This window comes from Lathyrus oleraceus, chromosome 6 (assembly GCF_024323335.1).
Source record: "Lathyrus oleraceus cultivar Zhongwan6 chromosome 6, CAAS_Psat_ZW6_1.0, whole genome shotgun sequence".
NCBI classification, from domain to species: Eukaryota; Viridiplantae; Streptophyta; class Magnoliopsida; order Fabales; family Fabaceae; genus Lathyrus; species Lathyrus oleraceus.
The window spans coordinates 232,662,997-232,735,085 of NC_066584.1; the positions used below are offsets into that span (position 1 = coordinate 232,662,997).

General features: G+C 35.5%; 2 protein-coding genes across 2 annotated transcripts; one reads left to right on the forward strand and one right to left on the reverse strand.

The window, feature by feature from the left end:
* The first annotated feature begins 17,612 nt into the window (after nt 1–17,612).
* LOC127094922 (uncharacterized) lies at nt 17,613–18,386 on the forward strand. Its single transcript, XM_051033681.1, has one exon. The coding sequence runs from the start codon at nt 17,613–17,615 to the stop codon at nt 18,384–18,386; it is 774 nt and encodes a 257-aa protein (XP_050889638.1).
* Nucleotides 18,387–40,314: 21,928 nt separating this feature from the next.
* Nucleotides 40,315–46,857, reverse strand: LOC127095281 (protein cornichon homolog 1). The gene is made up of 4 exons (XM_051033992.1): nt 46,587–46,857; nt 46,296–46,477; nt 40,994–41,116; nt 40,315–40,622 (listed from the first exon to the last, which is right to left on the reverse strand). The coding sequence occupies exons 1-4, from the start codon at nt 46,662–46,664 to the stop codon at nt 40,556–40,558; spliced, it is 450 nt and encodes a 149-aa protein (XP_050889949.1). The 5' UTR covers nt 46,665–46,857; the 3' UTR covers nt 40,315–40,555.
* Nucleotides 46,858–72,089: the final 25,232 nt, after the last annotated feature.

Genomic DNA, 72,089 nt, shown 5'->3' on the forward strand with positions numbered 1-72,089 from the left:
TAACAGAGCAAAGTTAAACCCCTAAGTCCTTGAAATGGTTAGTACAATGTCATGATGTTATGATGTTATGATGTTATGATGTTATGATGTTATGTAAGTAATAAACACAAACCAGTCACACCGCAATCATTCCTAGGTTTTTAAGGCTTGCATGAGTTCCATAGGTAAGTACCCTCCCCACTGAAGTTTGGTTGGTTCCACCTGTCCTAGAATAGTAACCGGGTTCTAGAAGGATCTCAAATCATCGACCTTTCCTTAAGTCCACTTCAGTGCAACACCAAGCGGTTGACCAAAATTTCCCTAAAGTCCAATCTCAAAGAGTGTAGTATCGAGTATCAACCAACCCCAGTCGGAACCGAAGTCAGTTATCTCACTACTTTCTAATGGCTAGGATGAGTCAATTAGGGTTCTAAAGGTCTGGTTAATGCTTTGATGACACCACGCAGACGCCAAATTTTTCCTCAAGTAAACATGAGGAACATCAGGACATCTAAAGTGTCACATTAATCGTAGCCATCATTTTAACCATTCCAGTATACGCCGGACAGTCGCGATGATCTCTTGCTACTTACCTAAGGTACACTAGATTCGGGTGTAGGATCTTTCACTCAAGCATAGAATACCCAAACAATCCCTTAAAAGTAAATCAGACGAAGGAACAATTCGAAAACATAAATGACACTTTTTTTTAAGGTAACCTCTCTTTTCCTACTCCCCAGCAGAGTCGCCAGTTCTGTCATACGGTGAACTGACTTTTGTGTTTTTGCTTTGGAAAGCAAATGTCGCGGATAGCAAGAGTCGCCACCGACTTTTCTTTTATCCAATAAGGAAAGGCGGAAAAGAACAGGAAAGACCTTGATTAGATTTTGGGTTCGGGAGGTACATTATACAAAGGGAAGGTGTTAGCACCCTTTGTATCCATGGTTATCCATGGGCTCTTAACTGCTTGATCACTTATGTTTTTCTTGTCTGAAAAAAGTGTTTGAGAACTGTTTAGAAAATGTTTTGAAAAGAGAGTTTAACTTTGTAATGATTCTTGTACGAATGTATACAAAGTATTTATCTCGTTTAATTTTGAAAGCTGTTTAGAAAAATATAACTTGGCAATGATTCTAGTACGAATGTATACCAAGTGGCGATTTTCTAATAGATGTTTTGCAAAGTGTGAGGTGTGAAAAGTATTTTAAGCCGTGAGCAAGCATTTAAGAGTTATACCTGACCAAGGTCTTTATAGGTATTTCCTATCCTTAGGAGGGTAAAACTGTCCTTACTATTGAGAAGTAAGTAGTCTTATCCTTAGGATGTAAAGGGACATCGTAGGGTCGTCGATTGGTCATCGAGGGCAACATTTGTAAGGATACCTTAGCATTCGAAGGGCCGATCATCATTTAATCGTAGGCTACCACGGAGGGTCATCGAGGGATACAATCATATATTCGCAGGCAACATCCGAGGGACTATGATTTATCTTATAGAGACATGATGATTTAATCGAAGGGTATTTGCTAAGTGTATCCCCACATTCGCGGGACATGACCGTAATACTGTAAGGCAACAAAGAGAGAGCCAAGATCATATATTCAAAGGCAACATTGTAATCAGTTAGGTAATTAGGATGAATCTCCACAAGGGTATCCCACAAATAAAGTGGAATACCTAGCAAGCTACCTTCTTCGGGAATATGTGAGCCCTCACAAAATTCAGCAAAATAGGTCAGAATACCAAATGGGGTGCAATCAATAGTTGCACCGAACAAAGGAATTGCAACAGTAATAATGTCAGGCAAATAATACACAGCTATGATAGGACATGTCAGATAAACACAGAACAGAACAGAAAAAAATCAGCGACTGTCATGTTCGCTACTGCCTCGCCTAGCGAAGGCTTGGCGAACGCTCGCTACATGTTCGCTTAGCGATGTGCTAGCGAACGGCTGCGGGTTTTGAGTTTAATAACAGTACGATTTCAGCAAGCTCCAAACCCTATGGCATCCATTACAGAAATTACATGGTTAAACATTCAAGACATCCATGCATACTTAAATCCACATGCAAAACCTAAGATACATTTATAAATTCAATCATAATGCCACATGTAAATTGGGAGCATAAAGCGGTAGTGGTAGTGCAAACCTATTTGCAATTGAATTGCAATGTTGAATTGGCAGATCACTCTTAGGGTTGGTGTCGGATTGAGTTGGGCGGAGGTAACCTTTGTGCAGATGAGTTTCCTTCAGGGTTTCCTTTAGGGTTGTTCTGAATTCTCTTGGTTAGCCTCCAGGGTTTTTCCGGTTACCTCTGTTAGGGTTTGCTTGTTCCCTCTCTGTCCACCGTCTGTCCCTTATCCTTTTTTCTGAATGAGGTCTTGGTATTTATAATAGTTTTTGTGACCTAATGGGCTCAGAATGAAGCCCAAAATTTCTGGTATTGGCAAGCTTCGTTAGGCGAGTGGTGCAGCGAAGAGTTCGCTAGGCGAAGGATTTTGCTCGCCTAGCGGGCAAGCCAGTTTAAGTCATTTTCTGGATTTGGCCACCTATGTGCTGGGTCTTTGTTCCTTATCAATGTCTTGAAAAATGAGTTGGAGTGCCTTGAAAAATGTCTTGCAAGATTAACGGGCAAATTTTGGGGTATGACATCCCTCTTCCAAGATTTTGGAAATCCTTGATCGTTCAAGTCAAACGTCCTTCCCTCAAGGCAAAGGTGAGCACTAACAGCAGCAAGATCCCAATCATTTGCGATCTCTTTAGCGCGGTATTCACACCGCATGTTATCTGCCAAGGTGAGAGGATGACCAAAATAAGTATTGATTGCATCCCTATTGAAAGCGATGGTCTTCCCCCTCACCCTAGTTTGATAGTGGTATGTTACACCTTCTTCCAATTGAAGAGCATTGGCGTAAAATTCACGCACAATGTCGTAATTGATTTCCGCTTCTGGCTCATAAATTTTGCCCCACTTTCTCTTTTCAAAGTTTGCCACAAGCTTCTTATAGTTGCCACCTGGTGACAAACGAATGAATCTCTCTGACTGAATGGTTCTTTTAATCAGCTTTTCAAACCTTTCCTCATGCTTATTACTAATGAATCTCTGCACAGACCTTGAGGGACTGGAGCTTACTGTTTTTGTGCGCATAGACATCTGCAAGAAAACCATAAGCAACCACACAACAGCCAAGACTTAAGTCAGCATACATAACAACAAAAATTGAAGTGCTAAATTTTTTCCAGTTCGCGGCGCGATCTCTGCGAAAACCAGAAAAACCAGCAGCCATAGGGTTTTTCCTACTGCTCAAATCTTTTCAAAATTGATACCACAAACTCTTCACCTGTCCTAATTTGAAGAATCTCTACACATGCAAAGTGAATTTCAACAAACAAGTCATCCTCTAACAATTACCCTAATTCACCTTGATGAGAGATCAAAGAAGGAAAAAGGAAAAAGAGTAAAAATACCTTGATGAGAGAAGGAGATTGAAATGATTCTTGCAAAAAAATGGGATTATTGAGATTGAGAGGGTTAAGTTTGAGTTTGGGAGTGAGAGAGTGAGAGTTCTGAAAGTGGTGAAGAGAGAGAGAGATGAAGTTATAAAATATAATAAGGAAACAAAAGTAAAACAGAAAATAAAAGGGTCTGTTCCGCTCAGTTCGCGGCGCGAACATTAAGTTTCCATTTAGTTCGCGGGGCGAAAGCTGTTCGCGGGGCAAAAGCTGTTCGTGGGGCGAACTGAAGGAATTTTCAAAAAAAAATATTGGAAATTGGACTGACCTCCATTAATAATCTCGAAAACAAAGCAAAATACATTACACAAATGAAGTAACAAAAAAATGAAACGCATGCTTACGAAGTTGGGTTGCCTCCCAACAAGCGCTTTGTTTAACGTCGTTTGAGCTCGACGGTTCGGCGATACTTCACGGTTCGGCGAGCAAAACGACATAGACGTCTCGGTTTACTTCTCCACCATGGTAGACTTTTAATCTCTGCCCATTCACAGTCCAGCTCTCTTTTGACTTTGGGTCCTCAACCACAATGGCTCCATAATATCGCACCTCTTTCACTACAAACGGTCCCGACCATTTGGACTTCAACTTACCTGGAAACAACTTGAGTCTTGAATTAAAAATGAGCACCATTTGTCCAACTTTGAACTCCTTGTGACAGACTTTTCCATCATGGTATGCTTTCACCTTCTCCTTGTAAAGCTTGTTTGAGTGGTAAGCATTGTTCCTTGATTCCTCCAATTCATGGAGTTGTTCTTTTCTTTTCTCACCGGCTAGAGTGGAGTCAAAGTTCAAGAATTTAAGAGCCCAAAGTGCTCTATGTTCCATCTCTACTGGGAGATGACAAGTCTTCCCATAAACCATCTGAAACGGGGTTAGTCCAATAGGAGCTTTGTAGGCGGTACGATACGCCCACAAAGCTTCATCCAATTTTGAAGACCAATCTTTTCTTGAGCTTGAAACAGTTTTTTCAAGTATCCTTTTTACTTCTCTATTTGACACTTCCGTTTGACCATTTGCTTGTGGATGGTAAGGAGTAGTCACTTTATGCTTTACACCATAATGTTCCAAGACTTTTTCCAAGGGTGTATTGCAAAAATGTGATCCCCCATCGGTTACTAACACCCTAGGCACACCAAAACGTGAAAATATTTTTTTCTTTAGAAATCTTACCCCGGTTTTGGAGTCGGCCTTAGGTGAAGAGATTGCTTCTACCCACTTTGACACATAGTCAACGGCTACAAGAATATACTCATTAGAGAAAGAAGAGGGGAATGGGCCAACAAAATCAATGCCCCAACAATCAAAGACTTCCACTTCCAACATTTTGGTTAGAGGCATTTCATCTCGTTTGCCTATCCCTCCGCTTCTTTGGCATGTGTCACAATTCTTTGCATGTTCATGTGCGTCTTTAAACACGGACGACAAATAAAATCCCGCTTGGAAGACTTTAGTGGCTGTTCGCAAACTGCTATAATGACCTCCATACGGAGAGTTATGACAATTCCAAAGGATATCTTTTGACTCTTCAAGTGTCACACACCTTATTAAAATGATGTCCACACCCGCTTTGAACAAATACGGGTCATCCCACACATAGTACTTTGCATCCGCTAAAAATTTCTTTCTTTAATTACTAGTGAGGTCTTCCGGTGTCAAACCGGTTGCCTTATAATTAGCAAAATTGGCAAACCAAGGCCTCACTTGAATCGCATAAAGCTTTTCGTCCAGAAATTCTTCCCTCACTTCTTCTTCTTTACTTGTAATTTCCACATTAACCAATCGGGACAAATGATCCGCTACCAAGTTTTCGGAACCCTTTTTATCCCGGATTTCCAAATCAAATTCTTGTAATAACAAAATCCAACGAATTAGTCTTTGTTTGGAATCCGGCTTGGTTAGTAGATACTTGATTGCCGAATGGTCGGTGTAAACTACAACTTTGGACCCGATCAAATAAGCTCTAAATTTTTATAATGCATACACTATAGCTAGTAACTCCTTTTCGGTTGTCGCATAATTGACTTGCACCTCATTTAAAACTTTACTAGCATAGTGGATGGCATGAAAATTTTTAGCTCTTCTTTGACCCAAAATTGCACCAACCGCATAATCGCTTGCATCACACATCAGTTCAAAATCAAGTGTCCAATTAGGTGCAACGATTATGGGTGCGGTGACTAACTTTTCTTTTAACTCATGGAATGCTTTTAGACACGACTCATCCAAAAGAAATTGTGTACCTTTGTTGAGCAAATTACTCAAGGGCTTCGCTATCTTTGAGAAGTCCTTGATGAATCTTCTATATAATCCGGCATGTCCAAGAAAACTTCTTACTCCTTTGATGTTTGTTGGAGGTGGTAGTTTTTCAATGACTTTCACCTTTGCTCTATCAACTTCCAGCCCTTCGGAAGAGATTTTGTGACCAAGAACAACACCTTCGATGACCATAAAATTGCATTTCTCCCAATTGAGCACTAAATTTGTTTTCACACATCTTTCCAAAACCACATCAAGATTTTTCAAGCATAAGTAAAAGGACGACCCATAAACGGAAAAGTCATCCATAAACACCTCAATGCACTCTTCGATCAAATCCGAGAATATTGCTTGCATACACCGTTGAAATGTTGTCGGTGCATTACATAATCCAAAAGGCATTCTTCGGTAAGCAAAAATTCCGAAAGGACATGTAAAATCCGTTTTCTCATGATCCGCCGGATTGACCAAAATTTGGTTGTAACCCGAATAACCATCTACGAAACAACAAAAATTCTTGTCGGCCAACCTTTCCAACATTTGGTCCATGAAAGGTAGCGGGAAATGATATTTCCTTGTAGCTTGATTTAGCCTCCTATAGTCAATGCACATCCTCCATCCGGTACCGTTCTAGTTGGAATCAACTCATTTTTATCATTTTTAACAACCGTCATACCACCCTTCTTTGGGACTACTTGCACCGGACTCACCCATTCACTATCGGAGATAGGATAAATCATTTCGGCTTCCAATAGTTTGACAACTTCTTTTCTCACCACTTCCTTCATTGATGGATTTAAGCGCCTTTGAGGTTGTGAAACGGGCTTGTAATTTTCTTCCATCATGATCTTATGCATGCAATAAGTCGGACTAATACCCTTTAAATCGGATAATACCCACCCTATTGCACCTTCATTCTTTTTCAGCACTTGTATCAACTTATGCTCCTCTTTTGTGTACAAGGCATTGCTAATGATCACCGGTTTAGTGAAATCATTACCAAGGAACACATATTTCAAGTGTGGAGGTAGCATCTTTAACTCTAACTTTGGCTCTTCCACTTTCTTTTTCACATCCAAGTCCTCATTTTTCTCCTCGCGATAAGCAATCTCTCCGCAAGACTCCAATTCTTCCAAAAATGCTTCAATTTCTTGTTCTTCATTTTCGGTTAAAACATTGTAAGCTCCTATAAGAGATCTCTCTAACGGATTAGAAAAATGAACTTGATTTGCAACCTCCACGATTTCCTCCTTGGTGGCATTGATTCGAAAAGAGTCATGCTTGTCGTTAGGGTGCTTCATGGCTTCAAAAAGATTGAAAGTTACCTCTTCATCTTGCACTCTTACTTTCATGAGTCCATCATCAATGTCGATCATCATTCGGGATGTTTTCATAAATGGTCTTCCAAGAATTAGATGAACATCATGATCCTCATCCATGTCCACTACCACAAAATCTACTGGAAACAAGAATTTGTCCACCTTTACTAGCATATCTTGAGCAACTCCATATGGTGAAGTGGTAGACTTATCGGCTAGTTGCCAAGTCATCCTCGTAGATTTCATCTCAATATTCCCCAATCTTTTAACAATGGATAAAGGAATTAAATTGATGCTAGATCCCAAATCGACCAAACCATTGCCAATGTAAGTACCTCCAATGGTCACAGGTAAAACGACTCGGCCCGGATCGGATTCCTTCCTTGGGAGAGTTTTTTGGATTATGGCGCTACAACGTGCACCAAGCAAGATCGTCTCGTCTTCCACATATCTCTTCTTCTTTGTGAGAATATCCTTCATGAACTTCGCATACCTTGGCATTTTCTCTAATGCTTCGGCAAATGGATTATTTATTTGAAGTTGCTTAAATATATCCATAAACCGTGCATAGTGTCTAGCATTCTCCTTCTTTGATGGTGCGTGCGGGTAAGGTAGATGTTAAGTTGGAATAACACTCACTCCTTTATCTCCTTTTTTCTTCTTTCTTGCCTTTGATTCTTTCTTCTCACCTGCTTCACCCTCCTGTTCAGCTAAACCATTTTGACCCTGATCTTTTCCCGGCGCCAAAGGGGGTCGCGGCGCGAACTGAACAGTTTTTTCCTCTTTTTTCTTTTCATATTCCACCACCACTTCGTTCTCTTCATTTTCAGTTACGACGTTCATATCATCCTCTACTGCAACCTCCTCATTTCTTCCACTCGTCACCTCTTTACCGCTTCTAGTAACAATTTCTTTACAATGCTCATTCGGATTGGTTTGAGTATTGGCGGAGAAAGAAGAACCCACTTGTTGTTCTGACAATTGCTTCGCAAGTTGGCCTACTTGATTCTCCAATTTTTTTATAGTTGCCTGCTCTTTTGGTTTGCCATGGAGGCTTGCATGAATTGTGTGAGAGTATCTTCTAGCTTTGAACTTCCGCCTTGCGATTGTTGGACTTGAGAATTTGGACTTTGATATGGACTTTGTTGCTGAAAATTTTGGTTGTTGAATCTTGATTGTTGATAGCCTTGGTTGTTACTTTGATATGAGTTGTTGTGAGGTGGAGGTTTCCTTTGATAAACTTGATTTTGGTTGTTCACATAACTCGCTTCTTCCAATGGAGGGCAATAACCGGTGGGATGATCTCCTTAACATAGTTCACAACATGCCACTTGATGTCTAGCTTGAGATCCTTGAATTTCCTTCATTTATTGTGGAAGTTTGGACATTTGTTGAGTGAGTAACTCCACTTGTTGAGAAAGTAACTTGTTTTAGGCAAGAATAGCATCATTGGTATTTAATTCAAGAACTCCCAGTTTCCTTTGTGAAGGACTACAATCATGTTGACTTTGACGATCATTGAGTGCCATCCGGTTAATAATGACTTTCGCCTCTTTCGCGTTCTTTGACATAAAAGAGCCACCCACGGTAGCATCCAAAAGTGTCTTGTGATTCGATTGGAGCCCATTTAGAAAAATATGGATTTGAGTGAGTTCATCAAAACCATGGCCTTTGCATTTTCACAACATTGACTTGAATCTTTCCCAAGCCTCGTTTAGAGACTCGTTGCTCCCTTGATTGAATACCACAATAGCTGTTTTGGCTTCCATGAATCGGGATTGAGGAAAATATCTTTCTAGAAACTTTTCTTCTAATAAATTCCAATCCGTCATCACTCTTGGTGCTTGATCAAGATACCACTCTTTTGCCTTCCCCACTAAGGAATGTGGGAATATTCTCTTGAATAATGCTTCTTCACCCGCTTCCTCTATTCCCGTAGAACCCGCAATCTCATAGAATTTGGTGAGATGGGTATACAGATCTTCATGGTCCATTCCGGTGAATGGATTTTCATAAAGGAGTTGGAGGATTCTGGTTTTCATCTCCGTGTTCCTTCCACCACGAGCAAATTGGGCATTCCGCCTTGGACTATTGGCGAACATTTCGGTAGGAACTCCACCCGTCATGTTTCCTTCAAAAGTTTCTACACCCACTTCTTCAATTTGAACAAGTGAAGAAGTAGATGCTTCTTCTCTCCGTTTCCTCTCTTCAGCTAGTTTCCTTCTTCTTCGTGTTTTGCTATTGAGCTTTCAAAGTGTTCTTTCAATTTCGGGATCGAATTGAAATTTCTCCTCGGTAGCCTTTCCTCGCATGCACTAGAATCTACAAAACTAACAAATCAAGTGAAACACAAGAGTGATAATAGTAAGATAAAAAAACTTAGAACAATGAATTATTGCAATGCTTGCAATATCGAACACCAATCCCCGGCAACGACGCCAATTTGTTGAAAAGTATATTTCCGGCAAATATTTTTATATCGTATCCACAAAGATTGGTTGATATTACCGCTGTTCTATAATCTCAATTGTTGTAAGTTTGAAAAGTAACCAAGTTGTTTTTGAGTGAATTGTTATCTCTTAATTAAAATGACACTAAGACAATGAAATTAGTTTTAAATCAAATATAAAAGGCTTGCCAAGATTGGAGTTCACTATCCCAATTTCTTATGTTTCCCTAGTGACAACTATATGGATTCAAGATTATTGATAATATTCAAGTATCCTCTCAATAACATTTATTTCTAAATGAGATTGTGATAATCACTATATTAATCTTTAGACGATTTCTCCATCTAACTATTAATATAACAATCTTTAATGTTTGATACAAAAGAAAAGTAATGTATAAATCTATTTCTACAATTTATTCACTACTTGAAAGCATACTTTAAGTCAAGACTTGAATAACCTTTCTCAACAATAACCCAAATCTGAATATTCAAAATAGGGTGAAAGTATCAATCATTACATCAATAATCAATTGTCACATACAAGAGTTAATAGGAATACATAATCAATAAGGGATAGCTACTACCTCCAATCTTGACAAAGTGGGGTTTAGCTCCTCATCACCATGTTTGACAGCAAAACAAATGGAATGGATTCTGAAAATGGCCTCTAGAGTTCTATTATAAAACTTGTGATAATCTTTCCTTTTCTCCCATTGTGTGTTTAAAGAGTTCAAACTTTCTCTAATAATCTCCTTTTGGTCTAAAACAGAAAAGTGATCTCCAAATGTTCTAAAAATGTCACACTTAAGTTGGGCTCCAAACATAACAAGTGGCCCAAAATAATTAAAAAGCTTGCTGTCTTCACAGGGTTCGCGGCGCGAACTGAAGGAAGTACAGCTTCTTTGCCTTGCAAGCTTCCTCAACATTATTTATTCCAAACTTTATTCTTCAAATGCTTCCAAAATGCCCATCAAGCTCCTTCCAAATTTTGCTCATGCAATCCAATGCTTTCTTGTCCACAATATCTACAAAACTAACAAATAAGTGAAATATCTACTCAAAACATAACTAAAATAAACTTAATTGCATACTTACTAAATTGTGAGAATAAAAGTGTAAACGATAAGAAAATGGTAAAAGGGACCAATAATAATATATGAAAAGTAGTGATAATTGGTCCCTAACAGTAGTATAGCTGGAGTAAATGGAAGGTAGCTCTTGGAGTGGCTTCCCATAGTTTTGTCATTTTTCTTTAGTAGGTTCTTTCTCTGGTCAATGTAACATCGGGTTGGGGAAGTTTGTTTTCACTTTTTTTGTTTTGTTGAAGTCGTTATTTATGATTGATGAGATTCGATATTATGATGAGTTAAATTTATAACTCTTTTGTGGTGTTATGAAAGTTAAAGATTGAGACTATATGCCTTAAATTGCAATTGATATGTTTAATTGATTTGATAATGATTATGCTGCGATGATACCCTAAGTGAAGGTGGGCATACGCTGACTGGTTTATGTGATGTTTTGTAACCCGTGTTACGGAGCAGGATCTGTTTTTGATGTGTGTGACACCCTTGTGGTTGTTATTTTAATTGAATTATGTGATAATTGCGTGTGGGGTTTAGAAGGGTGTTACACATGTCCCTCTCCCCGAGATGGTAGTTTGAATTGAGGTGGATGTCTCTAGGATCCACCACTCACGTTCCTTGGATTGGCTAGATCTGGAAGGGGGCGCCAGTTGCACATGATTGTGTGTGGGTCTTTGATAGGGGGTATTTGAATGTTGTATTTGGACGTGCAAAGCGTCTCTGATAGCACCCCTAGGGGAATTGATTGTTATATTCGAACGTGCAAAGCATCTCTAACAGCTTCCCTAGACTCTAAAGGTGTGCAAGGTACTGTATGGAATTGGTTATGGTATTCTGACATGAAAAGTGTCTCTGACTGCTCCCATAGAATCCGAAGGTGCACTCGAAGCTGAGGGTATTCTATTGTTGTTTTCGGACGTGCAAAGTGTCTCCAACAACACCCCTGGAATATTTACTTTAAGCATCAAATGTGGTGGTTATACCCTAATTTTGTACTACTGAAATGTGAACACAAAGGAACAAACATTTCAGAATTTAAATTTTATCATTTGTTGTAGGCAATCATTTAGATACGGTATATAGCAGTTTACACATTTATGTATGTATGCATGTGGACATAAAATATGAAACATAATTAAGCGATATTCCCGCTTCTTATTTTTGTTGTCGACCTCTCCCTTATTTTAGCCACATCGAGGCGTATTGAGGTTAATGTTTTGGAGATGATAGCCGAGGGAGGTCAAGTTGATTTCCATAGCCATACCTTCTCCTTAATCCCTCTGTAGATGAGGCGGTATATTTTCTTCCGCCTCAAGGTGGGTGGCGCAGAACGACTGACTCTCCATGAAGGTTGTGATATTTAAGCTTTAGGTGCACGGGAGAAGCCATTGCGTTCAACACTATTGTGAAAGGTCTGCCCAAGATTCATTTATAAAGACTCTTACATGGTATAACATGAAATTGAGTGTTGATTGATTTGAGGTCTCTTTCTTCCCCCATAGATACCATCAACTCCACATACCCCTAGGGGTGTGTAGTCATCCCATTGAACGCTTGCATGTCTAAGTCATTGTATGGTATCAGGTTTCCCTTATCTAATCCTTTTTTTTCAAACAGTGATGAATATAGGATGTCGCAAGAGCTTCCTATGTCAATAAAAAAATGTGAGACGTCAAATTTTCCTACAATAGTCGTGATTGTCAGGGGGACAACTCATTAGGGATGCCTTTGAACTTCTCAAAGTCTTAAAACCCCAGCATAGGTTGGTCAGATACTTTGGGTGATGAACTACCTTCGTTCTTGTAAACAACCATCATTTCTGCAATTTTTATTTTGGCTGTTCCTATGGAAGGAAGGTTTTCCTAGGGCTCCCTGCCAGTAATGGCAACGATATACGAGAATTTTCTTTTGATGGTGTCTCTTTGTCACCGCTGGGATCGGCTTCAGAAACCTTTGTAAGGGATTTGGCCTTTGGAGATTCCTCCCGATCTCGCTTACCACCCTTGACATATTCATACGTCGACATTTCTTAATCAGTGATTCGGTCGCATCTTTAAGTTGGATGCAATCATTCGTGTTATGGTCGCGCCCCTAACGGTACTTTGATTTATCTATCCGGCCAGATTCTCGGATAGGGCTAGGACGTCAGTGTAACATCCCGATTTAATTTTAAATAGTGTTAATATTGTTTTACTATTATTATTATTATTATTTAATTATTTAATTGGGGTTTGGATTATTTTAAATAATTAATTGAATTTTTTAATTAATTAATCATATTTAATTAGTTTATTGGGATAGTTGGGTTTATTAGAAAAATGAGAGATTTATGTTATTTTAATTAAAGTAGAGTAATATTTGAGTTAAAATAAAATGATAAAGTTTTAGAAAAATAGAAAGAGTAGGAGTGTAAGAGAACTGAGGGTGAGGGTGAGAGGAGATTAGAATATATTAGGGTAAATAAATAGAGAGTGTGAGGTAGAGTTTTGGACAATACGTGCAAAACTTAGAAAAAGAGGCAAAGAGGCATAACATATGAATGAACCTTGGAGAGCGAGGAAAAACCCAAAAGGCCAAAAGTTTTCATCGATCTGCAAATTCGAGGTAAGGGAAGAATAATTTATATGTGGGTGGTTAAACATAGGGATAGTGAGGGTTCCTTACCCTCGTCGTTTTACTTTTAACTTTCAAAGAAGCAAACATCGCAAACACTTGAGCTTCGTCTTTCAGGAATTCTTTCATCTGATTGGCAGATATAAATAAAGTATCTTTCTCTCCAACAAACTCATGAAACAACACTGACATGTCCAAAGGCCTTCACTCTTGCAATCAACGACATGATGAACCAGTCTTCCACACCTGAAACATCTCAGAGAAGCATAAGTTTCTCCCCCATCTGTTTTAATCTCGCTCCTGCTCACAAGTGGTAGGAAAACAGACGAGCACCGACAATATTTCACACACATGTCGCATGCCAGGGAATAGATAAAAATCACAAAAACCTTGCCTGACGGGCCAACCTTCTCTGATACCACTTCATGAATATTATTCAAATCTCACAGCAGAACTCAAATTATCTTATAACATCAAATAATTATTTAAAGGAAATTGCTCAAGAAAATAAACTCCAACATTAACCCAAACAAATAATACGTCATGCCCCCGATGTTAAATATCTAAGCATCAAAAACTAACTAACCAACGATAACGATAAAATAAGCGAAGAAAATATTCAAGATCATCTTACAAATCACAAGCAACTACTCCCGTTGAGTGAGTATCTGTACAACATTATACAAAGTCAACAAAACAAACAAGAAAGGGGTATGAATACACCTTACAAATGTTAATGGTGAAAATTAACAGCAGGATAGTAAATGAAACAACAACAAGTATATTATTCAAACAACACATAGTCATAAGTCAAATTGTAATGCTAATGCACCAACTCTTCAATCAATATGCATGTGGTACTGGGTTTTTTAGGTCAAAGGTTTGCTATTGATTGCATGTGTCTCCAATTCCTCTCTGAGCCGTGTTCTTCTCTGGACATGAGACTGTCATGGTTCCTATCTGAACCTGATCTCATTGGACTGAAGTCCTATCTAACTACAAAATATATGCATGCATGGTCATGTATAAAAGAAAAGCATGTAACTCAAATAATCCTCACAAATCATCATCAAAAATCACCTCAAAAGTCATCAACATATGGTTCCATTCTTGAATCATAAGGTTCTCAATCACAAATATCACTATAATCCCACCGAATTACTAATCTCAAATATATAATTTAAAATTAATTACTTTACATCTCAAATAGAGTAAAGTTATGTTATTACTCAACAACTCTAAAATCATCAAAATTACTCAAAAAGTCTCAAAATTTTAGTATATTCTTTTATAACTCAATAGAGTTCTAAAAAAATGCTTAACAACATCTCTTAAATCTCAAAATGACTATAATGTGCCCAAAAATACTCTAAAGTGTTCAAAACTACTCTATTGACAACTCCTCACAAGGTGTAAATAACTCTACTACCCTAAAGGTTGGAAATTTAAGACAAATTTCTCAAAATTGACCCTAAGGTCATTGATGTCAAAATTTACTCAAATATCAGCGAAAAATTCCCTGAACTCGAAAACTGTCGAAATGCCTCAAACCGCCCGGACTTGCCGCCTACCCGGGACACAACACTTCTCTGCCGACATGCAATGTAACACCTTTCTACTAGCGTCGCCAACCTATGGAGTGGCTTCGGTTGCTGCCTCACGGCGAGGCCCGTCACGTGGCCCCTGATTTCTACGATCTTGCGATCGGTGGCTGCCGCGGCCCGATTCTGGGGCCGCCTCCGTGCGCTCCCCCGCCCCTTAAATTAGTTATTTTTTTAATTTCGTGAAAAAATGTCTGATTTTTCAAAAAACGAGTTTTCTGACTTTTTTTTAAAAATTGAGAAAAACACAAATCGTACATTTTCAAGAAATTGGGAAAATAGGTCAAACGAGGTCGCTCAAATTTCACAGACATCACAAAAACTCCAAAAAGGTATAACCCACAAAAGATATATATAATTCAACCAAACATATGTTCATATCACAACAAGTGTATCAATTAACAACAAATTATATTACGGTGACCATAAGAGATTTATCCTAAATCCCATTTAGTCACCAATACGATTTTGCCAAAATCCTATTTGGTCAAACACAGTAACACACAAAATAAAAATATTGTACGATCGATGCTGATGGGGTTTTGCCCAAACCCTATTTGGCCAAATATTCCACAGAATTACAAGAATTTAAAGAAAACACATAAATCACTCATAGCGTTGATGAGAGGGTAAGGAACTCTCACCATCCTGGTTGCCTATAATCACCATCAGTAAAGTATATTTTATTCCAAAAGTATATTTTTTAATTAAAATATAACACTTTATTTTATTTAAATAAATATTTAAGAAAAAATTTCAAAATATGAATTATTCCTAATAATTCTATTTTCTCCTATTCTGACTAAATAATTAAAATTATATAAACATCTCCAACAATTTAAATAATTCATATTTTATTTCTCCGCTCTCAAACTCTATAATCCTAGTAATTATTAAAATACTAAAATACCCTTAAATCTCCAAAACACCAGAATAACCCATAAACACACATAGACACTCCAAAAATTAAATAAAATATCAAATTAAAAGTTGGGGTGTTATAGACAACATTTGAGGCAAGTGACGTAACACCTTGCGCAATGCCTTCCTAATCACTTGTTTTCTAGGTCTATCGCTCTTTCCTCAAATACGCCCATTTTTTGGACAACTCACCTGAAGCATGAGAATGTGTAAAATGATGTGTGTCTAATCCATAACAGAGATAAATTCATGGGGAAATTAATCATTCTCTTCTAAATAATAGGGGATTAACTGTCCACTCCCGTGTTCTCTCAGAAGTGGTTGTTACTTCTTATGGGCCTGGGATCCAAGCCCAAAAACTCTTATAAATACCTCAACCTTGAAATTGACATATTTCATCTTACTTTTATGTATATACTAGATATACGAACATTATTATAAATAATATATTTTATGACAAAATTTTTACCTCACCCTACCAAAAACCGAGGTACAAAGTCAATCCGCGTCAAGTTTTATATTATTTTTTACTCCCTCCGTTTCTTTTTAAGTGTCGTTTTAGCATAAAGCTCTCCAACCAAGATAAATGAATTGTTATAATTTTTTTCCCATTGTACCCTCATTTTAATCCACCATATACTTTCTCTTTCTAAATAAAATTCATTAATATAAGTACTCATTAAATTATTTACTTCAAATAACTAATTCCATAATTTTCTCCACATAACTCTCTCTCTCTTCCGTTGCATTTTTCAACTACTCCTAAATTTTTGGAATTAATATTGCTTGCTATAGGAATACGTACTGCTTGCATTTTCATTAATGGCTAAAGGAAAACTTATTGCTTATTGTTTCAATGAATGGCTAAAGGAAAAAATATTCCCTCCAATTATTTTAATAAAAACTTAAGTTTCCCACCGAAAAATTAAAACCAGTAGTACATATAGTATGGTTTCATATTATAAGTTCAAAATATTTACAACTCATAAAATATGGATTTAGATAGTGATACAGAAACATCATTAACAAACCAACATATATTTGAGTTATATGAGTTTGATGAAGATAACTTAGAAGAGGAGTTTGAAGCAACCAATAATATTGATGAGTCCTGTGAAGATAACTTACAAGAGGAGGTTGAAACAAACAATGACACAGGTATATTTTTTAATTTCATGTGTGTTTGGTTACTTTTAATTCCTATAATTTATCTCATGTTTTTATCTCATGTTTTTATGTAAAATAATGGTGGAATCATAGTGTGGCGTAATTCAAATCTAAGTTTTGCTTGTTTCTAGTAATCGTTTTGTTTTTTTAAAAATTTACAGTGTATATTGCAGAAAATGTTGAAGCAGAACCTAGAGAAAAAAGAGATTAAGAATCTTAAGCAATGAAGAACGCATGTATATTTATCATGAGCTACTACAAAAAAGCGTTGATGGAAAATTACGTAAAGGAGCTACAAATGAGGTGGCTTCATCAAATTCGGTTCCTCTAAGAACTGTTCAACGTATTTGGAAAAGAGCAAAAGAAAGTGAAACACGTGATGTCTCTCATAGGAAGACAAAAAATTGTGGACGTAAGAGAATTTCAATTGATGAGAATCAAATTCGTGAACTTCCTTTCAGTCAAAGAACAAACATTCGATCTTTAGCTTTTGCGTTGAAAACCAATCCAACATCGGTGTTCAGGCTTATAAAATCAGGGGCTATACGGCGTAATTCAAATGCCATAAAACCACTGTTGAAAGAAGAAAACAAAATATCTAGGCTGGAATTTTGTTTATCAATGCTTGAAGGTACACCACATGATCCAATGTTTAAGAGCATGCACAATATTATTCATATTGATGAAAAATGATTTTATATGACTAAAAAATCCGAGAAGTATTATTTGCTCCCAGATGAAGATGAGCCATATCGGACATGTAAGAGCAAAAATTTCATTGCCAAAGTTATGTTCTTAGTTGCTCAAACTCGACCACGATTTGACTCAGAAGAAAATGAAACTTTTTCGGGTAAAATTGGTGTTTTTCCGTTTGTTACCCATGAACCGGCTATAAGGTCAAGTATTAACAGAGTTGCGGGAACAATGGTAACAAAAGCAATAACTACGGTAAATAGAGATGTGGTAAGATCATTCCTTATTGACAAAGTTCTACCCGCTATAAGAGAAAAATGGCCAAGAGATGAATTTGAGTCAACAATATTTATCCAGCAGGATAACGCAAGGACGCATATAAACCATGATGATCCTTTATTCCGTGAAGCTGCCACCAAGGATGGGTTTGATATTCGTTTAATGTGTCAGCCTGCAAACTCTCCAGATTTGAATATCTTAGACCTTGGTTTTTTCTCGGCTATACAATCATTGCAATACAAGGAAGCACCGAAAACTATTGATGAACTTATCAGTGCAGTGGTGAAGTCATTTGAAAATTTTCCTTCAATTAAGTCCAATCGTATATTTGTATCATTGCAACTATGCATGATAGAGATCATGAAAGAGAAAGGTTCCAATAAATATAAAATTCCTCATGTAAATAAGGAAAGGCTTGAAAGAGTAAGACAACTACCAATTCAAATTAAGTGTGATCCAATATTAGTACAAGAAGTCAAAAATTACTTAAACATGGAGTAATACTTATTGTAATTGGGATGTAGTCACATTTGAAAATTTCAAATAGAGTTTTTTTTTTTAAAATTCCTAAACTTTAGCCATAAAAAAATAATGTTCCTGCACGTAACAAGTTAAGTTCCAAAACTTTAGCAAATATAGGAATTCAATAAAAAAAAATACAATAAGAATGAACGTAAGAAATGCAGTTCCTAAATTGTATCAATAAAAAAAGCAATAACAAGGAATTCTTCTCCGTACTTATTAAGCAATAACAAGGAGTAAATAAAAAAAACAATAACAATGACTTCTTAAATAACAACTCCTATACCTTATGCACTTAAGCCAAATCTAAAATAGATACTCCATACTTAGTTCACAAATATTTTTCAATAAAATTTTGGAAGAAGTTTTTTTATCATCTTTTTTATCACAGGTCGAAACTCAACATGGTGGGAAGATTCTTTTCTGTTTTCTTCTTCTTCTTCTTCTTCAGGAAATTTGTTCAAATCAAATTCATAATCTGCCTCTTCATTTAAATCAAAATCCAATACAACTCTTGATAATACTTCATCTTCGTTGTCATCTTGTTCTTGTATCTTGTCAAAAGAGTCTTCCACTATTTCTCCTTCTTCTTGCTCCAATGAGTCTTCCACTCTTTCTTTTTTTTGAACATCCATGGAGTTATGTATGGGAATGAGAGTACGTATTAAGAAAGAGAATTTTATGGAAAATGTGGAGTGAGTTATTACATATATTAAGAAAGAAAAATTTATGGAAAATATAAAGTTGAGTTATTTAAATAGTAAGGGTATAATTGACAAATTGTAACATTAAAACATCAAAACGACACTTAAATAGGAACAAAAAAAATCTTCTAAAACGACACTTAAAAAGAAACGGAGGGAGTAATAAATATCACATATTCCCTCAGTTTGTAAATAAAACCGAGGGAAAAAATATTTCAAGACATGCTTTGAATCTCAACATCAATGGTTTATGTTTTTATTTCTTTAAAAGTGGTGTCTTTCTTTTTATTTTATTTTTAATTTTTAAATTAATGATCTATTCATTCGGTTATATTTAATATTCGAGAGATTAAATTATCATTTTTTACTATAAAAGCACTGGTTAATCAGATTTTACCCTAAACCTAACTTATATGTAATTGCTCCAAAGTCTTATGCATCATTCTTTGGGATGGATTGCAAGACATAAAAAATATTTGATGTTCTTCAATGTTGAACAAAATATTTTTTTCCCTTGCAATCTATATCTCATAATGATGTTGATGTTGTTGTTGTATTTTTATAATAACCTTCCTATGTTGTCAATTAAAGAAAACATTTTTTCTCTTTCATGTGAAAGCATTTCCCATGAAATTTTAAGATAAGTTATTCTCCAAGAATCCATTGTTAAACTCTTGATTTGTTTAAACAATTTATTTTAATATTTTGTGTAAATAATGTAAATATAAAAAAAAACTCCCCTCGATTTTTAACAAAAACTGAGAGGTGTGTAGAGCTTGGGTTGAAACATATATTTTTATTTTTTACTTAAAAAGAAACACATTTTACCTCAGTTTTGAGTAATAACCGAGATAAAATATAAGCATGTTTGTTCAATGTCTTCACTGTCCTTAAATAAATTATTATCGTCCATTTAATGAGTATCAACGCTCAAGATATTATAATTAGTGATCCTCGTGAACAGGGTCGTCCCAAATAATTTGGAGGCCCTGTTCTATTTTGAAATTAGGCATGTAATTGATGAAAATACAATAAATTAAAAAATTATATTTCATTTAAATTGTAAATAAAATTAAATATAGAGAAAAGATGATATAAAAATATTGTGTTAACATTTAACTCATCGAAATTTAGTTTTTCATATTTCTCCCCTCTTACAATCATCCAACTTTAGTTTTTCACATTTCTCTACTCTTATAATCCTTAATTTATTGAAAAGTTTATATCATTTAATGAAGACCTTTGAACAATTTCGACAGTGTTAATAACAAAATCATGGATGCGGTCATTTCTGCAATCAAAATAGTGTCAACATCGAGAATGGCACAAAACTACCAACATGATAAGCTTCCTCGTTTCTAAATATTCTTTCACAAGTAGTTGAAGGAAGATCGCTCTTAGCTAAACCATCTTTATTACACTTAATTTACTCCATATAAGAAGGAATCCGAAATACTTCTTTGATCACTAAAGGCTTGCTAAGATGAATCAAAATGTCAAAGTTCTTTAATAGCGGTGGAAAAATTTGTCGTTTTATGGGTGAGGTTGCCCACCAACATGACTTGAGCAGAAATGATGGAGATGCATTGTCTACCATACATCTTCTTGTCTTCAAATCTAGACTAATTATTGGTCTTCCAAACATGATAGAAGATGTTGACAATACAAAAAATAACCAACTTCATATTATAATATAAAATTGATATAGTAAAATAAAAAATTAAATTAGTGGGAAATTTTATAAAAAAGTTAGGGTAAAATAAGTTAAAAAATATTTGAAGTATACTAACTTAATTTACTATCTATTTAATAATAATTTAAATAAAATAATAATAATAAATTAACTAAAAATTTAAAACATTATTACAAAATAAAATTAAACTATGCAACTTTAAAAAAATATATAATATATATATATATATATATATATATATATATATATATATAATATATATATATATATATATATATATATATATATATATATATATATATCAAAATTTAGAAAACGGGATTTGAAGTCCCATGATGCCACAACAAAATTGTTCTTACCACCGCTTGGCTACATTAACTAATGTTATAATTATTGAAATCATATTTATATAATATTTGATTTTATATTTAATTAAGCCCATCTATTAAATTTGGGGCCCTTAAAAGCTGGAGGCCCTGTGCGGCGGCACTTCTCGCACATCCACGGGGCCGACTCTACTCGTGAAACCTAAAATCCTCATTATAAAAGCATTATGAATATTAAAATTTGATAGTAGTTAATCCACAAGAAACCCAAACGTTGTTGTGAAACCCTCTATGTTTAATCAGAGCGACATGAGATTTTACAAAGTAAAAGTATCAATGTGATAGATTGCAAGAGCGGAAAAAATTTAGGTTTATTTAATAAATGGTTGGTGAGAGTGTATTTACTTTTCCAAAGATTTATGTGATGGATTGCAAGTGTAACAAAAAATTGATTCAAGTTTTGTGTTCTAACATAATTCTTAACTGAATATTTATTTAACTTTCTTTTGTATCGTACATTTGATCTTTCTCGAGATCAATAAAATGAGGATCCTCAATATTTGCTCTTCTCCAAGATACCAAATATTTGTTTTTCACCAACAGTGATGACGATGAAGAATAATATTTTTACTTTAATATTTTGTGTAAACAATGTAGTTTATAAACAAATTAATTTATTAATATTTTGTGTAGACAATATACTGAGTATTATATATATATATATATATATATATATATATATATATATATATATATATATATATATATGTAAGACCCCAATTTTGTCCCTAAGATCCCTCATAGCATCATAGCATGGCATTGCATAGCCTCAAGGATCTTTGAGCATCTTGGCTTCCTTTTCCTTTAGGTGGGACCTCCTTGTGAGTGGTTTGAGATCACCAGGCATGCTTGAATTGTATATCATTGCTTTTCTTGTTTTATTCACTAACCAAAAGCACAAAAATATGTCATTAATATTTTTATTTGCAGCTGAAGCAATCACAAGTCAAGCACTTCCAAGAGCATCCTTTGTGCAAGAGCTGAGATATTTTCCTTGGTATAAAGACCACATGATCATTACAAAGAGCTTACATGAGAAAGGGTTCCATTTTGAAGACATTCCATCAAGAGATAAAGGCCCAAGTTCATCAATACATGTTCAGGTCATCTGAGGACAAAATAGTCAACTGTGCAGTCAATTGATGGCTTTGAGGTGGGGGAAATGATTTTAAACAACTCATTCATGTTCAAACAAAGTCCATTTGTCATTCTAAACATCTATCTTGAAGATTTTGAAGTCATGGCAAAAGTTTCCAAAAATGGAAAGTGACCTGTAATTTCAAGTTTCCAAAAATGGCAAGTTTCTGGTCCACTTTCAACTTGACTTATCAACAGCAAAGAAGCTTCAAATGGATTTTTGGTGAACATAAAAGTTGAAGATCTTTGTCTCCCCTTTTTAAAAAGTCCTATTTCATGTTCATATGATGATTGGTTGAGAAGTTATGGCCAAATGATCACAAGGTGTGCATGGAAGTTCAAAGTGACATAACTTTTGATTCAAAGCTCCAATTTGGTCCATTCTTTTTGCAAAATACTCCTCATGACCAATACTTCTCAAAACAAGCCTTGCCATGCATGAGAGAAGCTTGTATGCCCATTATTTCACATGTGTTCATTTTGGAGGGAATTTCCATAATTCAAAATTGGCTTATGATACAAGCAAAATACCAATTCCATGTTGATTATTGCTTGATTTTAAGTGGATTCAAAGCTCAGCATGGAAAAGATCATGTGTAGCATGTGCATGGGACCTTCATTTGCATTTTTTGCACTTTGATCCAATTCTCACTAATCATGTTTAAACAATGCCTAATTGGGATTTCAGTGTCATTAGCACACCATATAAAAGCCAAACCCTAATCTCAATTGCAGAATAACAGATTTTCAGATCTAGAATTTTCAATTTCCCTCCATTTTTCTCTCTCTTCGAAATTCAATTTTCTTCACACAAACACCAAATCTCTTTGCATATTCTTGCTCCTGGTGTAATTCTGAGCAAGAATCATCATCTGGATTGTTCAATTGAGCCTGAATTTGAGTTGATCAAGTGCACTCTCATGGAAATGGATTTCTGAAATTGAAGAGGATCTAGGTGTTTTCATCCAATTCCTTTTGCACAAAGCTTCAAGAGGAGTAAAGTGGAGTAGATCTGGAGATTTTGAGAGCCTGAGGACACGAATTCAGAGAACTGCATTTCCAAGTGAGTTGAAATCGATCATCTCTTTTTGCTGTTTTCTTGTTATAGAACTGTAGATCTCACTTAGCTGAGCATGCTGATATGATTAGAATTGAAAATGGATGAATATTGAGCATGTGGTGATGAATATAAGTTTTGTTCATGATAATGTTTTGCTTCGATCCGTGCATGTTAGGAGGAATTAGATGAAATGATCATGATATTTGGAATATAGGTGAGAAGAGCTTTCGATTGGTATATCATTTGATGATTTCTGGAATTTTTTCATGTTGACTCCGCCGGAGCTAGCCGGGGAAGACAACCGGAGCTACAGCTCCGACGTCTGGTTCGTTTTAGGGTTTGTCCACTGTGGCTGCTGACTGTGCGCTTGCCTGTCTATTCCATTGGCCATGAATCGTTTAACCAAGCCACGTTGTGTTTGACTCGCTGATGTGTGCTGATGACACATTAATGAAACGATGTGTTTCATTTAGCTTGCGTGTCTGCCATGTATGATGCTTGTGTGTGTGTTCCATAGGCCATGCTTTGTTTGACTGTGCCACGCGTTTGTTGACTTGCTGATTGTGCTGCTGATTGTATTAAGTGATGCTGTGTGTTTTAATGTTTGAATATGGAGCGTCTGATTGCATTTCGTGCTTGATCGTGTGGATGAGATTAATGCAGAGTTTATTTAAATTTTGTTTCCCTCCACATTTATTTTTAATATGTCAATTATTTTAGTCATCTTTGAAAAATCATTAAAAATTGAAAAACGATCCAAATTAACTCCAATTTTTTTTCATAATTTTGTTTTGATGTCTAGTTTTTTATAGTGTCAATTTCATGAATTGTTTGTTTCTGGATTTTTATTTTGAATTTTTGATTGAACATTGTGTTAATTTGACATGTTGCATTCAATGCTTTGTGAAATGCTATGTGTTGATCCATTTGATCTGAATTTTTGCATGCTTGATCTTCATTCATGATATGAATTTTTGATAACTGGTTTGAATATTTTCTCATATGCTATCATTGTTTTTGACACATGAAGATGTATGTGACAATTTGTGTCACATTTTGGACCTTGCATTTGTGCATTTTTGTTCACCTATCATTTGAACCCTTTTGTATCTGATTTTTTGCACATTGTTTGTTCATAACATGAGAAACTTGTATAAAAAATTTCAAAGCCTTTGCATGCTTTTCTGTTTTGATTTGGATTTTCTAATTTGGATGTCCATTTTGTGGTCATTTGTTGGTCTTTGCATAGCATGAGCCATTTGAGCTATTTGCTTTGTGCATTGATGCTGGTCCTTTTAAGGACATTTTCTTAATTGTTTGAATGTGCAATATGTGAAAGATTGAGTTCTGTTTTGATCATTTGGTTTGGTTTTGAACTTGGTCTTTGTACTAGTGTTTTGTACATGAACTAACCTTGACTTGTGTTTCAGGTTTGGACACTTAGCATTAATGGTTGAGTTGCTCACCTTTTGAGATGCAAATTGGATTGTGTTCTGACTTCTTTGTGTTTTGTAGGGATTTAAGTTGATGTGTTGAGCTCATTGCTTCATTTGATTGCTTGAACATTGCTCATTGAATTGTGTAACAGTTGGATGGTTTCACTGTTGATTTTCTGATTGGTTGTCTGAAATATTAATTGTTTAGCTTTTTGTACAGGTACATTAGTTGCTTGCTTTTAGCTCTTGCTTGAGCTTTGGATTGTGGTTGATACACCACTTAGGTAGTTATCTTCTTACTCCATGTAGTCTGGAAGTCCTGTCACCTTTTTGGCAGGCATTTTGCTGGAAGTCCTCCTTAAGAGGCTCTGTTTGTGTTTGTTTACAATTGTGCCAAAGACCTCCAAATGAGGCATGTGCTACTTGATAAGTCCTCCTAAGTGAAGAGGCAATTGACGGGTAAAAGGATTAGCAATCAATCCCCCGTTATTCAGTGAGTCGTTCATTATGCTCGCACTACGTGCTGATGCTCTTGAACATGTACCCAAGATCTTTGTCCAGTGTCTGTCAAGTGGAATAGGATCCCACTTTCAGGACCCCCACGCTTTCTTTATCATGAGCTCACCCAGGCCAGGGTTAAGAGCATGAGGTCTCATCCTCATTTCCATTTTTTATCAGCTTCACCCTAACTCTCAATGTTAGTGGTTAAGAGCTACAAACTACCCTTGTACAGTTTGGCTTGTTTGTCGAGGTTGATATGACCCCTCTTGACTAAAGCCTACCCCTTGGTTTGAAGCCTCTTGTATGTATATAGTGTGTGATGATCGTTTGCTTTTGCATGTCCGCTTTTAATATTTGTTTGTTGTTTGGAGTCGGATATAAGTCCATATATTGGCATTCTGTTTCCGTTTTATTGTTTGGAGTCGGATATAAGTCCATATATTGGCATTCTGTTTCCGTTTTGTGTTAGGAGTCAGGTGTAAGTCCATATATTGGCATCTTGTTTCCTTTCATTTGAGGATCTCTTTTGAGACTTGTGATATTTGCTTTTGCTTTGTGCTTGCTTATTCCAAAGGAACTTACTTGGATCATCAATATGATCTCAAGAGAGGAACTCCTAGTGTGGTTTTCATTTCATATCCATCACCCTTTCCTTCATTTCTCCATCCTAACCCAAACCAAAAACTTTTTGTGCAAACATTTGACTTGTTTTCAACATTAGAAACCTAAGCCTTATGCTTTTGATTTTCAAACTTTCTTTTCATAATACTCATTTTGAATTGAATCTTTAAGTCAATTTTGACCATTTTGTACATACTTCTGATTGATAAATATAACTCATTCAAATATATTTTGTGGTTTCCATGTCCACTTCTTAATCAAATTTTTCATAACCTTCAGCTATTAGGTTTGAGTTATCTTTGTGGTAGATGTAATACTCACCTTTGTCCTTAGTGATGGACAATGAGCCTTCCATGCTTATTATAGGGTTAACCCCTCACTAGCATGTTGAAGCTATCCTCACATGGTGGACTTGTGGTTTTTCAGGTTGAGTTTTCTCCCTTTGATAACAAAAGACCTTAAGGCTTTTGGACCAATCAATCCACTCATTTGTTTTGAAATTTTTTACCCGAACTACGAGGTTTTGATCCTAATCTTTTCATAAGAGGGTACGTAGGCAATGGGTTCATTCATCCAAACACAAAATGTAAATAAACTTGTATATTCTTTTCTCATCTCTTCAATCATGTTTGCACAAATAATTTTCATAAACAATAACCTTTGCAACAAGCGTGAAAAGGGCTCCCTAGGAGTACTTAGGATGCTTTGGGTGCCTAACACCTTCCCATAGCATAACCAACCCTCTTACCCAGATCTCTGTCTCTTTTACTAGTTTTGTTTGTAAAACTTTTTAGGTTTTTGTTCGCTTTCTACCCTTTCCTTTGGATAAATAGAAGTGCGGTGGCGACTCGACCTTGTATGATTTACCTTGGATTTAATCAATATCTCCAATGGTAACGAATACACCGCTACAATATATATTCCCATTGGTTTTGTTATCAAACTGAGATGTATATGTTACTAGTTTGAAAAATATAAAAAATTTATTATTGGGGTTCGAACACATGACCATTTAAATTAAACCATCAGTTATTTTTAAATTGAGGGGTAAAGTTCTCACTTTTCATGTCACCCTTCGTTACCTCGGCATTGTAACCGATGTGAAATCTATTTTGTGTCCGACATGACATATACTATTTGTAGTAGTGGAACCTCCTCACCTGCCTATGTGAGCTAGCTATAAACCCTACTACAATAAACCCTAAAAGCCTTTGAAAATCCTTAACCACTAGGGGTTGTCACGTATTGACTTTTAGCAAGTACAAAAATAATAAAAAATAATATGAGAATAACCAGCAAAAATAAGAGAGATAATAAGATAAATGAAGAAATCAAGCTACATATGCAAAATAACATAAAGAAATAACGTGCATAATAAAAAGTAGAAACACTAGGGGAAAATAGAACAAGAAAACAAGAAACTAAATAACACTACTACTTTGCACCATCATCACCATCCTTCATCATCTTTGTATCATTGGTGTGTGCTTTATAGTGAGGAGGAATGGAGATCCAAAAGAAAGAAAGATGCCTGAGAGCCTTTGAGTTATCCAGAAGTATTTTGTTGTTGTCTTGTGTTCTTGATAGGATTGGCTTGGGAAGAGCTTCATAAAGAGCTTATGAATGCGAAGGAATCTCAAAATCAAAGTCCTCTACGATATCCTTAACTTTTTCCATTTTAATCTTGAATATTTGGAAGAGCTTTAGTAGAATAATGTTATCTAGTATTCTTAGGAATGAAATACAAAAGAAGATAATAGTTCATGGTCATGAAACCTGCAGTTAGAGGTGTTATGTAGCCAAAGGTTGGATCAACTAAGAACATCTTAATAGTATATGACAACTCAATTTTTTTGTCCATGTCACTTCTAGGACCATCAAAGGATACAATAGTTGCCTCATAAAGTAAACCAACAAGGTTTTCAAAATCATCAATAGAAAGAGAGATAGGGGCTCTCTGGTTGGCAGCTCAAGAAACTTGCCCAAAATTTTGATATATAAACAACTTCTTAGATAGAAAAGCGGATTTCAAGAAGACTTTGTCTCGAAAATATTTATTGAAAATTATTTCTTGAGAGCTTCTTGAGAAATGTGAAAAATCAAAGCTTGTTAAATTAGATGGAGAAGAGCAGTCTTGCTTAGGCACCCTTTGATATTTTGTGAGAAAGATGAGTTTGGTGAAAATTATTTTGAAGAAGGGATTAGAAGATTACATAATTCAAATGAAGAAAAAAGAATGAAAAAATGTACCTTAGAATGAGATGAATTACCACATAGAAAAAATGTCTTGGAAAAGTCGTCATGTATTCTTTGAATTAAACTTTTTTTAGTAATGTCTTAGATCAAAATCAGGGAAATTATAGAGGAATTTAAGCACCAGGTGGTACATCACGGCTGCTCTTTCATACTATATGGTGGGCCTTATTCGTTAGGGATCACAAAATCAAATATTTGAGTTTGATGATTTTAAGAGACTCACTAAAAACTTCAAATGCTTTGGGGATTGCTTAAAAGAAACCAATCCCTGGATGGCCCGAGGGAGACTCCCATATAAGTTAAAAGATATAAAAGAGAATATGAACCCACTCTTGAGCATCCAGATAACGAAAGACTGTCTAATATGCATGAAAGAAATCTTAACAGTTGGGATGAAATTGTGACAACGTCACTATAAGATGATGCAAAATTTAATTTTTAAACCTTGAAAAAGGAAGAAAAACTTTCATTTTTCTAGAAACCACATCATACATAAGAAACATGGGTGGGGATAGGTATAGCAAATCTAGTTTGAGGAAGAAGGAGCTTTCGCGATCCAACACAAAAGGTTCCTCCTATATTGTGGCTATCTCATCTAATTTTGACTCGTCTGGACCTAAATATATGGATGGGGTCCCTAAATAACCATTGTCTACACATGTGTATCTTTCAAACATGGTTGAATCCATAATTATACTGTAAATTTCCAACATTAATGGTCATTCACAATTGATTGGTAAAGTCGCTAATCCAATTCCCCTTTGATTGACCAATAATATGGGCTTGAGTAACTTGAAAGACGTTAACTCTCCAAATAAAACAACACCATCATCAAAGAAGTGGGCGTGGTCGCATGTTGGAATGGAAACAAAATCAAACAAATAAGATAAATGATATAGCAGAGCAAGAATAATGTATTAATAAAGATAATGAGTGTATTTGATAAGAAATGTGAGGCTCCGATGGTGGTGATATCCCCAGGAAGTCACAAAAATCATGAAAGTTTGTTTTGAGAGAGCCAATAAGAGAAAGAACAAAAACAAGGTTGAGCAAGAAAGTAGAAAGAAGAGAAAGAAATGGTTTAGCCCTACATATACCCTTTAAATTGAATCATAAAGGTGAAGGGACATGAGATATGATAGAAAACAATCTAGGGGTCTATGAGATGTGTACAGGCTAGTATCTAGGTGCCACGTCCGTTGAGGGAGAATATGGTAGTTGAATGGTCTAGAAGGGGGATTGGATAGAATGTTCCCAAAAAGATCAATTTTCAAAATACACATTATTTTCAAAATCCGGGTTTAATAAAATGCTTAGAAACAAAAGAAAACACCATAGATGTAATTGGAATGATTACAGATAACGACAAGATAATTAGAAAATAGAATGTGGTCACTCTGAAATTATTAAACAATCAAGTAACAATTAGTCTAATTTGAACGTACACTAGAAGTGTATTCCAAACTTGTTTAATTAATAAGGATTCTATGGTCACAGTTTTCATGTTTAATCACCAAGAAGATTGTTTAGAGGTTTAGTCTAACACATACCTGCTTTACACAAGAAATTGCTACGAAAGCAGTAGATCTTAACTGCATGCAATTTCTAGAAAATAGAATGTCTATGCAAGAAATAAAAGAGGTAAGGTTATAGAAAGTGTACACAATATTTATAGTGGTTTGACTCATTCATTCTCGCTAGAGCTTAATCCATTCTTCAATGGTTTCACTATTGAAAATTTATAGGGTCTTCCACTTTTATGAAAAGTTAATACAAGAGCTTTTTTGGTACAACAGATAATCAACAATGCTGAACACTACAAGCCAATAAATTCCTTTAGTCAAACACATGTCTAAATTTATTTTTCCTTTCTGTTGCAGTAAAACATTGAAACGGCCAATCTTTCAAGATTTTCACTTTATCTTGATCCCAAAACCTTGTACCCAAAGATCCTACTTCAAGCTTCCGTTCTGCAATGACCTTTACTCAATCTTATTGGTCCCTTGTGTGAACCTTTGTTCTACCCAATAATGATTGGAAGCTCCCAACATCGTTCCACAACAACTTTTACACAATTCTACCGAAGTCTTTGATGGAGTATAGAGAACACTCTTTCTCTTTGCTGGAAGTCAATGTCCAGATAACATAAATACAAAACAATTATTTATCCTGATACACACAATAAAACTACACACACACAAAAATATTAGTTTCCCTAATATACCTTGAAATTACCACTCACGCTTAATTTTTAGAGTTGAGTACCACTAAAATGGTTTCTTGGTTCAAGGTTGAATATAATGATGGTTATCTAAAGAATATCACAATATAATCTAGATCATACAAGAACCATGTTCTAGAAATTTTTTCACACAGTTGAAATAAGGAGAAGAACACACACGGGCCTTTCTCAAGATTTGTGAAAATTATGGATTTTTTTTATCTTACTAGTTCATAAAGAACTTACTAGACAAGTTTTTATAAATGTGTAAGAATTATATATTCTCTGTTATATATAATCATGTAGTCTCTTGGAGAAAATAACAAAAATGATTTATATAGATGCTAGAGGTTAGGCACAAAAATGAGAGAAAAAGAATATTAAGTTGAGTCAAATCATACAATTATGATTTGAATCGAAGGAAAGAATGTTCTTAATCAAAATGATAAAATATTGAAATGGCAAGCTTTGATTGAATCATGATGTGATACATGTGATTCGAGTCAAGCAATTACTTAATTCGAGTCAAACAATTACTTGATTCGAATCATGGTTAATTTTTAAGAGTTTGTTTGGTCATGATTCGAGTTAAAGAGAATCATGAATCGAGTCATGGTATTTTCTGAATCAAGCATCAAAAATACCATGCTATAAGTTTTCAAACTTGTGATTCAAGACATACATATTTTGACTTTTGACTAACTTGTTCATGATAAAAATACATTGAAATAGATCAAATCTATCTTATTGAATGTAAGGAGTGACACAAACTACAATCTACAGCGAGTGATCAAATTAAAATCAAAACAATAAATCAAATTACAATTAAAAAAAAATATTACAAAAACATTAAAAAAAAGGATAACATTGTTACCAACATTGCTATTTCAATATCGGCAAGGGGTTATATCACCCAAAGCTCCAAACTATAATGATAATTATGATTCCTAAAGATAGGGGGGCAAAGACCGCTGAAGTCATATCACACTGATAGAGAGAAAAAATACTCTAAAAAGCTGAGACGAATTCTAAAGGAAACTCAATAGACAACTCTAATTTTAAGAACATGAAGTCTAACGCGCGTGAAGAAGACGAAGTTGGTCTAGCATGTCATGCCTCGGCTTCGCCGGCCAAGGTTTAGGGACTACTATTTTACAATTTTACAATGGCTAATATGCTAAGGATTGAGGACTCATATGTCTCATGGATAAGCCAAATCGTCAGATTCCATACACAAGTATATACATATCCTTAATATATACTACCTCATAGAATGTTATCTTGCAAACTATTCAATCAAGCAATCTAATATAAGGAATAAGGTGTATCCTAACTTTTTTGTGTTAATCTAATGCTCTAATGCCTTTAAAAAATAGTAATCCCCGATAAAAAAAATTAGTGTCATTGACATGAATCTATTTCAATAAAATAAGGAAATGTTTGTACCATCCTATGGCGTGCCCCATATTTTTGGAAATTCAAATATGTTTTTCAGAGATACATCTCCAAACACATATAAAATCTCATCAGTCTTCGTAATTTTTTATAATCACCCCATTTTGAATAAAATCTCGTTTGAAGGTATATCTTCGTATATTATTTAGAATGTATTCGGATATGCATATATGTAACACCCTTTGTAGTCATTTATGATGTCTTATTCACTGAGCTAGTTTATTTAAAAACTCAGCGACAAATTTGAAGATGCATCTCCGAAATTGTCAAGCGAAAAATTGGTTAAAACACCACCTTGCATGTTCTTGACCCTCGTGATCAAATGGAGTTTCTCCTTCAAAACTCTTAAAAAAATTCTTCCATTCTCAATCAACTTTTCAACATCAAAACATCATTCTTATATTTCATAACATCAAAAGGAGTAAAAGAAGAGTGTGTCTGAATATGCATATCTGAAATATGTGCATCAAATGTGCATCTTCGTAAACACCCTTACTTTGTAAAAACTAGAGTGTGTCGGGATATGCATATCTGAAATATGTCCTGATGAAAGGATATGATTTCTAAGGTTCAAATTGATTTAAAACTTGTAAAAATAAGGTATCTCATTCTATTTTCTTTACAAAAACCCGAACAAATATATATCTCCATCTTGCATTTGTGTATTTCAATGTCGCAAATCCCCGACTTTAATTTAGGGTCTCCGAGGACATAATGTTCGTCGATCTGAAATCCAAAATGAATACTCTCCTGTGATATCTAGAAAATCAGAGAGTTGTCAAACTCGAGTATCGTTCATCGTCGATTGACAACGAATGAAAGATATGATCCACCATGCTTGAACTGGAGACAGATGAGGATTTAAAGGTTATGTGGAGTATATTTTATCATTGCTCAACAAATGGTCTGATTGAAGTGGATGTGACAATTGTAAGATCAACCGAAGATATTATAAGGATGTTGCAACGTCCTGAACTGCTCGTTTGTAATGAAATGTAATGTTAAATTTATGTTAAGGTTAACGATTATCTATATAATGTTTATTCTTGTTGTTAACTTAGGTTGTTTTACCATTATTCTGTCATTGTTTCTGGTTGTTTGTGGTTTGAACTAACATGGCATATTCTAGAGATGCATCTCCGGAACACTTACTAAATATTGAATTAAGGATTGTTACTGAGATGCATCTCCGAACTCACCCTAATGCATATATAGGAATTCATCTCCGAATAAAATTTCAACAAAATAAATGTGTTTCAGCAATTTAATCTGATACGTGTGTGAAAAGAGTGTGTTCGGAGGTGCATCTACAGATTCTAAGAGCATTTGTAGTTTTTCACCATGGTGTAAAAGAACCTTATAAGGTGGGAAGAGTCTTCCTAAAATAATACTCCATCCCTCTCATGATAAGTGTTTATTTGAACAATGCACGGTTCTTAAGAAAATGATTAGATGTGTTGATTTTAATGATAAAATTAATATTATTTACTAAAATACTCTTATTAATTATAGATAATAGAGTAGTTGAATAAAGTGAAAGTTAATAATTAAGGGTATAATAGTGGAAAAATAATAATAAATGTTGCATTGATATTGTAAAAGGACATTTATTTTGAGACACAAAAAAAATAATACAAATGAGAAACTTTTTATGAGACGGATGAAGTAACACAATTACACAATCTCTGAGAGTTGGTCTAGTGGTAAAGACTTGAATCCTGTGAATAGGCTTCTCTCAATGTCTTAGATTCAAAGTCGGTCGCGAGGTCGAATACCAAAACTTAAAAAAAATATTTAAACGGTTTTCTTATTCTTATCGTGACTATTGTGTTTTAATAGTTGAAGGGTGTGAATTATAACTTTCGATTATCTTGAGATATAAATTGATTTAATAGTGAGACCAAAACTATGTTTTCTTATTTACTACATCAAATATATTTCAAGAATTTCTTAATGCACAATTAATATTTCTTAGCCACCAAGCGAAATTATTTAAACGCCCCTAGTTTCCGGTTAGGCATCTTCGGACGCACCAAATTCTAAAAGAACGTTGAAATATTCCGGAGATACATCTTCGTAACAATTTAAAAACATTCAATACATCCCACTCAGAAGCCATTATACACTTGAATTGGACCGGAGATGCATCTCCGAAAATATTACGGAGATACATCTCTGTAACGTCTCAGAACTTACTCTTTCATGTTATATTTTGTTTATCTGTATTCAAATGAAGATTTAAACCATATCATACGATCGAAAAACAAAAATCTACATACATAATTCTAGATGGTCAAAAAATGGCACACATAAATAAAATACCAATAAATATCAGAATAGCATACAATCAAGACCAATAAAGCAGTAAGACACCATTGTGCATGTTTGACTACCTCTCATCTACCTCCTCTGTCAGTTATGCCTCATCGGCCATCAATTTCACCTGTCCCCCCCCCCCCCCCCCCCGCGTCTCTGGTACATCAATGTCCCTTGTGCCTCTGCACAATCTCCATTATGCGACGACGCCTAGGAAAGACATCCTAAACATGATCTAGTTGTGTTTGCTCACCCTCTAGCATCTCCTAATGAGCTGGTCTCGACGAGTCTTCTGGAGCAGCTTGCACGATGTACAGATGTGACACCCTGAAGAACCATCTAATGTACCTTTCGACGTAGCTCCAGTCGTTCTCGGCTAGGGTAGTTTGTGCCTCCTCCGATACCATATGACTCTCATAATCATCAAACATATCATATATATGTATACATGTCAAGACATGAGGAGCAGAGACAGTAGGGTGTCTAGGAATGGTCTGAGTATAGTCGAGTTGCCGCATGACACGCTCAGACAGATGAGGAGCAACTAATAATACACTATGGCTAAACTATCTTAAATGTGATTTCAGCAGACAAACAACTAATACACTATGGTTAAACTATCTTAAATGTGATTTCTACTCATTTCTAATTCTAATCATTTATTTCTACTCATTTACATCAAAACTCAAACATTTATAAAAAAACTCGAAAAACTTACAAAAAAATTGATGTTTTTGATGAAAATGGATGATGTTACAGATGAAGATTGATATTTCCTTGAGTTCCCTTGAGCCTTATTGAATACAATTTAACTTAGTGTAGAGAAGAAATTTGAAAATTTGAAAATTGAACAAAATATTTTTTCTTCCCTTGCAATCTATCTCGCATAATGATGTTGATGTTGTTGTTGTATTTTTATAATAACCTTCCTATGTTGTCAATCAAAGAAAACATTTTTTCTCTTTCATGTGAAAGCATTTGCCATGAAATTTTAAGATAAGTTGTTCTCCAAGAATCAATTGTCAAACTCTTGATTTGTTTAAATAATTTATTTTAATATTTTGTGTAAACAATGTAAATATAAAAAAAAATGTTTTCCTCTCAGTTTTTGTGTGTGGAGCTTGGATTGAAACATATAAGCATGTTTATTCAGTGTCTTCACCGTCCTTAAACAAATCATTATCGTCCATTTAATGAGTATCAATGCTCAAGACACTGTAATTAGTGATCCTCGTGAAACCTAAAATCCTCATTATAAAAGCATTATGAATATCAAAATTTGATAGTAGTTAATCCACAAGAAACCCAAACGTTGTTGTGAAACCCTCTATGTTTAATCAGAGCGTCATGAGATTTTACGAAGTAAAAGTATCAATGTGATAGATTGCAAGAGCGGAAAAAAATTAGGTTTATTTAATATATGGTTGGTGAGAGTGTATTTACTTTTCCAAAGATTTATGTGATGGATTGCAAGTGTAGAAAAAATTTGATTCAAGTTTTGTGTTCTAACATAATTCTTAACTGAATATTTATTTAACTTTTTTTTGTATCTTACATTTGATATTTCTCGAGATCAATAAAATGAGGATCCTCAATATTTGCTCTTCTCCAAGATACCTAATATTTGTTCTTCACCAACAGCGATGACGATGAAGAACAATATTTTCACTTTAATATTTTATGTAAACAATGTAGTTTGTAAACAAATTAATTTATTAATATTTTGTGTAGACAATATACTGAGTATTTAATATATATATATATATATATATATATATATATATATAATATATATTATATATATATAATATATATATATATATATATATATATATTTCCCATCGATTTTGTTATAAAATCGAGATATATATGTTACTAGTTTGAAAAATATAAAAAATCTATTATTGGGGTTCGAACCCATGACCATTTAAACTAAACCCTCGGTTATTTTTAAACTCAGGGGTAAAGTTCTCACTTTTCATGTCACCCTTCGTTACCTCGGCATTATAACCGAGGTGAAATCTATTTTGTGTCCGACATGACATATATTATTTATAGTAGTGGAACCTTCTCACCTGCCTATGTGAGCTAGCTATAAACCCTACTACAATAAACCCTAAAAGCCTCTAAAAGTCTTTAACCACTAGGGGTTGTCACGTATTATTGACTTTTAGCAAGTACAAAAATAAAAAAATAAAAAAATAGGAGAATAACCAACAAAAATAAGAGAGATAATAAGATAAATGAAGAAATCAAGCTACATATGCAAAATAACATAAAGAAATAACGTGCATAATAAGAAGTAGAAACACAAGGGGAAAATAGAACAAGAAACTAAATAACACTACTACTTTGCACCATCATCATCATCCTCCATCATCTTTGTATCATTGGTGTGTGCTTTATAGTGAGGAGGAATGGAGATCCAAAAGAAAGAAAGATGACTTGCCATGTGACCGACCCTCGTGGTCAGATGCCTGAGAGCCTTTGAGTTATCGAGAAGTATTTTGTTGTTGTCTTGTGTTCTTGATAGGATTGGCTTGGGAAGAGCTTCATAAAGAGCCTATGAATGCGAAGGAATCTCAAAATCAAAGTCCTCTAGGATATCCTTAACTTTTTCCATTTTAATCTTGAAGATTTGGAAGAGCTTTAGTAGTAGAATAATGTTATCTAGTATTCTTAGGAATGACATACAAAAGAAGATAATAGTTCATGGTCATGAAACCTGCAGTTAGAGGTGTTATGTAGCCAAAGGTTGGATCAACTAAGAACATCTTAATAGTATATGACAACTCAAATTTTTTGTCCATGTCACTTCTAGGACCATCAAAGGACGCAATAGTTCCCTCATAAGGTAAACCAATAAGGTTTTCAAAATCATCAATAGAAAGAGAGATAGGGGTTCTTTGGTTGGCAGCTCAAGAAACTCGCCCAAAATTTTGATATATAAACAACTTCTTAGATAGAAAAGCGGATTTCAAGAAGACAAGTTTTTATAAATGTGTAAGAATTATATATTCTCTGTTATATATAATCATGTAGTCTCTTGGAGAAAATAACAAAAATGATTTATATAGATGCTAGAGGATAGGCACAATAATGAGAGAAAAAGAATATTAAGTTGAGTTAAATCATACAATTATGATTTGAATCGAAGGAAAGAATGTTCTGAATCAAGATGATAAAATATTGAAATGGTAAGTTTTGATCGAATCATGATGTGCTACATGCGATTCGAGTCAAACAATTACTTGATTCGAATCATGGTTAATTTTTAAGAGATTGTTTGGTCATGATTCGAGTTAAAGAGAATCATGAATTGAGTCATGGTGTTTTCTGAATCAAGCATTAAAAATACCATGCTATAAGTTTTCAAACTTGTGATTCAAGACCTACATATTTTGACTTTTGACTAACTTATTCATGATAAAAATGCATTGAAATAGATCAAATATATCTTATTGAATGTAAGGAGTGACACAAACTACAATCTATAATGAATTATCAAATTAAAATCAAAACAATAAATCAAATTACAATAAAAAAATATTACAAAAACATTAAAAAAAAGATAACATTGTTACCAACATTGCTATTTCAATATCGTCAAGGGGTTATATCACCCAAAGCTCCAAACTATAATGATAATTATGATTCCTAAAGGTAAGGTGGCAAAGACCGTTGAAGTCATATCACACTGATAGAGAAAAAAATACTCTAAAAAGCCAAGACGAATTCTAAAGGAAACTCAATAGACAACTCTAATTTTAAGAACATGAAGTCTAACACGCGTGAAGAAGACGAAGTTGGTCTAGCATGTCATGCCTCGGCTTCGCCGGCCAAGGTTTAGGGACTACTATTTTACAATTTTACAATGGCTAATATGCTAAGGATTGAGGACTTAGATGTCTCATGGATAAGCCAAATCGTTGGATTCCATACACAAGTATATACATATCCTTAATATATACTACCTCATAGAATGTTATCTTGCAAACTATTCAATCAAGCAATCTAATATAAGGAATAAGGTGTATCCTAACTTTTTTGTGTTAATCTAATGCTCTAATGCCTTTAAAAAATAGTAATTCCCAATAAAAAATTTAGTGTGATTGACATGAATCTATTTCAATAAAATAAGGAAATGTTTGTACCATCCTATGACGTGCCCCATATTTTTAGAAATTCAAACATGTTTTTCGGAGATACATCTCCAAACACATATAAAATCACATCAGTCTTCGTAATTTTTTATAATCACCCCATTTTGAATACAATCTCGTTTGAAGGTATATCTTCGTATATTATTTAGAATGTATTCGGATATGCATATATGTAACACCCCTTGTAGTCATTTATGATGTTTTATTCACTGAGCTAGTTTATTTAAAAACTCAACGACAAATTCGAAGATGCATCTCCGAAATTGTCAAACAAAAAATTGGTTAAAACACCACCTTGCATGTTCTTGTCCGTCGTGATCAAATGGAGCTTCTCCTTCAAAACTCTTAAAAAAATTCTTCCATTCTCAATCAACTTTTCAACATCAAAACACCATTCTTATATTTTATCACATCAAAATGAGTAAAAGAAGAGTGTGTCTGAATATGCATATCTGAAATATGTGCATCAAATATGCATCTCCGTAAATACCCTTACTTTGTAAAAACTAGAGTGTGTCAGGATATGCATATCTGAAATATGTCCTGATGAAAGGATATGATTTCTAAGGTTCAAATTGATTTAAAACTTGTATAAATGAGGTATCTCATTCTATTTTCTTTACAAAAACCAGAACAAATATATATCTCCATCTTGCATTTGTGTATTTCAATGTCACAAATCCCCGACTTCAATTTAGGGTCTCCGAGGACATAATGTTCGTCGATCTGAAATCCAAACTGAATATTCCGAAGACATAATGTGATTTCTACTCATTTCTAACTCTAATCATTGATTTCTACTCATTTACATCAAAACTCAAACATTTATCAAAAACTCGAAAAACTTACAAAAAATTGATGTTTTTGATGAAAATGAATGATGTTACAGATGAAGATTGATATTTCTTTGAGTTCCCTTGAGCCTTATTGAATAAAATTTGACTTGGTGTAGAAAAGAAATTTGAAAATTGAAGTTGAGTTTAAGTTTAAGTTATGTGAAATGAGGAAGGAGAAGAGTCTAACAAGATTTAACCTCCAAAATATTTCGGAGATGCATATTCAAAACGTGTTAACATTAACTGATCATTTTATGCGTCTGAAGATGCATCCCTAAAAACTGAGGATATTTTTTAAATTTTGTGTGATGCATAAGAAATATATGGGGTGCATTAAAAAAAATTAAAAATGTTTACAAGTAAATGTTGAAAGAAAAAAAACACAATTTCAACTTCTGTAAAATTTATTCAGAGTAAAACCCTTATATTCTTCACTTTTGTAATTTTTTATATATAAATCAGATACTATTTACACTTAATTGTTGAGATTAATCCTTTAATTTTAGAGAGTCATAATGGACAGATTCAAACCAAAAAGCTTCAGATTAAACTCAAAAATAGCTATTATCTCATCCAAATATTCTAGGTTAAAATATATGAAATCCTAAAACCAAAAGAATGAGCATATCCAGCCAGCCAATCTACAAGTATGCTACCATGTTCCCCTCCCTAAAGGCATAGGATATGCAAACATCAAATATTTAGGGCTCGTTTGAATGAGTTTTAGATTTTAGTTTTTAAAAACCATTTTGAAAATTAAGTTTTTAAAAAAAGTTTTGAGGAAAAAACATGTTTGGTAATCTAATTTTCAAAAATTATTTTAAAGTTGAACATGGTTACAAATTTGCCATTGATGAATATAATACCATTTTTTCTTGTTTTGTCCTCTTTCTAATTTCCAAAACTAAAAACCAAAAAATCAAAACCTCTAAAACCTATTTTAGATTTTTAGTTTTAAAAACTCACAAATAGAAAATAGTTTTGAGAAATAGTTTTATAAAATTAGACTACCAAACAAATTTTATAATTTTTAATTTTTAAAAACTAAAAAACAGTTTTTCAAAACCATATCAAACAGGCCCTTAGTCTTTTAAAGAAGCAAACCTAGAATACACACACACATACTTCTAAAGTCTATCATCATTAACAGCCAAAACAAAATCGATTTTTAACATCAATATTTCATAATACATTTTCACAACAAACATACCCTTAACACATAGGTATGCAACCTCGTTCAAATGAGAGTGCCTAAGATTTTCTATTTCTGTGAGCAGCTGAATTCTAAGTTCTAAACCTAACAATGGTACAGATCAAATCACAATTTACCACAAAAAAGGAGGCGCTGCCAACAACACATGGGTTACCAAAGATATGCCAAGTCATCATCGTGTTCGAGGCCTAAATAGTAGACACCAATCAATGTAAGCCTGCAAAATCGAAGTTGGTAGAAAAAATAAGACAGTTACTATAAAGTGTCCCCCTGCTTGGGTAAACAATTTAATTATTAAATGCTAATAGCATAAGCACTTAAACTTGCTTATGCATAAGTTATTGCTACAAAGATAAAATAAAATCTATATGTTTCCATATAAATTATAAGTTGTTTCCATAAGCACTTATAAACAATCTCATAAGTGTTTCAGCCATTAAATAAGCTCAAATAAATCAAACCAAAGGCTTACGTTGACCCGGCCAATTAATTAGATTTAGAAACCCAGAAGCAAGAATCCTAATAGGAGCTATCAGTAAGAAAACAAAAATGGATACAGTGTTGAGCATTTTTTTAAGGGTAACAAACCTGAAGATGGTGACAATGAGGACTATTAAGTACAAAGCAAGTTTTGCTATCCGGAATTTCTTCTCGGCATTGAGTACTCTAAACACTTCAGTAACATCAATAAGATGCTCTCTTTTCACATACCTGAACCATTGAAATGAGACCATTCATAATAAAGAACATACAACAAGATCAAAAGATAAATCCTATATGGAAATACAAAATAATATAAAATGATTAAGCAACTCATCTTTTCATTATTGTAATTTTCTTTCTAATCTTCATCTCATCAAATTAAATCAGCAGCATTGGTTTAGATGCGTAGTTGGAAAATATTTCAACTTGAAAGGAACCTTGTCATGGTGCATTATACATTCATTTTATTTGACACAAACCGTAAACAAGGTAAATAACCTAATAGCACTTTTTGGCACTTGTACGGTTGCACCAAGATTTTATAACTATTAATGAATTAATTAGTAAGACCTATTGGAAATATTCGTGTGAACAATGCAAAAATTACAAAAACTTGTTCTGTTATAATTTATGAACATTCTAAACCATTTCATAATGTGCAAATTGACGCATGATTGAAAACAAATGGTTCACCACCTTTATAGATGACCATACAAAGGCTTGCTGGGTACTCTTAATGAATGACCAGTTTTCCAAAATTTCCATCTATATTTTTTGTTTAATGCCTTCCAAACTTAGATTCAGGACCCGGAAACAACAACAACCAAGTATTTCTCACTAAGTGGGGTCGGCTACATGGATCAAATTCCTCCATAATATGATATCCAAGACCGTGTTTCTATCCAATTGGATAATCTCAAGATCTTTTTTAACAGTGTCTTATAGTTTTTCTAAGTCTTCCTCTACCTCTAGCTGTTTGACTCCTCTCCATCTGACCTACTATCTTTACAACAGAATTTCCAAGTCTTCTATCTAAATGCTCAAACCATCTAATCCTATTTTTCACCATCTTTTCTACTATAGGTGTTACCACACATTCAACGCAACATCTTCATCTCTGCTACACTTTATTCTCGTGTTGATTCTTAACTGCCCAATTATAAGACTTTTTTTCCCTCATATTCAGCTCCTCTTGAAGATATGTATGGTCAAAACAAGATGTTCTGAAAAATGCACATCAGCATTGTCAAAAGCTCTGTGAACACCGGGTGAATAAATTTGTTTTCTTGTTGGGTAGGAAGTGAGTATCCCTACAAATACAACCTCTGGGACGCCATGGGTGAGTTTTGACTTAGAAGGATTTTGAATCTCTTAAATCCTTTAACAATACCTCTCATCCCAAGAAAATGTTCACCAAACTTAACCTACCCCCCTTAAAGTTTACTCATATTATCCTACCATTTGGATTCTAAATTTGATAGGATACTGGATTTAGGACTTAGCCGTATAGAAAGGGTTAATAGAGAATTGACTATAACTTAAGAGGAAAGGATAGTTATATAAGGACATTGATACCAAGGGAGAATTCATTATGTGTATTTTCGAATCTGAGAGTGAGAATTATCTCTCCTCTAAGAGCACTTGGCTCTGAGATTATAGGGATTCCTCTTTGTAAAAGTTTTAATTTCAATCAATAATACATTTTCTGTTTATCTGAATTTTTAGTTTCTATCCGACCTGCCAGATACAGCCAGATAATAGTCGGAAACTGCCAGAAACTGCCAAATAAATGTCGGAAACTGCCGGATGATGCCAGATAACTATCGGATAACTGCTGGATAACTGTTGAAAACTGTTGGATAACTGTCAGAAACTGCCGGATACTCAAAGGGGAGCCAACATTCATTTCATTCAAGATGATGGAGGAAGAATTGTTAGAAGCAGGAATGACTGTGAGAATTGACACGAAAGAAACAAGAATAGGAAGATTGGAGGAATCTGTTCAATGGTTTGTATCGGAGTTTCGTCAATTGCTAAGGGCAGATATGGCGAAGCATTTAGGGCATGTTCCCGCATAAAACATCGGATCTGGTGGGGATGTGTTGCTGGTAAAAGATTCGTTAAAGAACCATCAGGAAATTGAGTTTCAAACAAAGGTATACCAGAAAAGGAAGATGTGGAGGAGGAGAAACAAGGCAAGAGGGGGGAACAAGTTGTGCACAACTTGCAACTTTTGTTGAGTATGCCGCAATCAAATCCACTCCCAAGTGTCCTTCTCGAATTGAAACCGCTCTACAGCGGTCTATTTACGATGGATCTTCCTTGGTGTGTATTACCTCCGTTGTTCGTCCGAACGTCGACATTAAAGAAGACTATGAACGATGCACAATGGAAGTTCATATCTACATATACAACTAGGCTGAAAGAGGAAGAAAAATTGGACACAGTTATGGATCTAGTGGAAGTGCCACAGCCTCTATCAGAGCTGCCGGATCGACCTTCGCCGGAGCTACTGATCTTGGCTCCAACGGTGATGGTTCCGTTTGAATCACGCTTGGGTATATTTGTGACAGACCTGGCAAAGATCCCACCACCACCAAAACCGCCAGACGCCGATTTACAAGGTACGGGCCCTCTACAATCGGTGGCGGCTATCCTCCCGATTGGGAACAAAATCATCTCAACTCAGTCCCTTTGTGTCAAAGCAGATCATAATTCAAGTAATGGGTACAAGAGGAATTCAAGCATCAGAGGTTTCTTTCATGCTTCAAGAGTTTGTATTGCAATGGCACTTACCTATTGTCCTAGTTACTCCCTTTCTACCCATTGTAACAGTAGTTGTCTTGTTGAAATTGTTCACGCACAAGTCTTTTGGTGACTTGAAAGCTGCTCATGCCAGGGTTACACAAGTAGCTAGAAATGATCAAATTTATTCAAGCCATTTTTCTTATCTCAGCCTTGAGGACAAGGCTATTTTTCTAGCGGACGGTAGTGATAGGATACTGGATTTGGGCCTTAGCCCAATAGAAAGGCCTAATAGAGAATTGATTATAATTGAAAGGAGAAGGATAGCTATATATGGACACCGATAGCAAGGGAGAACTCAGTATGTGTATTTTCGGATAGAAACCTTTTGGGTTGGGCAGAGTGAGAATCATCTCTCCTCTGAGGAGCACTTGGCTCTGGGATTATAGGGATTCATCTCTGTAATAATTTTAATTTCAATCAATAATACATTTTCCGTTTATCTGAATTTTGAGTTTCTATCAGAACTCCAAAAGTTACTGAATGCAAAACTTTCATTCTTATTCAAAATCCTTCTCCTGTTACCTAAAACCCGTGACTTTGTTAATCTCAGATAGCGTTGCTTAGCAATGACCCTCCAAAATGCTATAGCAGATAGCGGGATAATTGCTATTGCAAAGACTAAAATCCAGTGTGCAAAGTAAACATAAATACTCAAAAACAGACTAATACACAAATTTAAAGAGATCAGCATACTTAATCGTTAAGGAACCTAAAGTATAGAGTAGTAAAACTTAAGCAGAGAAGAAGACTAAATTATAAAACAGAATTGAACTAAAAGTAGGAAGAAGAGCAGAATGATTATTTGTGAGCAAGAGTATAACATTACTCTTCAAAGGGTTCGGGTTGAAATCTATACCCTAAAAAAATGATAACAATTTTTAAAAATTGAAGAATTCTAATAGCGGGCGCAAAAGCGACTGCGATAGCAGTTGCAATTAGCGGTCACTACAACCGCTATTGTTGAGAGCGGCTCGCGGACCAATAGTGTCGCACTGAACCATACAACCGCTACGCTATTCCACTATACTGTGCTATTGACAACACATTAACTTCAACGGTCTAAAATTTATAAATTTGTGCCTTCTCCTCCATTTCCTAACCTAAAACTGACCTTCAATCTAATCTACCTCAGGAAACTGATTCATGGGAGAGACAAGTCCAGCGATATTCTATCACAAAACATACAGTAGATGTCTTGAATGACTTATACATGGCTTAGCAATGGTGAAATGACTGGCATTGATCTGCATTCTGATAAACACAACGAAAACTGTATTTTGTAGAGACGGCATAACATGAGACTTATACCAATTTGGCAGAACCAAGAGCATGAACATGACATCCTATTTATAATCATCTTAACAAATCCCAATCTATTATCGGAGCTCAAGGCATCTGAGAATAGTGTGGATAAGGTGAAATTTCCTAAGAATATACAGGATGCACTGTAACATCTGAAATGTTGGTGATAGAGAGCATCTTGAAGAAGTAATGATATAGATGTTGTTGAACTTTCTAACAAGAAGAATACAGTGCAAATAACTTTCACAGTCCTACGGCCAATATTCTAGAGAAACATTTGCCTCAAAAACATTGCTAAATTATATCCAGGTTTACTCTCCTTGGTAGTGAGTTTAGACAAGTGAGATCCTCACCAACTTGACAATAAGAATTCTTTCCTCAGTGAAAACTTGGATGAATAAATCTTAGTGAGAATCCCACCTGGTTTGAGAAAAAGGAAAAGAAGGGAAGAGTACCTAAACAGAACAAATCTCTATGGTTTGTAGAATCCCTTCTAACAGTCTATGTTAATGATATTATCCTAACCAGAACTGACTTCCTTGAAATAGCAAGACTAAAACATAATATCTCATGAAATTAAGCGTTTATATCATAAAAGTGTTTATGTATAAGTAATAATTTCTATAACAAAGCAGAAAATTAAGTCAAACTATTTTAATATAAGTTAGAAGCTGAATTCATATGCTTTTTTTGGAGTCCTTGTAGAAATACTAGTAAGCATTAAACAACTTATAGACATGTCATAAATTGTTTCCACAAATTCTTCCAAACAGTCTCATAAATATCTATGCTAGTATATAATCTCAAATGGTCGAGTATGGCTCATATTAAGACAAAGAGGAACACAATACGTGGAAATTCCACACGGGTCTTAGGCCAAACTGTTATTATTTGTGGGTAGCCCTCGCAGTACAGTTCAGGGGTATTATTGTAAACTGAATCATGGTATTATATATATTGTTTGTAACACTTTCATCCTAATTAACCCTAATTATTAGACAGAAATCAAGGGAACTATAGTCGCAAAAGTAGGCATTGTTGGCCGAATTGCGTTAACAAAGATCGATCGTGTACATTGTCTTTTACTTTCGTTTTTCTATAATCTTCTATACTGGTTGCTCTTCTAACACAAATAAGTCAACCTAAACTTACCCAATAAAATTTTGAGGCTACGCAAGACAACATAAATAGAAAAAGCACCACACGAATCACATGTAATCTAACTAATTCACTAAACACAAGGTCATGCAAATTAGTTCATCACTTTCATTTGGCGCAAAAAAAAACTATAACTTACAGCATGACATGATAACAAGCAAGAGGAAGATTGAGAAAAAACATGAGCCAGTGACCAGTGAAGAGACAGAGTGCACATAAAACTCCTTGTCCAATAAACTCAGGAAGAATGAAGTAGTTAATCCGAGATGAAGCATCAAATGGGTTGATATAGTCAGCTTCCAAGTCAGATAAAATCAAAACCTAAAACCCCAAAAAAAGTACCAAAAAAACAAACATAATGAAAGTAAGAACTTGAATCTTCGTTTTCTATTGCATAAAAATTGGAAAGAAGAAGGTGAAATGAAAGAACCTGGTAGAAATTTGAAGCGAGAAGAGCAATATTGGAGGGGAAACAAATCCCAAGCCAGAAGAAGAGGTTCCAACCCATTTACAGAAAAAAGGAGTAACGTAGGGTTTATGGAGATTCGATTAGAGAAAGAAGATCTGAAGTTGGTAAATAGTAATGATGGAGAGTAAAGCGAGTTTAGTTCAGTTTCCAGCCATGACTATATTTGCATGGATCTATCTTATTTTACCATATCTCAATGAGAAATTTGAAATTTGAGATTAGGGGTGCAAAGGTTTTTTTCTTAATTTGATGTTATGAAAAGTTAATGTGTGATTTTCATTATGGAATGATAAAAAATAATTTTAAGAAAATTTATTAGGTAAAGTCTATTTTAAATTAAAAATAAAATAAATGAATATTTGTATAAAAATAAATTCAAGAATAAATTCAAGGAAATAAAAGTTTTACTTCAGAAGCATAAAGCGTCAAAAGTGAGTCAACATTAGCAGGATGGTTCATGCTCATATCAAATGGGAGTCGTTAAATGAGGATAAAGTTATGATCAACGTCAATAGAGTTTCCAAGAGTAATGGTTATGTCGGGTGGGGAGGTTTGAGTAGTGAGGTTTTTCCATAAATATTGGGCGGTGTAATAGTCTTAGCACTGAATTGGGGGTGGGGTGTTAGAAGACCTTCAGTTTGCTTTGGATAAGGATTATAAGAAGATTGAGGCTCAACCCGACAATAGGACAAATACGGAGTCTATCAATGCGAGAACTTCATGCATTGGAGAAGGTAGTCGCATTCTTCAACAAATCAAATCTAGATTGAATGAGGATTGGGATGTGTGAATCAAGCACATTCATGGATAAGCTAACTCATGTGCAGACGCCTTGGTGAATATTAGCCTTCAGCACAGTATAGGTTTAAGAATTTATCACGTGTATCCAAACAGTGTAGCTGGGTTACTCGCAAATGATATAGCGGGGATTTTTATTCCTGGGTGATATCCCCTTTTCCACCATCATTGCAGAAAAATGCACAAAAAAAAAGGTTTGAAAGAAGGTTCGCGGACATGGTGTCCCTTTTTTTATTATCATATAAAACGAAACTCAGGTTACAAGTCAAAAGTTCTAGGATTTCTGCAACGAACTCAACATTAAGTTGAAATTCTCCAAAATTGTACATTCACAAACAAATGACAAGTTGAATCACAAATTAAATCATCATTAATAAATTGAGGGGAAAAAGTTGGATTGATCCGCCAAAGGATAATGGACAAAGTAGTTCACTAAAGTACTATAGGTGTATCATACTAGAAACTTCAATGTAGAAGACTTATTCTTGTGAAATCATAGTGAGATAAAGAAACAAAGACCACATGATAAAATATCAACTAGTTGAAAGGGACCATATCAGCTTCGTACTTGGCAAAAAAAAACATAGACAATCCACCAGTGAGATACACAAGCATGATGTCTTACATCGACACACTAGCAATAATTCACCATGGGATGCACAAGTTTGTAGTCCTTTATTGACACCCTAACGACAATCTGGTAGTGGGATGTCCAATGAACGACACCCTAATTCAAGTTGTCATCAATGAGTCAATTCATAACGATTCAAGCCATATGATAAAAGCTCAAATTCAAAATTCATATTAGACTTCTAATAGCCACGTCTATAAACATATATTTTATTTATTCATTTCAATATAAATAACTTTACATTATAGAAAATTGGTACAAGACCTTAGGTTGGAACATATATGTTTCGTTGCATAATTAAAAAATATAGTGAATCTTGGAAACCACAACGGAGTAAAGCTTTCTAATTGATTTGATGGAGTGACACTATGGATCGAAAGTTGCCATCAAGGTGCTTCTCTAATCTGAAACGATAATTTTGAAGCGAAGTTAATAATCAGTGTAAATCTTGAGTGGGCGTTGCTAATCTCTGATACAGTATATCATATAAGGGTACCTACATGGTTAACACTACAATGCCCAATTCAATTTATGGTCCAAGATAACTGTAACGGGAGTGAAGATTAGAGATTGTGTACTTAATAACCCTTTGTGAAGGTATTTATACATTGGGCCTGATGGAGCTAGTTGGATAAGTGGGTCTCGTGTAATAAGGCATTTGGTCGGCGTGGAGCAGTGTGCCTTGGGCCTTTAGCCTACGCGGAACAGTTACCCTCAAGATTCGTCAGGCATTTTAGATGTTTGAGGTGGTCTTTTAACAGTCATGGTCGGCCCTTTGAGAATGATTGTCCAAACTTTCGGCTGACATGTGTTGCTTTAGTTTTTCCAGAGAGTAATGGGGAACGTGAGCATTAAATGCAGTCTCATCATTGATATGTTTCACCATTTTCCTTTGATGTGTGACCTAAAAAGGTGTGGAGTGGCGTGACATAGCTTGTTGTACACTCAAGTGCACTTGAGTTTGATTGTGTTCCCAAGGAAATATATTACCATTGATCCATGCTTGCTTCTTACTTTCAATTTAATCCTCTCGATTGCCTTTGCCTATATAAGGATAATGGGAATTGTCATACCTCAGTTTTCCCTACTCTTTTTCAATTTTTCATTTATATCATGCTTAAATCATTTGCATGTATGGTTATAGAGTTATCTAATTAGGTCATTCGTTTTAACATTTCATTTGTCGCATTTTGCATTATTCAACCATGTCTTTTTCTTTCACTTAAATCTGACGTCGGTGATTTCCGCGGAAACTACTAACACCACCCACCACAAAATCGTTTTAACCACTGTCTTTAACCTATATCCTGTAAACAACCATACACATAAGACAATCACTCTCACACAATAACAACATAATGTTTACCCTATATGAGCAAGGCCTTTCTTTGCAATTCGTTTTACAATAGAAAGATGTTGAAATAGTAAAGGACAGTTTCACCCACTTTTTCCTTCATTCTTATAGTGCGTTTGATCACGTTTCCTCTCTTTCCAATACAACTTGCATCCCTCTTTCCATTTTCAAATTCCCTTCCGCTATTGTTCATATCTCACGGCCACCCCACCCACATTTACTCAAAAATATACTCCCTTTTCACCCAACTTACTCCCCTCATCAATACCCTTCATACAATAAACTCATCCATCTTCTTTATTCAACTCACCACAACCATTAACCTCTTTCTCCATGCTTTTTTTTCCACACAAACCATCAACTACAACCTTTAAAGCTCAAGATTTGTCTCTAACTCTATAACAACCTTAAACACTCCTCTTTCCTCTCGCCATGTAAATCACCATTACCATAGATAACCTTACACAAAATACGGCGAAACAAGCTCTAACTTACACCACCACTCTTCTCCTTAAACCTTTCCTTCCGCCTCCGGAACCATCCTTTTCCCGACGAAATTCGACCACACCTTGTATATTCACACCACCCCTTCAACACTAATGTGCTCACCAAGATTTCGAAATCTTATGCCAACGTATTCCTATAGTGTAGTGAGAAAATCAGAGCTTCGCACTTCGTGGAGCAGAAAGTAAGTGTTTTATTGGTTAATTTTAGGGAATAATGTTATAATCGTATCCTAGAAGTGTTTTGATGTTAGCTGGTTTGATCCTCGTTCGGATACTCTAAGCTTTTAGTTTGATTGCTAAGGATTAGATTATAATAGTTATTTTATGAAAAGAAATGAATTGAAAAGGTGATGTGTGAACCAAGTATAAGAAATTGTAAAGAATGGTGTCTTAACCAAGAACTGAAATTGAAAGTGGTGTCATAATCAAGAACTGAAATAAAAATGATGTCATAACCAAGAACGGGAAAATAAAAGTGGTGTCTGAACCAAGATCAGGAAATAAAAGTGGTGTCTTAACCAAGAATGAGGTATTTTAACCACGAAGTGGTGATTAACCATGAATGATGGGGTATTTTAACCAATGACTAGTGATTAACCATGCATGAGGTGTTTAAACCAAGAATGAGGTGTTTTAACCATGAAGTGGTGATTAACCATGAATGAGGTGTCTGAACCAAGTTGTGGTGTCTAAACCAATGCAGTTATGTAGGGGTTTGCCTAGACTCGGGGATCAAAGCCCACAAATAGGACTTTGCCTAAACCAGGGGATTAACAAGGAAAACATGCAACATATGGGTGTTTTAACCATAAAATGGTGGTTAACCCAAATATATGTATTTTAACCAAGAGAATTGGCGATTAACCTAAGAAGAGGTGTTTTAACCAGAAATATGTGATTAACCTTAAAGAGAGTATGATCCATAGATTGGTATTTGAACCCAAGGATGGTGACTAACCCAAAGAGAGGTGTTTTTGTTGTTGATTGTTGAATTGATCGGAGAATGAATGTTAAAAATTATTTTGATTTGAATTGCACTAAAGTCTATAAGTGGAGATGAATAATTTGAATAATTGGGTCAAGGGTCCTATATCCAAAGATATTCAGAATAAGGATAGGAATACTCCCTCTTATTCCTTCTCCACTTCTTTAGGCTTGTGGCACACAATTCATATCATAATGATCAACTGTTTTGAAGTTGAATAAGAAAGAAGGGATTTTGTTTTGTGTTGGATAAGTTAGGGAACAAGATTGGAAGAAAAGGACGAGGTACCAAAGAATTTGGATGAATTTTAGTATTGTCATGTCTTGATGTTCACCTATTACTAGGGTTTTGAATGAGAATGGAATTAGGATCGGCTTAATGGATCAAGTGTAGGTGTAAGTCTAAAGATCTAATTCTAACCAAGTGATCGAGGAACTTATGATCACCTAATTGAATATAAACCCTAAGGGAGCATGTAAATTGTCCTTGAGAATCACATTAAAAGTTACAAGCCATCAATCTAATTAACTGATCAATTAATCAAATCAACAAGATGTTTGTTTGTTGGTCTATTTTAGCGAAAGCTACTTTGTGTCAATCAACGAAAACATTGTTGGCTACCCAAAACAAATGGAGAAGGGAACATTCGTATCACAGCCGAATGGATTTACAAATCAACATTTGTGAGCAACGTTGCAAGCTTGCTCACATGTTCAAATGGACGAAACATTATTTTGCATCATCAAGACAAAGCACCTTTTGTTCGATAAAAGGGTTTGAGGATCAATCGCACGATGACAAGAAAAGAGTTTGATTAGTTGAATGTGTTTTGAGTAATGGAGAGAACTTGGATGGGCGAGATATCCATCTTGAATCCTAGTCTCAGGAGCTCGTGGTATCCACCATGTTCCATTTCCATCTTATTTGTAAAAATGTTTAATATCTCTTAGATGTTTTTGAGATTTGATTGAGAAAAGGTTTGAAGAAACCACATTGACAAGTTTTGAATGATGGCGAAAGCTAGGATGGGCGAGATATCCATCTTAAATCTTAGTCTCAGGAGTTCTTAGTATACACTCATTATGTTTCCATATTTATTAAAAAGTGTTTGATACCCATTAAGTATTTTTTTATTTTCATTGTGAAAATGGCTTGATGTTGGATCAAACATTTGATTAACAATTGCAAAAAAGTTTGAATGGAATGGTTTTGAAGGTGAGAAGTGGATTGAAATGGAACGTTGGAAATGGTTTGATTTGAGAAAATACTCGATGTTGGATCGAGTTTTTATTTTTGTTCTTTTTGAGAAATGGTTGATTTTACTCTTGTGCTAGAACTAGCTAAACAAAACAATCAAGAAATAAAGCGATAAAATTATTACACGTCATGAGAGAGGGGGTACATTTTGTTGAATGGGGATATGAGATAATGAAACGATTAAATCAAAACTCAATTAACAAACGCAAGTAAATAAGTGTACGTGCACGAGAGAGTGATATCATTGTAAGAAGACCCAAGAGTAAGCCATGTGAATCAAAAATAGCAATACAACGTCCTATGTACAAGTACTCAAACAAAAATAGGTAAAAACCAAAGGAAATAAAAATTAGTTATAAATTAAAAAAGATAAAATCTTTTTGGTTAAATTGCTTTGATTTTCGATTTGATTAATTATTGACAAAAGAATTCCTAAGCATGCTTTTAAAAGAATAAAATTAGAATCATATTTTTTTCCAGTTTTTAGTAAACTCTAATATGTCTATTTTTTTATTTCGAAAATTATTTATTTTTGTTTAGTTTATTAGATTTTTTTAATAAGAAAATTAATGTAAACAAAAAACAAAACAAAAATAAAATGAACAACTATAAGATGGGTTAATGTCCATCACTAGGAAGGTAGTCAGTCATAAACGTATGTGGGCTAACCATTATTGGTAGATCGACTTCTCCAATTACCATTCTCTTCAAACCGTCAAAAGCTTTGACGACCAACATGCTAGTTGTAACACCCCTTTTTCTACCCCAAAATACTTAGCATATAATCAGAGTGAATAAACACGCATATAAATAAAAGGGCGTCACATCGACGTTTTCAAAAACTAAAAGCTTTCAAAAACCAAACAACTTTCATCATCAATATACAATACACCTGGTCATTTAAAATAACACATTTCAATTATCATGAATATTCAAGAATATGCGTTCACAGTGGAAAATAATGAATACTCATGTATTTCATAAAATGATACATGTCCCATACCATGATCATCTCTCAATAATCTCCTCAAGATAAAAAAAAACCATATCCAAAATATTTAGCACTATGGCTTCTCAAACAGCAAATTGCAATATAAACATGTTCACAAGTAATAACGTAATACTTATCCAAATAAGACATAAGTTCAATACTACTAATCTACCTCGTGTTACATGACCAAAGCATTGACTCATTACCTAGTCTCTAAGCTAAAACACGGAAACTCTCCGGCTAAATCTCGAGTGAGCTACCGTCCACTTACCTCAGCAATACTACTCTGGAGTATCTGCACGATGCCCATGTAAAGGCAACATTCAAACAGAAGGGTGAGAATTCAAATCATTATGAAGAAGTATAATAAAGCACAATGATTAAATCAACAATTAAAGGAATTCACCACACTTCGTATAACCATGTAAATAATATTAACCAACATTTATTTCGCATGTTTCAAACATCCATCAAAACTCAGGGAGTATAATATTACAATCCAATACTACATTCCCAATTATACACATAACTACAGTTATCACATAATACATATTTTGCCAAGTTATGTATCCAAACATCACCAAATTCAATTACCATATCTCATACACACATCACAATCACATCAACGCATACATTCAATTTTCACATAACTCTAATGTGACTCAATGCAAGACATGTGACTCTATGCATGTGGTACCGCAATGTGAACCCAATGTTTCACCGCTTTCCGATTCAATATCTAGAATCCAAGCCACGCTTCCGATACGGACAAGATCAAAGCCACTGCGCCTATTTCCAATTAAGGATCAACGTCTATGTGAACCCACAGTTTCACCGCTTTCCGATTCAATATCTAGAATCCAAGCCACTACGTCTATTTCCAATTAAGGATCAATGTCTGCTATGCCTATTTCCATTCAAGGATCAACGTCTAATACCATGTGAACCCACAGTTTCACCGCTTCCACTATGAAGCCGACCATGCCATGAATGAATGTACAAATACCAATACATATGCAATTAAGATCATCTCTACCATCTTAACATTCCACATATCACCATAATTCAACTCTATGAATTATCCACCAATGGTACATATACACATTCATAACAATATATCATTCACAAATATAGACTAATTATCAAATACGCACACTTAGATTTTATTTCAAAATGAATACAACTTTTAAAATCTCAATTTTTCATTTTTCAACAATGTTAACCGGTTAACTCATTTGGGTAACCGGTTAACGCGAAACAACATGCACTTCCTGGCAGATTTTCAACAGTGTTAACCGGTTAACGCTTTTGGTTAATCGGTTAACGCAAAACAGAACACAATTTCTAACAGATTTTCAACAGTGTTAACCGGTTAACGCTTTTGGTTAACCGGTTAACGCTTTTGGTTAACCGGTTAACACAAAACAGAATGCAATTCCTGCATTAACACAAAACAGAATGCAGAATTTTCTGCGTTTTTCATCGTTGGAGGACTTTCGGACCTCCGATTTCGATTCTGTAAAAAGTCAAACGTTCATAAAATTATAACTCATACAATACTCTAAGTATATAAAGTTAATTTGCAGTTTTAACACAATTAACTCACCACAAATCAAAATACTCATCAAAACCTAACAATTCCAAAAACCATGAAATTTAGGGATTTCAACGTAACATATTTCTACTCATTGACCCAATCATACTAACCCATAATAATAAGGATTCCCCCCTTACCTCTTTAATTTTCTGGAAACCCTAGCTCCTCTCTTGTTCTTCCCCTCTTCTCCTTACTTTTCCTCTTCTTTTTCTCTATTGCCGTCAAATGATCAAATGAATCCTACTTCTCACTCTCCTCACCTCTTATATACTAGTATTATATTTGGGCTTAAAGAATGATACCTCTAATTTAATTATTAGGCCCAATAATACCTAGTCTTATAATATCTCTATTTAATTCAAATAAATTAAACCAACTCAATATGCACACCAAGTTAATTAATTCAATTATTCATTATATCTCATATCAACTAAATAATTAATTAACACACCAAATCAATTAATATAATCAATTTTTATACTACCTAACTGTAAGACCCCAATTTTGTCCCTAAGATCCCTCATGGCATCATATCATATCATATCATTGCCTCAAGGATCATTGTGCACTTTGCCTTCCATCTTTGTGGGTGGGTTATCATTGTGAGTGTGGTTCTTGATCACCAAGCATGTTTTGCATTTGTATATCATTGCTTTTCATTTGTTTACTAACCCAAAGGTACAAAAATATTGTCATCTAACCTTGTTACTTGCAGCTGAAACAATCAACAGTCAATCAGTCAAAATCAGCCATTGAGCTATAGATGGTGGCCATTCTTGAAGAATTTGGGCACCATGATCATTCATCAGAGATTCATATGAGTTGTGACATCATTGGGAATCAAGATTTCAAGTGGTAGAGGCTTGAAATTCATCAAAGCATGGCTCAGTCAACCAAAACCCTAGCAAAGTCAACTGTGGTCAACTGTGCATTTAATCAGTGATTTAATGGTGGGAAATGGTTTGAGAGGTCTCATTCATGTCCATACAAGCCTCATATAACATGTCAAACATCAACAATGAGGAATTGGAGGTCATACAAAAAGTTTCCCAAAATAGCAAGGACCTGTAATTTTCAACTGCCAAAAATGGAAAGTCCTTCTCCTCAAGATTACATGTCCAAGCAAGCTTCAAATAAAAATTTGTGCAACATGAAAGTTGAAGATCTTGCTCTTGCCTTTCCAAAAAGTCCAACAGCACTCATTTCTCATGTGTGGTTGGCAAGTTATGATCAAATCATTTTCAAGAAATCTTGAACTTCAAGGAGGCATAACTTTCAAACCATTTGGCCAAATTGAGTGATTCTTTTTTGAGCAAATCCCATTTGACATGAGCTATCATAATGCATCATTACATTTCATCAAAAATCTTCACATCAAAAGGTCATTTTTCAAGTGAACCATTTAAATTTTGGTGGGAAAAATAGTGATTTTGAAAAATACTCATGATTTTCATGCCAAACCACTTCCAATAGCTTCTAAACAGGAATTTGGATTTGCTTCAAGTAGAAACTTACTGTTCCATTGGTTGCACAAGCATAAGGGCATTTTGGCCAACTTGACATAAGGTTCATTTTCACTAATCCATTTGGTTTGGCCTAAGCATGATTAGCAAAGGTGATTAACAAGGACTATATAGTCCTAATCATAACATAAAATTGGGATCCACAATCATAATTTCAGATCCAAATCCAAATTCATCCAAAATTCTCTCAAATCTTCAAAGGCTTTTCTTCAACTTTTTCCCTCGACTCTTGATTCCACTTGCAGATTCTCCATTCCAATCATCAATTTATGCACAATTGAGCATCTGTTGAAGAAGAAATTATGGCAAATCGTGAAGAATCACCACTGTTGGAACCTTGCACCTTTCATGGCATTTTGAGATTTCTTCGAGTTTAAGCATAACTGAGCTGAAGCATTGATTTCATTCATCTTCCCTTGCATCAATCAGCATCTGTTTTGCACTTTGGAGCCTTGAAGCAAGCTAATCAAGAACTGCATCATCACTAAGACCAGAACTCGATCGATCCAATTCTTGCAATTACTATATGGCTTTTGTAGATCTTGAAATGTAGAGTATTATGCAACTTAGATCTCTTAAAACCATGCAGTATTGATAAAGTTATGTTGATTTGAAGATTGAGGATTGAATTTGTGTTTGCTCGATTCGTTGAACATGATTAGATTTAGGTCAAATGAATGATAGATTAGTGATGTATGTCGAATGCTGGTTCCAATGATGTATGCCTCATGCATTTCTGTGAGATTTTGTTCTTGATGATGAAGAACATCAAGAACACGTGATGAATGTCATGATTTCCGTTTCCAGATTCGCGTTAGATCCATTTGCCTTGCCTTTGCTTTTGAATTTGTGTTTCCCGCGCCATGGACCAATCAGAAGGCGCCACGCCTTTTAATGAAACGAGGCGTTTTGAGCAAAACGCGCTCAATTTGAATAGCGCTGGGGTTCGATTCCCCGTTCCAACCAAATCCAATGGCTTTGCATTATGTCTTCATGTGATGCTTACATGTTACATGCTTGGCCTTCATTCATTTTTTTATTTTTCTTTCATCTTAAAAAATTGATAACTCAAAAAATACTCCACCAAATTTCATGATTCTTTTTTTGATGTGTTCCTCATGTTGTGTACTTTTTTATGGACATTTTTAATGGATTTGTGCACGGATGGATTATGAAAATGTCTAGGGTTTGTTCTAGTGTACCATTTCTTGCACCTTGCTCACTCTTTCTTTCATGAAATGATGATGCCTGATTAGAAATTCTTGAAATTTTACATGTGTGTTCTAGACTCATTCCTGGTCATTTTGGTATATGATTTGTGATTTTTACATTCCTGGATTGAGAGATATGACATGATCATTAGAGGTGTGACAATTTGTGTCACACCATGTCTTGTGCAACTTCATGATTTTTGTTACCATGCTTATTGAATTTGAATTAATCTGAATTTTTGCATGAGGATACTTATGAATGTTGAGTTTGAATGTGAATTTTCCTGGAATTTTTGAGTGCATTTCCAATTTGATTGAGATTTTCTCCCCTGTTTGACCAATTGTTGACTTCTTGTGAGACATGATTTTATATGATTTGGGAAATTCTTGTGGTTTATTGGATGGATTTGAAATTTGGCATGTGTATTATAGACACCTTGAAGTTTGCCATGGCTTTGATTGCATTCATTTATCATGTTTGGTTTCTGTTTTATGATTGCTTGAAGTTGATGCATGAGTTGGTGCTTTGTATGAGCTTGTATGAACATGCTTTGACTTGTTGATTTTAATTGACTGGCTTCCTTTTATCCAAATGCTATGAAATTTGGTGTGTTACTTATTCAATGTGTTCTGTTTAAGCATGACTTTTCCTGGAATTTATTGAGCCATTTTGGTATTGATATGCTTGTGATCATTCTGTTTACACCATTGAGTTCTCATCTTGCCTAGTTTGACATGATTTGCTTATGAAATGGAATTGGTGAATGCTTTTGATATGGGACCAACTGGAATTTGTTCTTATTTGATAAATCTTGATTTTGATCAAGTTTCATCTTCTCTTTTAAATATTTTCTTCTCCTTTGACCCTAGGCTTTGGCCTAAGGGTTCACTTCTCACATTTGAGTTTGTTTTCAGGTTAAAGAAGCAATTGCTTTAAGGAGATTAATTCAAGTTGATTGAGTTTGGTTTACTTGATTGTGACGAACTAACTTGGTTTGTTTTGTAGGATGCTAACTCATTTGCTTCGAATTTGTGCTTTGCACATGTGATTGATTGTGTTGACTGTTGGTTCATATCTTGTCTGTTTTGACTTTGTGATTGGTATACTGATTATATTTGATTGATTTCAGGTACCATAGTTGCTTTAGTTCCTTTGAGAACTTGCTATTGCTTTGCTTTGCTTAAGCATTGAGGTAGAATCTCTTGTCTCCATGTAGTCTGGAAGACTTGGCTTGTTACTTAGCCAGGCACCTGTCTGAAGCCCTCCTTAAGAGGCAATGTTTGTGATTGTTTAACTTTGTCCCCAAGCAGGAAAAGACCTCATGTGAGGCAATTGGTAGACAAAAGAGATATGTAGCCTATCTCCTACTATTCTGTGAGTCACTCACCTTGCTCACACCACATGTGTTGATGCATAGTGAGTAAAAACCCAAGATCTATCGAGTCCTTAACTTGTGGAGAGAGTTCCATCTTTCTGAACTCCCACACCTTCTGATATTCAATGCTCTCCCTGACCAGGGATAAGAGTGATGAGGCACACCCCTCATATCCTTTCATCTACTTCACCTTGGCTCTCAACGTCAAGGTTAAGAGCACCATCCACCCTATTCCAGTTGACTTTTAAGTCTAACCCTTTGCTTGAGCCTAATTGCTTGGTTATAGAGTGTGCTAAATGACTTTGTCTGATTAATTGCTTGTTGCATTTGTCCATGTTTGCTTGCATACCTTTGTGCATTTATCATCATTAATTGTTCATTATTGCATGATCATCATTTCATATCTTTGTGATCCATCTTTGGTGTACCCATTGAGGACAACAGTAAGTCCATTAATTGGCTATTGTTCCTATGATTTGGAAGGGATAGAGTGTAAGACCATTTCATTTTGGTCACTCATGTCCATTGCTTAATGCTTGTTTGTTTGTTGTATGTGAGGATGCAATTATAAGTCCATGTTGTTGGCATTTGTATTCCTATGATCATCCTTTGGAGGTTGGTATAAGTCCAGATAGATTGGCATCTGACATCCAAGTTTTGTTTTGCTTTAGGAGATTGGAATAAGTCCATTTATTGGCATCTGATATCCGCTTTTGCTTTGTGAGATTGGTATAAGTCCATTGATGGCATCCGGTATCATTGTTTTATTTTAGGAGATTGGTGTAAATCCATTTATTGGTATCCGGTATCCGTTTTTGTTTGCGAGATTGGTATAAGTCCATTGATGGCATCCGGTATCACCTTGCTTTTATTTGTTATTGCTCAGTTGCCCCATTCCTAAGGACACACTTGAATCATCTTCTATATGATTTCAAGAGGTGAACCTTTCTAGGAAGTTTTACACTCCATTATCCATACCCTCTTTGTCCCAAACCTTTTCACATTGCTTTCAAAACCTTTGACTTGTTGTGCAAACATCTTCATGTCTTTTCAAATTAGAAACTTGGACCATAAGTCCTTGACTTTTCAAACTCCATTTCATAACACTTCTTTGAATCAATCTTAATCATACCTTGACCATATTTTGTGAATACTCATAATCAATTAACTTCACACATTCAATTGTTTTGTGGCTTTGTCCATTGTTAATATGTTTTCATACATTAGCCATAGGTTTCAATTACCATAACGGTTGATATAAATCTTACCTTATCCTTAGTGAGTCGATTGTAAGACTTCCGTACTGAAAACAGGGTTAACCCCTCTAGTACGTCGAAGCCGTCCTCGCATGGTGGATTGTTGATTCAGGTTGAGTTTTCTCCCATTGGTAATGAAAAGCCTTAATGCTTGTGTTTTAAAATGAACTCACTAATTTTTGGAAATCTTTTAGCCGAACTACGGCGTTTTGATCCTTACCTTTGATGGAAGGTACGTAGGCAACGGGTTCATCCGTTCAAACACAAAAATAACTGACTTGTACATTCTTTTCTCATCTTCCCATTCATGTTTGCACAATATGTTATAAACAAATAAACATTTTTATACAACAAGTGTGAAAAGGGCTCCCTAGGAGTACCTAGGACGTGATGGGTGCCTAACACCTTCCCATTGCGTAATTTACCCCTTACCCAGATTCTCTGATCTTTTTCATTAGTTTTCTACGTGTAAAACTTCTTAGGTTTTTGTTCGCTTTTTAACCAGTCCTTAGGATAAATAAAAGTGCGGTGGCGACTCGATTCATTGTATACTTTGCTTATGGTTTAATCAATAAATCATATAGCGACGAATACACCGCTACACTAACAACCAATTAATTAATTAACACTCTAAATAAATAAAATATAATATAATAATTAAATACTAAAATTGGGTTGTTACAACTCTCCCCCACTTAAAAGATTTTCGGCCTCGAAAATACCTCAAACGAACAACTCCGGATACGATTCCTTCATCTTATCCTCGAGTTCCCAAGTAATACTGCCATTGGCGACTCCGCCCCATATCACTTTCACCAAGGCAATCTCCTTACCACGAAGCTTCTTCACTTCTCGATCCTCAATTCGCATAGGTGATGTATCGACCGTCAAATTATCCCTCACTTGAACATCATCTAATGGAACAACATGCGATGGATCCGCAATATACTTCCTCAATTGAGACACATGGAACACATCATGAAGATTAGAAAGTGACGGTGGCAATGCAATCCGATATGCCACTTCACCTACCCTCTCGGAAATCTGATAAGGACCAATGAAACGCGACATCAACTTACGTGACTTCAAAGCTCTACCAACACCCGTTATTGGCGTAACTCGAAGAAACACATGCTCATCTTTCTCAAACTCAAGAGCTTTCCTCCTCTTATCATGATAACTCTTTTGACGACTCTGAGAAGCCTTTATCTTCTCTTGAATCATCTTAACCTTATCCGTAGTCTCTTGAATCAACTCGGGTCCAACCACATCACTCTCTCCCGATTCGTACCAACATAAAGGAGTTCTACACCTTCTACCACAAAGAGCCTCAAAAGGTGCCATTCCAATACTCGAATGGAAACTGTTGTTATACGTAAACTCGATCAAAGGCAAGAAACTATCCCAATTTCCTCCTTGTTCCAAAACACAAGACCTCAAAAGATCTTCAAGTGACTGAATAGTCCTCTCCGTTTGACCATCAGTTTGCGGATGATATGCCGAACTCAAACGTAACTTCGTACCCAAAGCACTTTGCAAACCTTCCCAAAATCTCGAAGTGAACCTCGGATCTCTATCCGAAACAATGCTCGACGGAATACCATGTAAACACACAATCCTTTCGATGTACAACTTAGCAAGTCTCTCCATCGAATAATCCATCCTCATCGGAATAAAATGAGCACATTTCGTCAACCTGTCCACAACGACCTAAATCGCCTCACAATTACTCAATGTCCTCGGCAAGCCCGAAACAAAATCCATAGAGATACTATCCCACTTCCACTCGGGAATAGATAACGGTTGCATCAAACCAGACGACCTTTGATGTTCAATCTTTGACTTTTGACAAGTCAAACATGAATACACAGATTCCGCTACATCCTTCTTCATACCTTGCCACCAAAACATCTTTCTCAAGTCTTGTTACATTTTAGTAGCACCAGGATGAATACTCAAACCACTTCTATGCCCTTCCTCGAGAATCCTCTTTCTGAAATCCGCAACATCCAGAACACAAACTCGATCATGACACCTCATGATACCATTCTCATCAATCCGAAAGTCACCACCTTTGCCTTGATTAATCATTGTCATAACATCGACTAATTTCAAATCTGACTTCTGGCCTTCTCTAATCTCGTCAAGAATGCCACACGTAAGCTTCAAATACCAAGCTTAACACACGAAGGCGTCGCTTCCCAAACCAAACTCAAATCTCTAAATTGCTCCAACAATTCAAACTCTCGAATCATCAACATAGACATGTGCAATGACTTCCTACTCAATGCATCGGCTACAACATTCGCCTTTCCAGGATGATAATTCAAACCAAAATCATAATCTTTCAAGAATTCCAACCATCTCCTTTGCCTCATATTCAATTCCTTCTGATCGAACAAGTACTTCAAACTCTTGTGATCACTAAACACATCAAATCTCGATCCAAACAAATAATGTCTCCAAAGCTTCAACACAAAAACAACGGCGGACAACTCTAAATCATGCGTCAGATAATTCCTCTCATGAACTTTAAGTTGCCTTGCATAAGCTACCACTTGCCCTTTTTGCATCAAAACACCTCCCAAACCCAACAAAGAAGCATCACAATACACGACGAAAGGTTCTAACGGATCTGGTAAAATCAAAATGGGAGCCGTAGTCAATCTTCTCTTAAGCTCTTGAAAATTCGCTTCACACTACGAAGTCCAAATGAAAGCTTGACCTTTCCTAGTCAACTGCGTCAATGGTAACGACAACTTAGAAAATCCTTCAATGAACTTCCTATAATAACCAGCCAAACCAAGGAAACTTTGAATCTCAGCAACAGACTTAGGAGCTTCCCATTGAGATACAGCTTCAATCTTCGTAGGATCCACAGAAATACCACCACTCGAAATCACATGTCCAAGAAAACTTACTTCACTCAACCAAAACTCATATTTAGAGAGTTTAGCAAACAACTTCCTCTCTTTCAACACCGATAACGCAACCTTCAAATGCTCGACATGATCCTCTTCACTCTTAGAATAAATCAATATATCATCGATGAACACAACAACAAACTTATCCAGATAATCATGAAAAATTCTATTCATATACTCCATAAATACACCAGGTGCATTAGTCACACCAAAAGGCATCACAGAGTACTCGTAGTGACCATACCTTGTCCGAAAAGCAGTCTTTTGAATATCCTCAGCCTTTACACAAATCTGATGATACCCAGACCTCAAATCAATTTTGCTAAACACACAAGCTCCAACCAGCTGATCCATCAGATCGTCAATCCTTGGAAGTGGATACTTGTTCTTAATCGTCACTTTATTCAGTTGTCTATAATCAACACATAATCTCATAAAACCTTCTTTCTTCTTGACCAACAGAACATGTGCACCCCACGGTGACACACTAGGACGAATAAACCTCTTCTCAAGCAAGTCTTCAAGTTGACTCTTCAACTCTTTCAACTCAGAAGCAGACATCTTATAGGGAGCCATCCATACAGGACTAGTTCCAGGAACTAAATCAATCGAAAACTCAACCTCACGTTTCGGCGGTAAATCACTTATATCTTCCGAAAATACCTCCGCAAACTCACAAACTATTGGCAATTCTTCAATCGTCCTCTTCTCACGAATATCCAAGGTTACCAACAACACAAACAACTCGGCACCACCTTGCACCGATTCCTCAACTTGCTTAGCAGACACAAACCAACCTCAGGAAAAATAACCGTCTTCTCGAAACAGTTGATATACACCCGATTAAATTCTAACCAATTCATACCCAAAATCACATCAAGTTGCTCTAAAGGAAGACAAACTAAATCAATTCCAAAATCCCTACCAAAGATACTCAACGGACAATTCAGACACACATAGGAAGTAGAAACAGAACCCATAGCAGGTGTATCAATAACCATACTTCTACGCATATCAGATAATATAAGATTCAATCTCTTAGCAAAATCCAAAGAAATGAAAGAATGTGTTGCACCGGTATCAATAATAGCAATCAAAGGTGTACCATTAATAAAGCACGTACCTTGGATTAGCCTATCATCGGTAGTGGCCTCCGCACCAGACATTGCAAACACCTTTCCCTTCGCTTTCTCCTTCTTCGGCTTATCACATTTGCTACCAATGTGACCTTTCTCACCATAATTGTAACAAGTCACACTCGAACCAACTCCACACTGGTTTGCTCTGTGACCACTCTTGCCACACTTGAAACACGTCACAGAATCCTTACTATAATCAACAGCACGATGACCTTCAACGCCACATTTGAAACACTTAAGTGGAGTAGAAGATCCTCCCCCACTTGGCTTCTTGCCAAAACCAAATTGTCTCCTCTTGTCATCATACGGTTTCCCACGATCCTGGTTCTTCCCCTTCAAACTCTTGTAGAAAGAAGCACTTTCCCTACTATCCTCATCATAAATCCGACTCTTGTTAACCAACTCCGCAAAATGAGTAATCTGTTGGTAACCAATGGCCTTCTTGATATCATGTCTCAAGCCATTCACAAACTTCAAGCATTTATATCTCTCAGCATTAGCAATATTGTAATGAGGGCAATACTTGATAAGCTCCTGAAATCTAGCAGCATATTCAGCAACAGTACCATTTCCTTGCTTCAATTCAAGTAACTCCACCTTTTTCTTCCCACGACAATCTTCTGGAAAATAGTTCTCCAAGAAGACATCACGGAAAAGAGCCCAAGTAACCTCAATGATGTCTTCTTCAAACCTCTGAAGAGTGTTATTCCACCAATCTTCAGCTTCCTTCTCAAGCATATGAGTACCAAACTGCACTTTCTGAGCATCAGTACAGTTCATGACTCTGAAGATCTTCTCAATTGCCTTCATCCAAGATTGAGCTTTATCAGGTTCATGCTCACCCTCAAAGACAAGAGGATTGTTCCTCTGGAATCTCCCCAAAGCAAGGAACTCATCATCATCTCCATTTTGGTTACCAGCATTCGCTTGAGGGATCTGACCAACGGAGTCAGCCAACATCCTCAGCGCCTCAGCAATGGCATCATCATTCCTGCCTGCAACCATCGTCCTGAACAGCCCGAACAACCAGACAAACAGTATCGATCGTGTCAGATACACAAATCAAATACAACAGGATTGGAAAACATTAACGACTATTGACCAACTGGTCGACCATGCTCTGATACCACTAATGTAACACCCCTTTTTCTACCCCAAAATACTTAGCATATAATCAGAGTGAATAAACACGCATATAAATAAAAGGGCGTCACATCGACGTTTTCAAAAACTAAAAGCTTTCAAAATCCAAACAGCTTTCATCATCAATATACAATACACCTAGTCATTTAAAATAACACATTTCAATTATCATGAATATTCAAGAATATGCGTTCGCAGCGGAAAATAATGAATACTCATGTATTTCATAAAATGATACATGTCCCATACCATGATCATCTCTCAATAATCTCCTCAAGATAAAATAAAACCATATCCAAAATATTTGGCAGTATGGCCTCTCAAACAGCAAATTGCAATATAAACATGTTCACAAGTAATAACGTAATACTTATCCAAATAAGACATAAGTTCAATACTACTAATCTACCCCGTGTCACATGACCAAAGCATTGACTCATTACCTAGTCTCTAAGCTAAAACACGGAAACTCTCCGGCTAAATCTCGAGTGAGCTACCGTTCACTTACCTCAGCAATACTACTCTGGAGTATCTGCACGATGCCCATGTAAAGGCAACATTCAAACAGAAGGGTGAGAATTCAAATCATTATGAAGAAGTATAATAAAGCACAATGATTAAATCAACAATTAAAGGAATTCACCACACTTCGTATAACCATGTAAATAATATTAACCAACATTTATTTCGCATGTTTCAAACATCCATCAAAACTCAGGGAGTATAATATTACAATCCAATACTACATTCCCAATTATACACATAACTACAGTTATCACATAATCACATATTTTACCAAGTTATGTATCCAAACATCACCAAATTCAATTACCATATCTCATACACACATCACAATCACATCACCGCATACATTCAATTTTCACATAACTCTAATGTGACTCAATGCAAGACATGTGACTCTATGCATGTGGTACCGCAATGTGAACCCAATGTTTCACCGCTTTCCGATTCAATATCTAGAATCCAAGCCACGCTTCCGATACGGACAAGATCAAAGTCACTGCGCCTATTTCCAATTAAGGATCAACGTCTATGTGAACCCACAGTTTCACCGCTTTCCGATTCAATATCTAGAATCCAAGCCACTACGTCTATTTCCAATTAAGGATCAACGTCTGCTATGCCTATTTCCATTCAAGGATCAACGTCTAATACCATGTGAACCCACAGTTTCACCGCTTCCACTATGAAGCCGACCATGCCATGAATGAATGTACAAATACCAATACATATGCAATTAAGATCATCTCTACCATCTTAACATTCCACATATCACCATAATTCAACTCTATGAATTATCCACCAATGGTACATATACACATTCATAACAATATATCATTCACAAATATAGACTAATTATCAAATACGCACACTTAGATTTCATTTCAAAATGAATACAACTTTTAAAATCTCAATTTTTCATTTTTCAACAATGTTAACCGGTTAACTCATTTGGGTAACCGGTTAACGCAAAACAGCATGCACTTCCTGACAGATTTTCAACAGTGTTAACCGGTTAACGCTTTTGGTTAATCGGTTAACGCAAAACAGAACACAATTTCTAACAGACTTTCAACAGTGTTAACCGGTTAACGCTTTTGGTTAACCGGTTAACGCAAAACAGAATGCAATTCCTGCGTTAACACAAAACAGAATGCAGAATTTTCTGCGTTTTTCATCGTTGGAGGACTTTCGGACCTCCGATTTCGATTCCGTAAAAATTCAAACGTTCATAAAATTATAACTCATACAATACTCTAAGTATATAAAGTTAATTTGCAGTTTTAACACAATTAACTCACCACAAATCAAAATACTCATCAAAACCTAACAATTCCAAAAACCATTAAATTTAGGGATTTCAACGTAACATATTTCTACCCATTGACCCAATCATACTAACCCATAATAATAAGGATTCCCCCCTTACCTCTTCAATTTTCTGGAAACCCTAGCTCCTCTCTTGTTCTTCCCATCTTCTCCTTACTTTTCCTCTTCTTTTTCTCTATTGCCGTCAAATGATCAAATGAATCCTACTTCTCACTCTCCTCACCTCTTATATACTAGTATTATATTTGGGCTTAAAGAATGATACCTCTAATTTAATTATTAGGCCCAATAATACCTAGTCTTATAATATCTCTATTTAATTCAAATAAATTAAACCAACTCAATATGCACACCAAGTTAATTAATTCAATTATTCATTATATCTCATATCAACTAAATAATTAATTAATACACCAAATCAATTAATATAATCAATTATTATACTACCTAACAACTAATTAATTAATTAACATTCTAAATAAATAAAATAAAATAAAATAATAATAATAATATAATTAAATACTAAAATTGGGTTGTTACACTAGTTTTCATGAAAGTTCTCACAACGTTTAGTTTCATGAGAGTGTTTTAGGGCATGGAATTCAAAGATGAGTCGGTGTCCATTAATAATCTTGAGAGGATACTATCTTGGAACTTGACCGATATATGTGGGGCCTTATTATGGGCCTGCCCTTCTGAAGGTAGTTCGCCATTACTGAACCCCAAGAAATTGCTGGCAATAATATTAGCTACCACTCCATCAAATTGATCCACCGTTATGTCCTTGGTGAGATGTGCCTCATTCAGGATTTTTAATAGAGCTTTCCTATGAGCTTCGGAACTTATTAATAAAAATAGTATATAGATTTTAGAAGGTGTCTGGGTTAATTGATCCACCACCTTATAGTCACTCTTTTTGACAAGTCTCAGAAATTCCTCAACCTCTTCTTGAGGGACGATCTTCTTGGAGGGTCCCTCCTTTAAAATTATGGCCTCTTTTCCCATTGAACTCTTGGGGATGTTCTTCTTTAGTGGTTGTTCGAGGGATAACACTCTTCCTATACGAGGCATACCTCTGATACCAGATATATTAGTAACTGCTGGTTCTAGAACTAGTGGTTTCTCTCCCACATACGCCATGCTATTATAGTTCCATGGTACTGATTAAGTGCTTTCAAATGGGAATGGTGCAGGAAAATGGAAGACAATAGAGTCTACCGGCGGTACTGGTATTTGAACAAGTCTTTGGACTGGAATATGAAAAGATATCAAAAGAGGTATCCAAACCAGCATCTGGATTTCTTATCTTTGGTAAGGGATTTCAATGGGTATGTGCTTCTGAGATTCTATAGCTGAAATATCCTCTAATTTCTTCGAGTATCCAATTTGAACCAAGCCTTGGTCCATTATCTGCTGAAGACACTTTTTCATTTTCTCACATTTGTCCAGATTAAAAAGACAAACTTTACAGTCTACGTGCAACTTTCCAAACAACTCATAACGAATCAATTTTTCATGTATCCTAATCATAAGAGTCTTCACTTGATCTACCTCCCTGATTAGGGTGTTATCTTCTGACTCTTTAACAACATTGATAGTTGGACTCGCATGCCCGGACATCAGATTATTCTTCACGTTCGGATTTTCTTCAGTGAAAGAGATAATCTTATGGTCGAGTAAATCTTGTACCTTGAATTTAAGAGCCAAACATTTCTCGGTAGTATGCCCCGGTGAACCAGCATGGTAGTCGCATCTAGCGTTGGCATCAAAGTTACGAGGATGTGGAGTTGGTACAGGCGGGATGGGTTTAATCCCCACCAACCCTCTTTGAATTAAATAACTCAAGATATGAGTATATGTCATAGTATGGGGTTGAACTCCTTCCTGGGCCTATGTTGAGTCCTTTGTGGATACCCATTATGCTGCAGTTTCTTTTATGGATGCAACATTCTAGGTTGTTGGGATTGAGGCATAGGGTATGCATGTTGGAGATATTGACCTGGAGCTACTGCTGCCATATAAGGGTATGGGTAGTAAGGTATGTGAGAGGACCCGACAGTTGTAAAAATATTGGTTTCATTTTTCTTAGGGTTATTATTGTTGGATAACTTCTTGGTGTTATGTTGACTGGCAAATGGTTTCCCGATTTTGCCACTCTTCAAACCATTTTTTATTCTTTCTCCAATTATCACTAGGTTAGCAGACCTAGTTGAGACTGTCCCTATCATCTTCTTGTAATATGGGCCTTGCAGAGTGCCCATGAACATATCGACCAATTCACTTTCTAAGAGTGGAAGTTGCACACATGAATCCAGTTCCCTCCATCTCTAAGCATATTCATTTAAGGATTCATTGTTTTTATGCAGTAGATTTTGTATTACATGCGGTTAGGAACCATGTCCAGATTGTATTTATACTGCTTTAGGAAAGCATTAGCAAGGTCTTCCCAGGTTTTGACATGACTTATTTCCAACTACATATACCAGTCTAAGGATGCCCCACTTAAACTATCTTGAAAAAAATGCATCATCAACTTCTCCATTGCTGCATAGGAAACCATCTTTCTGACAAACATCTATAGGTGGCTCCTAGGACAACTGACACTTTTATACCTCTCAAATTTTGGTGCTTTAAATTTTGGGGATATGACTACATCAAGAACTAAGCACATTTCCAGAGCATCAACTCCAAAGACATTGAAGCCTTTTATAGCCCTTAGTCTTTCTTCCAACATTTTATAGTTGCTATCGACCCTTGGTTCTCCAATGTCAGTGGTTAGGTGAGCTTCTGGCTTAGTCTCTTGAGCCATGCACCTTGGGTCCTCATCTTCGTACTCTTGGCTTAAGTCTATATAATTGTTACATGGAACTGGTATTGGTGTAGGACGAGGTGCTCTGTTCTGGACCAAAGAAAGAACGAGCCCTTCCGGAGGTGGGACGTTCATCTTCAGTTGAGTGGTGTCATCCTCCATGTGTTGGATATCTGAGGTGAACCCTTGTAAGGGGTTATCGTCCACAGGTGGAGGGACAGAAGTGGAAGCATTCCTTCTATTATTGGCCTCGTGTCTCTTTCCATCATATTAGTAATGGTGTGTGTGAGCTGGTCCATCTTGTCTTTCATACCTTCGACGTTCCCTTTCACTGAGTTTATATCTTCTCTGAGAATGATATGATTCTGATCGAGTTGTTACATGGTCTTCTTGCGGTGAGCTCGAGTTTGATATAGTGGTCGGAGAGTCAAGTTTTCTTGTCCAATGATTGTAAGAAATATAGGAAAAATGATTTTATTTTCTTTTATGCATGTTTATGCATTTATGTGTATATGAATGCATGATTATGTATGCAAAAATATTTTTACTTTTATTTGAAGGAGTCTCAATCATATATTTATTGTAAATAAAATAAGAGTTAATAATGGGAATCTAAACACTCATTTATTCCATAACTTAATGAAAACAACGAAAATAACACTTGTTCATAATTAACAGAAAGGAAACACACAAATTAGGCAACATTACAAGGAAATAATCTTAAAATGTATTTTTATTCTATCCCTAAACTTATCCACCATGTATCTGCATAATTTGATGAAGTTACAAATCTCCTTCGGGGGCATGAGCACCTCCGTCATGGCTTTGGCTGCCTTCGAGCTTCTAGGTATATCATTAATCAAGTGATTTGACAGTATGGCTAGCTTCAGATGTTTTTCCCTATGATGGTCTGACTTCCTTTTGAGCTCCAGCATGATGCCTTTTTTTTCTTCAATGGTTTCAGACACGGCTTGGTTCTGGTTCTCCGTGTAGGTCCCCCACTCCCTCGTCTCTTCATATGCTTCATCTAGGAGATCCATTTGTCTTTTGACTTCTTTGTATGCCTATCTCCACTTAGACGCGCGTATAGAGAGTAATCTTTCAGCTTCCATCCTTCGGAGTTGTTCATCTAAGGACTGAGCTTTAACTTCCCGAAGGGAAGTGACAAGACTTCGGACTTCGGCTACTAAACCTTGAATACGGGCTTCAAATCCTTCCTTCATTTCTCTTTGGGTATTAGTAGAACTCATCCAAATCTCCTTCCATTTTTTGCTTTGAAGCCAATCTTTATCTAACTCCCTCTTGTGTGTCTTAGGGCTCTAACTAACAACCTCAAGCTCAGTGTATACTCGTTATTTCTCGTCTTCCTCCCTTCTAGATACTTCCTTGCTCTTCTCAAGTTGTTCCATAACTTGATCTAGGTCTCTACTTAGAGTGCTCTTCTCACATGAGACCTGGTAAAATCTTCCTTTTTGGTCTTCCTTTTCCCTTATGAGTTGAAGGATGGTTGTGTTGATGCCACCACTTCTTCCATGGAAATCATGACTGGTTCGGGGGCCCTTATCATAACTGGGTGCTCGAGAGCAAAAGGCAATTTCACTTTGCGTACCCTTTCCTTAATCCACTCAGCATAAGGTATGGTTGACTCATCTCTGGGCCTTTTCAGGTTGCTTCTTCCTTGGTTGATATTTTTCCAGGTGTGAATAACCTTCAAAAGAGTTGGATATTCCGTGGTTGTGTTATGTAGAATAAAACCTTCCTACAACTTGTCGTCGAGTTTATAAGCCAAATGATAACCAAGTTGTCTCATAGCCAAGGTCGCGCTGTAATTTATACACCCCATTGAACCTATGATAGGTACATTTAGGAAGTTCCCACAACTTATAATCATATCATCATGGTGAAGGATCTGAGGATACCATATGATATTTTTATCAGTGAGTGAAACCATATATTAGGCTCACTTACGCCCATTCATAATATCAACACTAGACATATCCTTTGATATGTGCGAGATAATCCATTTGTAAAGCAGGGGAGCACAACATAGCATTGTACCCATTTTATTACATGCCTTTGATGAAGGGTATAATACACGTCAGCAAGAAGTGCG

Bases quoted from the DNA above. Each gene is read 5' to 3' on its own strand.
- LOC127094922 (XM_051033681.1), top strand. From the start codon at position 17,613: ATGACTAAAAAATCCGAGAAGTATTATTTGCTCCCAGATGAAGATGAG.
- LOC127095281 (XM_051033992.1), bottom strand. From the start codon at position 46,664: ATGGGTTGGAACCTCTTCTTCTGGCTTGGGATTTGTTTCCCCTCCAAT. The intron at 46,478-46,586 runs GTTCTTTCATTT...TTGGGGTTTTAG, and splicing joins TCGCTTCAAATTTCTACCAG to GTTTTGATTTTATCTGACTT. The intron at 41,117-46,295 runs GTAAGTTATAGT...TCAATGGTTCAG, and splicing joins GCTTGTTATCATGTCATGCT to GTATGTGAAAAGAGAGCATC.